The following is a 72,089-nucleotide window of genomic DNA, read 5'->3' as shown; positions in this document are numbered from 1 at the left end:
AAAAAACAACTGAGAGTGTTGATTGGGGGAGCTTTCTATTAACACAGAAACAGAAAAATCCGTCATTTACTTTATCAGAGATGTGAAAGTAACAGAGTTTAGAGTAACTATCTATTAACAATTCAGCAGGAAGCATGAAGCACCAGTGACTGCTGAATATCCAACAGCACAGCTTTGTATATACTGCATGTACATACTGAGAATCACAGTGTGCAAAAGTGGATGAGAATAGATAAGATAAGAGGGATAAAAATGACTCGGATGGACAAGTGTGTGTGAATATCCTTTCCCCTGAAACAAGGGCACGGTTGTGCATGAAGAATAACAAAACATGCATGTTTTCTTGTTTTCTGCAGTCTGTGTCTGTGCTTGCATGATGAGGCTTTTAATAGTGTAGGTTGTGGTTTGTGTGGGGACTTAACACAGGAAGAAGTAAACTATCCATCAGCCTGCTCAAGACACATTTTAAAGATGATGGTCTAACTGTGCTGACCTGCTGATCTGACTATCTGCAGCTAAATTACCAAAACTTAAATTTAAAATGCAGGAACTCCTCTGTGCAAAAGCTATGCTATTTGTTCTACCAGGAATATATATTGTTAGGTCTGTGTCACCAACAAATTACAAAAAGAAAATACAAACCAGTAAATAAGCTTCCTGGGGCTTTAGCTTTAATTATTAATCATTTTAATAATCCTATTGCGCTTTTTCTTAATTTGTTCTACTAACAATAACACAAACACACCAGAAGACAAATGGCGATCAGGAGGAACAAGAGATGACTGCCCACAGCATGCATCACTAACAGATAGAGGAAGTGGTTCATAACAACAGCATAAATATACCTGAGGCACAGAGGCTGTGTCCATGATACCAAAAGACACATAAGCAGCATATCATCAGAGGCAGGAATCTACCTGCCTGTTAGAGGGATGGGTGAAAAATGCAAGTTGAGGGTTATATTGAAGAGTAAATGTATAAAATGGGGTAAGGACCCGATGCAGGATTCAGAATAAAGTGACAAACTGTAATCGTTTCATTTTATGTTCTTCTTATTATTATTTTTTATTAAATTTTAATTTTATTTATTCCTTCTTTTTCAACTTTTCAAGAGGCTAAAGCGTGCCTGGACTATTGAAACTTCCACCAAGCAGGTCCCACATCGCCCCCTGGTGGTTTGACTGTCCCTTCTTGTGTCAGTATATTTCTGGGTTTTCCTGTTGAACACATTCATGGTAATCATATTTTTTGTCTCTTTCTGGGAAAATGCAACTACATTTACTATGACAGGTATTTCAGCTTCTTTTATTCATCTTTAAAATGACCACATTTTTTCTTCTGAACCAGTTCAAGTTAGTAATTGTTTCCTAACAGCCATCTTGGATTCAAGTGATGGTTTTAAAATGTTTCTGAACAAAACCCTGCACACATTTCTTTTTTCTTGGTATCAGTTTTGCTTAAGGTTTATGTATTGTTAATATTAATGCATAAACAAATACATGAGTACCTAAACTTTGGTTCTGCAAAGTTTGGCATCATGTTGTTTGTACAGCTGAATGCATTTCATTTATCTTCTTGTGGGTGTCTCCTGGTTCATTTTACATTCACAGATAACATGATTAAATAGCATCAGTGTCAATGAATTATCAAGTCTCAAAGAAAAGTGCAGAAATTCTGCACTTCAGATTCAGTACAGGTGGTAACTGGCTTCAGATAAGTTGAAATAACACTCCTCTGTGCTGTGCTTAATCAGTCAATTAATGTATTTATTAAAGAAAGTGCTACTGGACTAATAGCAAGAAGTCATTATTTTACACTATTTGTTGTTTCAAATACAGATGTGAAAAGTGTTTAAACATCACATGTCACAAAAATCCTTTTAAAAAAAAAAGAATTAAAAACAAAACAAAACAAAACAAATAACAGTTTCCTGGTGATGTTTGAATCCCTGTCTAACATGGCTAAATCTCTTCCTTCTCCTTCCTTTCCAGCTGAACGTGGCTCCTTTAGATCAGATCGCTGTGATTCATCATCTTCTCTGCCCTGCTGGTTTTGCTGTTTGCTTTCTGTGAGTAGGTTTGGCTTCAATTTCTGTGAAGTAGAAATAAAATTAAACTAAAAAAACAAACACAATAAAAGTTAAGAAAACAAGAAAGGTGTTGCCACAGCATATATGATGAAAAATAATAAAATAATTCTCCAGGAAAATCAACAGCCTAGCAGAATATGTGCCACATTGTTAAACACTTTAATGTTAAAATGTGGCTGCATTATAAATGACACCAGTTGACAATCTGATGAGACAGCATGGCATTTTTATTTTTTATAGGACTGATGTTCATGAAAATCTCCAGGCAAGACTGCAGCTGTGACACAAGTTTGTATTTGTATTTGTTAAAGGTAAATATCTACCAGGGTGTTATTGTATTTGCTCTTTCATACATGTTTGAAAAAAGTTTGAAGTAATTTGATTAGAAACATTGATGCAAAGCTGGATAATATTCAGAAGAGTGAGTGATCTAGAGTTGCATAGATTCAGCAAGGTTTTTTCCCATTTTGCAGAGATTTTGCTTTTTTATTAATATGACAGCATCACACAGTTGCTGTAGATTTTTCAGCTCAACCACATCCCAAAGTAGTCTAGTACTACGTGCTAAATCTAAGCAGTGTATACATGTAGCTGATGCGTTTAGTTATGTGGACACAAGACTGATGGTATGTATTTGCTGCAACGAGACCTCTTTCTCAAATATTTATTTATGTTTCTTGTAATTGAAGGGCAGTTTCATTGCTGCTACTCACAGCGTTCTACTGGTTTTCATATATATGTTTGAAAACGTAGTAATTTAATTGTAAGTAATTTGACAGAAGACAGAAATGAAATGCTCGGCAGTAGTCAGGAAAGTGAGTTGTGACTAACAAAGTACAAAACGTTTTGATGAGGTGTTACATTCCGATAAGAAATGCATTGATGCAATACAAAATATCTTCAGCAGTGAAGTAAGCATAGAAAGACCTGTGTGCACAAAAACAATGGGGAAGTCTAATGTGGGTAGGGAAAATACATTACCTAAGTGCAGTACTGTCATTGTCCTGAGTCTGACGAGTCAGTGTTTTGTGTTTCCTTATATTTTTGTATGTGCTTGTTTATTCTGTTTTATCCTTTAAGGTTTGCTATTTGTTAGGGTTTTGTTCTGTGTCTGCCTTCTCCCACTTCTCTGTGTTCCCTCTGTCTGTCTATGGCAGGGGTGGGCAACTCCAGGCCTCGAGGGCCGGTGTCCCTGCAGGTTTTAGATGTGTCCTTGAACCAACACAGCTGATTTAAATGGCTAAATTAGCTCCTGAAGTTCTCCAGAGGCCTGGTAACAAACTAATCATGTGATTCAGGTATGTTGACCCAAGATGAGATCTAAAACCTGCGGGACACGAGCCCTTGGGAACTGGAATTGCCCACCCCTGGTCTAGGTGTCACACGGTCTGCTTGTGAATCTGTCTGTTTAACTCAGTGTCTTGTCAAGTTCTTTGTGTCTGCGAATTTCCTGTTTTATTCTGAAAGTCTCTTTCTCATGTGAATGTGTTTAGTGTACGTTTCTCCTGTCCCGTCAGCTCTGATTTCTCCCAGGTGTGTTGCCCTCCTGTCTCTCATCCCCTTGATTACTGCTGTGTGTATTTAAGCCCTGTGTGTTCTCCTGCCTGTTGCTGGTTCGTCTGCGTTCATATCCTCCGGCTCCCTGAGTGATTTCCCTGCGTCTCTCTGTTCCTCTCCACGTTCGGTTATCACTTCAGGTTTGCTTTTTAGTTTTCCCAGTTTAGGTTCTCCGTTCTGTTTCTTGCCTCCCCTCCCTTAATAAAGTCTCCTCACTTCAGAAGTACCTGCGTTTTGGGTCCTTAAATAATTCCACGACACGTACTGCAGAACCTCATATCACCTCATATCACATCATTGTCATACTGTACCTGGTCCAGCATCTTCATGGCCTCTCATTGTCTCATAAACACAAAGATCACCTGCAAGTTGGCAACAGTTGAGTCAAAAATCATAATAAAGTGTAAATGGTCTAACATTTAATCATTCTTTAACAGTGTAATGTGACTGATTTAACAGTGTTAGACCTGACCGTGGGAAAGAGCCGAGTACACATGTTGCTGACTTTCCTCCTGGTTGATAGTTTCAGACTGTGTGAGCCTGGAATTATTCAAATACATTAATATTCATGCAATAAAAGTATGTTATTATCAGTAGAACAAAAGTATTTTTGTACATTACTGCTGTTGATTAGTTGCACTAACCTGTTGCAACACAGATCTGTAAAAAAATAGATAAATAATAATTTTGCATATTATTTGCATTTGTATATTAAAAACATATTTTACTAATGAACATGATAAGAGAAGAAGAACTTAACCCTGCAATAATAAACAGTAAGCATAGTTCAGAGTTTCTTACCTGCATGTCTTTTATTGCAGAGACAAACACCCACAGCTGCACTGAATATAATGACAAGTATCAAACAGCCACCAGCTACACCCAGGAAAAGGAACACGTGTTTTTCTGAAAATTAACACATTGTTCATTAACAGCAGCCCATAATTAAATAAAAATATCAGCATATCATCAGCATAATATAAATACATCAGCTCTCTTCCACAGTTTCTACCACATCATTGCTGATCTTTATTATAAGCATTTAAAGAAACATCAAAAGAAAGAAAGAATAAATATGCACACTGGACATACCTGTTTCTTGCTGTGTACTGTTGCTGCACTTCACTGTTTGAAATGCAGACTTCTCACTGACATGACTGGAAACTGTGCAGGTGACATTGGTCTCTCCATCCTGCTCCCTGATGATGTATTGTTGTCTGGGACCAGTTAGTGTTTGTTTTCTTACAGTCCACTTGTAGCTGACATCACCAGTTGTGCTGCACTCCAGCAGAACTTTACATGATTCATTTGAGGGAATCCAGGTAGAATTGATTTTTATGACAGGCTGTTTAGTTATGGGCTCTAATGAGGAAAAAAGAGGACAGAAGGAGACAGTGATAAGTAGTTTAGCAGGACAATAGTCTAGACAATTCCATATATATTGCTTCATATATTTCATGTCTTCAATATGTATCTTATGGTCACAATTTTTTAGCCATCCTTCTCCCACCAACGATGTCGAGATCCAACTTTATTAGATCCGATTAAAATCAAGGCACTAAAAAAGACTAGAATTCTTGGAACAGAGTTTAATACATTGAATCATATGAACAGCAGGAAAAATACATGCATACATCTAGCAAGAGAGTTACATAGCAGAAAGCAAGCAAAGCTAAACCCCGGGGTGTACAGCCTTAAGCACAGACAGCAGAGTAACAGAGTGGAAGTAGTAGTATAAAAAGTGCTGGGGTGTCATCTGTATCCCCGCCCCTTGCTGCTGGATAACTCTCCCACCTGTCCTCCAGCCAAACACAGCTGCAGGGTCAGGTAGCAGCCAAGGTCCTGGCCAGTGGCCAGTCAGGACTCTGGCTACCCTTTAGCTTTGGCTTATCACAATAGGTCACAGGTGTCAAACTCCAGGCCTCGAGGGCGGGTGTCCTGCAGGTTTTAGATGTGTCCTTGATTCAACACAGCTGATTTAAATGGCTAAATGACATCCTCAACATATCTTGAAGTTCTGCAGTGGCCTGGTAATGAACTAATCATGTGATTCAGGTGTGTTGACAGAGTCCCCTCGAGGCCTGGAGTTTGGCACCCCTGCAATAGGTCGTGACACGGTAAAACATCGCACATTAATCCTAATTATTAAATCTTACACAGTGAGTGGCACAATCTTTTAATATAGAATCTTATAACTACATTAAAAACTTAAGTGTAGATTCATAGTGTGTGTGTGTGTGATTATATCGTATGATACTGAAATCGTGATGTTTTCAGGATCTCTGTTTAGTGTTACTGTTTTGGTTGTGCTGCATGAAAGACTTGGGGGAGGTTAGTTACCGGAGCTGGAGAGTGAGTTATTCAGGAGAACTCTCCCCTTACATTAACTGCCCTGTTACTGTACCATCTTAATAAACCATGTGCTTAAGACTCTACGTGAAAGTTGAAATATATATGTTCAGTACAGATAAATATATAGTGTATATAGTTATATAGAGTCACACATAAATCCACCACAATCTACAATGTAATAATAATATTACATATAAATTTATATTTATATAGTATCTTACCATGAACTTGCAGAGTGATGATGACTGAATCCCTCTGTTTCTCTTTTGTTGCTGAGACAAAAATGAAATCACCAGAATCTTGAAGAGTCAGTTTTCTCACTGTTAAAGTAAAGTTTTCCAGGTTTAGCTCTGATCTGTCCTTAAATGGAGATCTTTTAGAAACACCCATATTGTTTTCAATGTGTTTGTCTGCAATTATTAGTTCTCCATATTTCCATGTTGCCGCAGTCACCCCTTCAGTTGGTAAGCCTGATGAAAGCTCCACAGTATCTCCAACTTTTTTATAAATAACATGTTTTCCACTGGAAGTCTCCACATCTGAAAAAAAATATACAAATACCAAGTATAATATTTATGAAAAGTAAGTGAAGAAAAACAAGACCAAATTGCCCCCAACCTTATTCTTTTGTCTAAAAATGCTAAAATACCAGATTTGGATAATTAAAAAAAAAGTGTATCACAGAATGAGGAAAATATGTCAGGTGCCAAAAATTTAAACAGGTAACTGAATAATATGCCACCAATATCATTAATTCTATGTTGCTGTTACTAGATGGAAAAACAATAATAATGGAAAAACACAGAATTATAAAAAAAATGTTGCTGTTAAAAAGTAAGTGTTCGTTCAAAGCGGTTACAATATTAAATACAATACCTTTGATTAGTAGTTTAGCAGCATTTTGTAATGTTTACGCTCAATGGAAGAAAAGCAACACTTGGATCCACTCATATATTTCTGTTAAATTTCTAGAATGTCCAACTCTCTCCATTACTATCAAAGGAAGTTATATATTTATACAGTTATAAATATGTGGTAAAGCATACCATAAAACCAGCACTTAAAAATATACAAGAAGCAAGAGAAAGATAAAGAATTATAAATCCTGAAGTTGGTTTGATTTGATTTCCAAACAGAAGCAGCAGGATCTCTGTTGATGTAGCAAAGATGCAAAACCACTTGTAAGTGCAAGTGGATGAAAGTTATAAATACTCAAGCAGAGAGAACAGACCTGTAACAAACTTTTTTAATTAAGAGAAAACTTTGACCTTCAGAATAATTAGGGGTTGATAACATGACATTCTTTAAATATTTCTTTAATATTAATGCACATGTTATTATTATAGCTTTAACCCCCGCTGAATTTAGTAATACTGCATTTGGAAACACACATGAGAAATACAGTGCAAGCCTCTTCTAAGGAAGACACACCACTTCTCAAAAGCAGAAGCACTTTTGACCTACACACTCTACCCTAACCATGTATCAGAGTTAAATACAAGTTTTACAAAATACATGCATCACAAAGATCTGAAAGCACAGGTGTACTTACAATGGAGGCAGACCCAGAGAAGCAGCATAATGCTGTGTATGAAGTAGCTACGATAACAAAGTCGACCCCCAACCATCGCTGTGGGGAGAGGAACGACGTCTGTTTCCTATTCTCATATATCAAGCTCTGCCTTCACAAGGAAGCACAGAAAAAAATAAATAACCGAGAGCGGGTGAGGTTTCAGTCTAAATAGAAGCAGAAGAAACGGTCATAAGCTGGCCTGATGTACACAGATCAGCTATAAAATATTAAAACAAAAAGTTAAACAAAAAATATTTTTAGCATATACCATTGCCTGTTTTTACTATGTCACAGAAAGCGGCCTAAATGTTCAGGACCACTACAAAATGCTACTTACATCTAATAGCAATCCTTGGCCCCAATTACTAGTCAGTCCAACTCTGCATTAACATTACAGTTCCTGTGTTTACTGGTACAAGCAGCTGTGTCGGAGGTCAGAGTTTCTATCTAATTGTATTTCAGCAGGAAGGACATTTATGTGAGTGCTGGGCCAAGCTTCATTCACTATTCACTCCTGCATGTCCGACATAGAGGGCAGTATGGATCCAGTAGATTAACCCATCAAGTTTGCCAAGTGAGTGTGTTTATTAGTTTGAATTGGACTTAAACATTTTAAAAAACACCAACTTTGCTCTGTAATGCAAGAGGAATCATCAAGCACTGGCTACAGCTGACATGTTTCATATCATTCCTATTTTTTATTTTTTTTACAGGAAGTGATTTTGGTCTAAAGTGATACTAGTGAAACTTTGTCCAGTATATCAGTAAACATTTAAAAAGCCGTGCTAAGCATTGCTTTCTCATTCTCAATATGTAAAGGAAAGCAATGCATATTTTCTTGTTATGTCTGCAGTGTTTCTGATCTTGCTTGCATGATAAGGCTTTTAATAGCACAAAGCTTAACCAGACTTTGTGGCTTGGGTGGGGACTTGGTATACAAGGAAGTAAACGACAAACAAACAACATTATTTCTATGCAGCGTGACATGATATTGCTGAAGTTATTGTTTTAAAAATAAGATTAGGACTATTTGTATATAATACACTCAACAAAAATATAAACGCAACACCTTTGTTACTGCTCCCATTCCCCATGGGATGGACGTAGAGACCTAAAATTCATTCCAGATACACAATATAACCATCCCTCCCAAACAGTGGTCACAAATCAGTCCAAATGTGTGGTAGTGGGCACATCTGCTATATTGAGATAATCCATCCCACCTCACAGGTGTGCCACATCAGGATGCTGATCTGACATCATGAGTAGTGCACAGGTGTACCTCAGACTGCCCACAACAAAAGGCCACCCTGGAATGTGCAGTTTTGTCTCACAGCAAAATGCCACAGATGCCACAAGCAATGAGGGAGCGTGCAATTGGCATGCTGACAGCAGGAATGTCAACCAGATCTATTGCCCGTGCATTGAATGTTCATTTCTCAACCATAAGCCGTCTCCACAGGCGTTTCAGAGAATATGGCAGCACATCCAACCGGCCTCACAACCGCAGACCTCGTGTAACCACACCAGCCCAGGACCTCCACATCCAGCAGGTTCACCTCCAAGATCGTCTGAGACCAGCCACCCAGACAGCTGCTGGAACAATTGGTTTGCACAACCAAACAATTTCTGCACAAACTGTCAGAAACCGTCTCAGGGACGCTCAACTGCATGCCCGTCGTCCTCATCGGGGTCTTGACCTGACTCCAGCTCGTCGCCGTAACAGACTTGTGTGGGCAAATGCTCACATTCGATGGCGTCTGGCACGTTGGAGAGGTGTGCGCTTCACGGATGAATCATGGTTCACATTGTTCAGGGCAGATGGCAGCTGAGAATGTCCCAGTTCTTGCATGGCCAGCATACTCACCGGACATGTCACCCATTGAGCATGTTCGGGATGTGCTTGACCGGCGTATACGACAGCGTGTACCAGTTCCCACGAATATCCAACAACCTCGCACAGCCATTGAAGTGGAGTGGACCAACATTCCACAGGCCACAATTGACAATCTGATAGACTCCATGCGACGATGTGTTGCACTGCATGAGGCAAATGGTGGTCACACCAGATACTGACCGGTTCTGGGTCCCCAGACCCCCAATAGCGCAAAAAACTGCACATTCCAGGGTGGCCTTTTGTTGTGGGCAGTCTGAGGTACACCTGTGCACTACTCATGATGTCAGATCAGCATCCTGATGCGGCACACCTGTGAGGTGGGATGGATTATCTCAATATAGCAGATGTGCCCACTACCACACATTTGGACTGATTTGTGACCACTGTTTGGGAGGGATGGTTATATTGTGTATCTGGACTGAATTTTAGGTCTCTACGTCCATCCCATGGGAAATGGGAGCAGTATTTTTGTTGAGTGTATGTAGGAACTCCTGTTTGTAAAAAAACAAAACAAAAATGTATTCTTATTTGTCTGCCAACATTACATATTGTTACAACTTTGCACCGTCATGCAAGAGGAATAATCAGACACTGGATGCTGCTGACATGTTTGTTGTGAATGAACTCAGTTCTACCACTGCACTTTGTCTGTTTAAACTGATGTGTTAACATTGTCTAACTGCTGCTTCCTCATAGCTCAGCAAACTAGCTGCAGAAGTGACAAACTAACAGTACATGACTAATAGCAAAAATGTATCTACAATATTATATGAATCATCTGATTAAAACAACACACTTCCGCAGCTGATCCGACACATTATTGTGTCCTCAGAAACAATTCCATTTTTTATGTCTATTATGTTTTATTCAACTTCTGTGTTTTATTGAATTTCCATTGTGTTTCATATGCTTCTGTTGCACTTTTCTGTTTTTTTTATTTTTCTATTTGTCTTCTTAAATTTCAGTCTGTTTGACCCTGGCTCCCTTGAAGTCTGGCTCCTCTGAACCAAAATATAAATATATGAAGTGTTACTGAAGACCTCTGCACTGTACTGTATTATATAAAAATAAATATAGGAAATATGTATTAACTATTACCTATTAATATCTATATAGTATTTTATCAAGGGTAAATAATAGATTCGAATAGAATAGATCTTTATTGTCAATGTTACAAGAATAATGAAACACAGTTTGTCATCTCTCTGTTAGCAGCATGTAGATTTTTACATTAAAATTCCTTTAGAATAAGAGAAAAAAAAGACTTAAAGTTTGAGAGGTATCTACACAGGGAATGTATGTAACAACGTAAGTATCTACACAGATATGTACAAGTTATATATGTAATAAAGGAGCACATGCAATATAAGGTGCAATGTGATCAGTGGTAGTGCACTTTGAGTTCTTCACACAAAACTTTTTGCAAACAACATTCCTTCCTCTAGTCTTACTAGTCTAGTCCTAATCGGTAGGACTAGAGGAAGGAATGTTGTTTGCAAAAAAATTATGAAATTATGTAAATGTCCATAAATATTAACAGCACAGTTAATCTTCAATCCGGGTAGAGAGGGGGTGGTGGAAATAATGCACACCACAGTAGAAAAAACCCCCAAATCAGTTTCTCACCATCAGCATTTGTGTAGAAGCGTGCACTGAGAACTAAAACAAAGACTGGAATCTCATCAGACAGGTTTATTAAACATTTCCAACTTAGACAAAAGCAGAGATCAGATAATACATTTCTTATTCATAAATGACTTGCCAAACATAATATAGGCATTTACAATCCTGAAAAAATAAATTTCAGAACATGTTCTTGGACATCTTAAATGTTGCAGCTCGTCTAGTCTGATTTGATGCACTGTATTTGTGATCCAGCTGAAATACAGCGAGAATAGTTTAAGAATGTCACTACTGAATTGCATGAAATCTCAGAGTTTTCATTTATTACTTTCATGACTCATCATTGTCATACTTTACCTGGTCCAGCATCTTCAGATCCTCTAACTGTCTCATAAATACAACGATCACCTGCAAGTTAATAACAGTTAACAACATTAAATGATCTAACGTTTAATCATTCTTTAAGAGTTTAATGTGACCAATCAGAGCACGTAAACAGTGTTAGACCTGACCGTGGGAAAGAGCCGAGTACACATGTTGTTGATTTTCTTCCTGGTTGATTGTTTCAGACTGTGTGAGCCTGAAATAAGTAAAATATTTTATTATTAGTAGAACAAAAGTATTTATTATATTACTGCTGTTGATGAGTTTCAACAACTGTCACATCTGCTGTGGCAGATGGCGTGGATTGGAGAGAGTGTGAACCCAAATGCAGACAACAGAGATGGAGAGGAATGTTGAGAGAAAGCAAAGAAAAGCTGATGGGAGAATGCGATAAACTAATGGAAACCTAAACTGTTTCAGTTCAGCGTTCAATACAATCCTCGCCTCACAACTCATCAGGACACTGACAGACCTGGGCATCAGTTCCCTCATCTGCAAATGGTTACTGGACTTCCTGACCAACCGCCCCCAACATGTCCGGCTGGATAACCACTGCTCATCTACAATCACAATGAACACCGGTGTACCACAAGGCTGTGTGATGAGCCCTTCCCTCTACTCCCTCTCCACCCATGACTGCAGACCTGCCGATGGTTCCAACACCATCATTAAGTTTGCAAATGACACCACGGGGACGGTGATTGGCCTCATCAATGACAACGATGAGGCCGCCTACAGGGAGGAGGTGGATCGTCTGGCTGAGTGGTGTGAAACAAACAACCTGCTGCTCAACACTGAGAAGACCAAGGAGCTTATAGTGGACTACAGGAGGAATGCTGACCCACATCCACCCATCCACATTAAGGGGACGGCTGTGGAGCGTGTGAGCAGCTTCAAGTTCCTGGGAGTCCACATCTCCGAGGATCTCATCTGGACGACCAACTGCTCCAAGCTGGTCAAGAAGGCTCACCAGCGCCTCTTCTTCTTGAGGACTCTGAGGAAGAACCACCTGTCCTCAGACATCCTGGTGAACTTCTATCGCTGCACCATCGAGAGCATCCTGACCAACTGTATAACAGTCTGGTACGGGAACTGCTCTGCCTCGGACCGGAAGGCGTTGCAGAGGGTCGTGAAAACTGCCCAGCGCATCGCCGGAGCACCACTTCCTGCCATAAATGACAACTATAGGAAGCGGTGTCTGAAAAGGGCTGGGAAAATCATCAAAGACCCCAGTCACCCAGCACATGGACTCTTCATCCTCCTGCCCTCTGGGAGGCACTACAGGAGCCTCCAGACTAAGACCACCAGGTACCGGAACAGCTTCTTCCCCACAGCTGTCAGACTCCTGAACTCTGCCTTCTGACATCTGACCCACGTTAAACTCATGGACTGAACATACACACACCCACAACCACCTACACACACACACACAATGGACAAAAACAAACAAATGGAAAACTACACCCTAATACGTCTGTGAAGGTTCTCACTCATCCAGGTCATCGTAGTCAAAGGAGCTTGCAAAGAAAAGCGTCTGGACTTCTTTAAGTTACTTGAAGACGTTTCACCTCTCATCCGAGAAGCTTCTTCAGTTCTAAGGTCAAATGGTGGATAAAATAAATAAAATTAATAAATGATCACAGACAGAAGCAGAGCAAATCAGGATGAAAGTCTCAGCCACGCTCTCCAGTGCCAAAGTCCCTCCATCCAACCTCACAATACAGGAAAAGAAGGCCGTCGCTTCCCTGAGCAAAGACCACAACATTACTGTTTTACCAGCTGATAAGGGAAGATGCACCGTGGTCCTAAACACTACAGATTACCACACAAAGATCACTACTCTCCTCAGTGACAACAATACCTACGAAGCCTTAAAGCGAGACCCCACAAGCAGCTACAAAAAGAAAGTTATAGCTTGCCTTCAAGACTTTGAAAAGGACAAAATTATTGACCGCCTTACATATCACCGCCTTTACCCAGGGGATGCCATACCCTGCATTTACGGACTTCCTAAAATCCACAAGGAAGCTGTCCCACTCAGACCCATAGTCAGTAGCATAAACTCAGCCACTTACAACATTGCTAAACACCTTGCTACCATCCTTGCTCCTCTCATGGGGAACACCCCACACCACATCAAGAACTCCACCGACTTCACCGACAAGGTCCAGAAACTTACCCTGGATCCAGATGAAACCATGGTGTCCTTTGATGTAGTCTCTCTCTTCACTTGCATACCCACCACGGAGGCCGTGGAGACTGTCAGAAAATGACTACAAGAAGACAGCTCCTTGAAAGACAGGACCAACTTCACACCCGATCAGATCTGCACACTGTTAGACCTCTGCCTCACCACTACATATTTCAAATACAATGAAGGCTTTTACAGACAAAAACATGGCTGTGCCATGGGCTCCCCCGTGTCACCTATTGTAGCCAACCTTTACATGGAGGAAGTGGAAAGGAAGGCTCTTGGCTCTTTCAAAGGAAGAGTACCCAGCCACTGGTACAGATATGTGGACGACACCTGGGTCAAAATCAAGACACAAGAAGTGGAATCCTTCACTGCGCACATTAACGCCGTGGATAAAAACATCAAGTTCACCAGGGAAGACACAAAGGACAACTGTTTGCCTTTCCTGGACTGCGCTGTGCACATTGAAGAGAACGGCAACCTCAACATCGAAGTTTACCGGAAGCCCACACACACGGACCAGTACCTCCTCTTTGACTCCCATCACCCTCTGGAACACAAACTTGGAGTAATTAGGACCCTACACCACCGGGCAGAACATGTTCCCTCTAAGCCTGAAGGAAAAAAAGAAGGAACACACACATGTAAAGGAAGCACTCAAAACGTGCAGTTATCCTAAATGGGCGTTTTTAAAGTCAGCAAAGAGGCACAGAAAAGAAGACCAGACACCAGCGAGGGAGGATAAGAAAGACAGACGCAACAACATTGTCATCCCCTATGTAGCCGGTGTATCAGAAAAACTCAGGAGAGTTTTCTCCAAGCATGACATCCTGGTGCATTTCAGACCCAGCAACACGCTCAGACAAAAACTGGTTCACCCGAAAGACAAAACGCCAAAACACAGACTTAACAATGTGGTGTATGCTGTACAGTGCAGCGAGGAATGCCCAGACCTCTACATTGGAGAGACCAAACAGCCACTTCACAAGTGCATGGCACAACACAGAAGAGCCACCTCCACAGGACAAGACTCAGCAGTCCATCTGCATCTTAAGGATAAAGGACACTCTTTCGAGGATGCCAATGTTCACATTTTGGACAGAGAGGACAGATGGTTTGAAAGAGGAGTGAAAGAAGCCATCTATGTCCACTGTGAGCGACCATCTTTGAACAGAGGCGGTGGTTTACGACACCAACTCTCTGCCATCTATAATCCAGTTTTGAGATCCCTTCCCAGACGCCTTAACGCCCACTCACATCCTGGGCCATCTGACCTCAGGAATTCGCATGATAAGGTGGGGCCAGGTTTCAGAATGAACACACCCGAAACTCTGGCTGATTGGGACCCACACCCAGTTTCACACCTTGGCTCAGGCGATTAGAGGCTCATCAGGGGGTCCTTTTGTCCCTCTGTTACTCCCACTAGGTTTATATGTGGGACTCTCCACCATTTGACCTTAGAACTGAAGAAGCTTCTCGGATGAGAGGTGAAACGTCTTCAAGCAACTTAAAGAAGTCCAGACGCTTTTCTTTGCAAGCTCCTTTGACTATACCCTAATACACACAAAAATAACATGGACTGAACCACCACTACTGTAAATGCTGTATAGACAATCATTCTGTACAATAAAATAATTATAATTCTACAACTGTTTACAACCGTTTATAACTTGCATAGCTCATATTTCTGTATAGCTTTATATTTCATATTTCAGTGTAGTTTTCATATTTATATCCTGTTCACAGCCTGTACACACTTATAGTTATAGCATATTCATAACATACCCTCATACTGTGTACATTGCAACATACCCATAATAGACCCATATTTTGTACACTCATACTTATAATAATATATATCTATATAATATACCGTATAGATATATAGATATATCTATATATCTATATTATTGCTAAAGCACTTTCTGGATGGATGCAAACTGCATTTCGTTGGCTTGTACTTGTGATGTGCAATGACAATGAAGTTGAATTCTGTTACATTCTTACTGTGGAAGGTTAAACATAAAAACACAAGAGGCATAGAAAAACTACACAGAAACCTGAAACACGAAACCTGGAACTGAGAATGAGGAACTTGAGACCTGGTAAAACCTGGGACTTGGGAAACATGAGAGAGGTAAGCAGAAAAAAAAAAAAGGGACTAAATACACAAGAATAATGGGGGGCTTGGAAACAGGAGGGAACAGAGCTCATACTAATCAGAAACAAAGAAATGGGTAGGAAGCAAAACTGAATAAACTACGGGAAAAACAACTGAATTTTTTATTTCGAGCATGCAAATATAACTGAAACAACAAGAGAAAAGAAGAAAAAAACTTTAAAACCAACAGGTTTAATCAATATCTCTATGTCTACACGATGTGTGTGCTCGAAAAGGAGTAGGATGAAGTTTACACTTTTTCTGTTCCTACTGAGGAACAATCAAAATAAAACAGGAAACATGAGACAAAGCCTGAGACGTGAACAGACATAAGAACATAACTGGGTCGATGTGACACATAGAAAACAAGAGAGGCACAGTAACAAAATCTAAAGACTAGAAATCACAAAATACTAAAAATAACTAAGGGAGGTAGAAATACAGAAAACGAAAACATGAAAAAACACAAATCAAAGAGTATGAAAAAAACAGAAAAAATTTCGTCCCCACACCGAGGACCATGACACTGACCTTTTGTGACATAGACCTGAAAAAAAAAGTAAGAAAAAAGTATTATGGGATTAGGAGATTAAGAGACCATTTTTAATAGTAGCAACAAAAAATCTTACGCTTTATGCAGTAAAGCAGAAAGAGCAACAGTAGAGTGATCAATATTCCAGTAAACAGCCCAGCAATGAACATCACAAGAGAAGAAGAGCTGCACTCTGAAATCACAAACAAAAATTAAAAAAAATATTTAATGATTTTAATAAATTATTAAAACAAAACAGTTATATTGTATTCACAACCTCACTCTCCACATACCTGTTTCTTTTCTGAGTGAATGATCTTTGCTGCACTTCACAGTTTGAAATGCAGACTTCTCACTGACATGATTGGAAACTGTGCAGGTGACATTGGTCTCTCCATCCTGCCTGATGATGTATTGTTGCCTGGGACCAATTAGTGTTTGTTTTCCTACAGTCCACTTGTAGCTGACATCACCAGTTGTGCTGCACTCCAGCAGAACTTTACATGATTCATTTGAGGAAATCCAGGTAGAATTTATTTTTATGACAGGCTGTTTAGTTATGGGCTCTAATGAGGAAAAAAGAGGACAGAAGGAGACAGTGATAAGTAGTTTAGCAGGACAATTTCTAGACAATTCCATATATATTGCTTCATATATTTCATGTCACTTATGGGCTCTAATGAGGAAACAGAAGGACAAAGAGAGTCTGTGCCAGGTCACATTTTACATCACAGTTTAAAGTATATGTTTGTGCAGAGTCCTGCAAATCTATTTTATAAAATTAGGCCAAACATCAACAACTTCAAACAACAACATTATCAGTCCCAAAGTTTATTAAATTGGGGCAACTACTGTTAACTCCTGTATCAGATGGTCTCATAGTATCTAAACCTAAAAATTAAAAACCACCTCAAAAACAAAACACATAAAAAATGAAGACAAGAGATTAAAACTCAGTCAAATAATGACCACTATATAAATTATGATAAAATACACATTTTATCTGTAAGCTAAAGGATTTGCTACTTGAGGAAAATATATAAATTAAGCTATGTCTCTCAGGAAATCAGGAAACAAAACCAGACAAAAAAGATGTGGAGTATAAAAGGGAGGTTGATAAACTATTTCAAAATATCACATTGTATTGTATCAAGATGCTTGTTTACTCAATAAAGTATCTTACCATGAACTTGCAGAGTGATGATGACTGAATCCCTTTGTTTCTCTTTTGTTGCTGACACAAAAATGAAGTAACTACGATACATACAAATACTGTTTACCACTGTGTCATGTTGTCATGCTCGCTGGGTTGGACCCAGGGTTAGAGTCTACTTGTGTGGTTCCTATTTTTCCTGTGTCATGTTATATCCTCCAGCAGTCTGCATATTAAATTCAATTTTGTTTATAAAGCGCCAAATCACAACAACAGTACCCCAATGTGCTTAAAATTGTAGCGTAAAGACCCTAAAATAAAAATAACAGCAGTTTTCCTTCTCTGGTTAAATTCTAGGTAAGTCCAGGTATCTTGGTTTTGTTATATTTATAATGCCTGTCTGATATCTCTGTGTCCTCTTTCCAAGTTTGTTTGCCTTTTTGTCTTTGTGTCAAGTTGGTCTTTCTTTTTCTTCCGGTTTTATTTTAGAGTCAGACAGTGTAAGTTCCTGTTTGTCAGCTCCTGCCTCATGCCAAGTTTATTCTATATATTCTCAGCAGTAAAGCTGCTTTTAAGTTTACTTCTCATTTTTCAAAGAAGAAAGAAAAACTCATGAGCTCACAAGGAGATTTTTTATTAACAGTAATCAAGGACTTTGTTTAAAAAAAAAAAAAAGGGAAAAAAAGTCTCTTACCATGAACTTGCAGAGTAATGGTGACTGAAGGCCTTTGCTCATCATTCACCTCTGAGACAAAAGTGAAATCACCAGAATCTTGAAGAGTCAGTTTTCTCACTGTTAAAGTAAAGTCTTCAGGGTTCAGCTCTGATCTGTCCTTAAATGGAGACTCTTTAGAAACACCCACATCTTTGTCTGCCACTGGTATTCCTCCATATCTCCACGTTGCTGCAGTCACACCTTCAGTTGATAAGCCTGATGAAAGCTCCACAGTATCTCCAACTTTTTTGTGAATGACGCGTTTTCCACTGGAAGCCTCGACATCTGAAAAACATACAAACAACTGAGTATGATATCTATGAAAGTTCAACATGTGAGTGAACTGGTGAGAGAAACAAGTCCAAATTGCCTGAAACCTTATCGTGAACGTGTGATAGTTAAAGTAAAAACAACAAAATCTGAAAAAAAAACAAAATAAATCTCTTTGCAGAATGTGAACATCATCACACATAAGTGACAACTCTGATATGACTGACTTGGCACAACAAAAATGTAAACATAGCAAAAATGTTTACACACTACGGCTCCATGAAATGTTTTTAGGTGTTTCTCTGTGGACAAGCATGAATTCATAATGTTGTCATTTTCATATAAATGTGACAGCAAATGAATTTAAAAAATGAAATAAAGTGTCAGAAGCTGTTTCCCGGGAATTCAAAAAATGTCTGTTAAAGGTAATTGTTGATTAGCAGCAGTTAGAACAATAATAAATACTTTAGCACAACAATACTCTGAAATGGCAAAGCTGCAGCTATCAGCTGTGTTCTGAACTCACTCATGTACCACAGTTCATGAGGCAACAAATACAACACATCACTAACATCTGGAAGCAAAAGGTTTACTTACAGTGGAGACAGACCCAGAGCAGCAGCACAATGCTGTGCACGAAGCTACGACAACGTCGTCCACCAGCCATCACTGATACACAGCCTCTGTTTCCTCTTCTCATCTGTCAAGCTGTTTCTTTACAAGTAAGCACAGAAAAAAATTACTGAGAGTGGGTGAGGTTACCATCAAAATAGAAGCAGAAGAAGTGGTTATAACCTAGCCTGATGTACACAGATCAAAGCAATCACACACTTAATAATTCAACTATTAGACATTAAAGTTACAGTTAAATAAAATATATTTAAGAGGATTTTTTAAAAACACTGTTAGGTACAGTTACAGAAAGTAGCCTAAATGTTCAAGAGAATCACTATAAAATCATATTTACATCAAACAATAGCCAGTTTTACTCTGCATTAACATTACAAACTCTGCATTTAATGCTACAAACAAGTGTATCTGAGCTAGATGTAGAGGTCAGAGATTAGAGTTTAATAATAACATTTCAGCAGAAAGAACATAACCACATCCTGTCATCAGATATTTTAAACTGCTGTCCTAAACTTTATTCACTCCTGCATGTCCACAATAGAGTACAGCATGTACTGAGATAATGAATCGGAGAGTGAGGGTGTTTATTGGTTTGAACTTGACTTAAACATTTAAAGAAGCAGCAGCTTTGCTCTGTCATACAAGAGAGATCATCAAGCACTGGCTACAGCTGACATGTTTGTGGTGAATAAAGTTGCTTCCACCACAGTCACCACTCTGTCTGTGTGTACTGCACGTAAATACTGATATGCATGAAGAAACGACAGATAAATATTAAAGAACAGTGAGGTGCACAGACAGGAGGCTGCTCTCTTCAGGGGAAACGTTTCTTCCCCTGAAGAGAGCAGCCCATGATCAATCCTGTTTTTAAAGGAAATGGTTTTGGTCTAGAGAGATACTGGTGAAACTTTGTCCAGTGCATTGGCAAATGTGTTAACAGTTTTTAAGTGCTGCTTCTTCATAGCTCTGCATACTATATAAATAGCTCTTAGTGTGGTGCTTCTGTCAAAGTCATCTGTGGTTAGCTACAACTTTATTTCTCATGGAAGTCAGAGCAAAGTGCTTATCTGTAAACACACAAGCATTAAACATAAGTCATAATGTATCAATCAGATCGCTCTGTGATGCTCACACAGCAGATTAACATCATTGTGACTAGTGATCGATGTGAAAAATGTAACAGTATTTTGGGTTAGTGATGCTAGCAGTGGTTTTATGGTTGGAAATGTTTGGTTAACAGATCAACGCACACATATCTCACCAATTCTAACTTTGTACTGACTGCATAACAATGTTCATCCACATGACCCTTAGGTTTAAGATATTGGCTTTTTATTTCTATGCCAAAAAAAAAGCTGATGGTTATATTGCTCTGAAAAATTGTACAGAAATCCATTTGTCTCACAGGACAAACTGACTAATTATTTTGAAATATGAAGAAGTGGAGAGAATGACACTGTTTCTTTCTGCTCATACCACAAACACTCCCTTTCTCTTCTTTCTTCACACAATTTCCGACATCAATTTCAAACTGCTCTACAGTAATTTAAAAATAGTCCTTGATCATTCAGCAGAATCATCTGAGCTGCTCGGAGGCTTATTTCAGGCCTTTCAGGAAAACACTTGTTGAAACCCTGAGACGTCGCACCATCTTTGCTAACATTTCAAAAGAGGTCATGCAATCCTGGTTTAAGTAAACTCCAGAGGACAGGAAGTGATCGTCTGCTGCTCTAGGTGCATTACTTAGAGATGCACATCCCTCTTATTCACCATTAATTATGGATTTCTTCTCAGTTGAGGTTACTTTTAAAGTTAGTAATGCCCTTCAGATCACAGTTCAGTGTCACACTGCCCCCTGCTGGTATGGTTGTGCTGATATGATGCAAAATAAGAAAATACAATAAAAGCTTTTGGAGTCTATCATCATAAAAAAAAGTTTATTTGGGTACATGCACATGTTGGCATTAAAGAAAATGAAATGGAAGACGGTGAGGCTGAGAAAGTTAAATGGGACAAGAGGGAAGTGAGGGTGGCACTTAGTAAAATTTGAGTTTTGGAGCAGAGCAGGGCAGCTGGTAAAAACAGAAAAGTAGTCATACTCTCTAGACTAAGAATAGCTCATGATTTAAATTCAACCATTAACCATTAAATTAAACTATTGAGAAACTTAAAAGAGAAATGACAAGAAAATGAAACTGTGCAGCATGTGATGTCTGAATGTAATGAACATAGGAGAACCAGAGAGATTTCCAAGATAAAATACAGAAACAAGGGTCAACAGGAGCTAAGTTTAGGTATTTTATTGTAGAGGGTATGCATGATGGGATTACAGTACTTCTGAAAGTACTGTAATCCTCTCTTTAGTTTTAAGCTAAAGAAAACATCTAAATTGAGTCTATGGATAAAATGTAATACACATTGCCGGAACCTCACCATGCGACACAGGCGGAAGTAAAGAAAGGAAAGGCGCCATTACTGTTACTGCCCCACGTGTGTTGTTGTGTGTGAGCTGTCGCAGTAACAATGCCTCCAGTTCAGTATCTGAGAGAGTTTATCGACAAGCGACTAACTGCTGCTGCTGAACATTTTCTTGGAGTTTGAAAAAAATGATCGTCCAGTACGAGGAAGAGATCAACCGTTGGCGCAGACTGCTGGATATCACCTGGAAACCCGAAATAAAGCTGCACAGGACAGACATCCCACAGCAGCCTGTCTGTAAGGAGAAGGAGGTTCTCCCCGAGCAGCAGCTCTGGAACCAGGAGAGGAGCTCCAGTCTTGACCAGGAGGAACCAGAACCTCCACAGATTAAAGAGGAACAGGAGGAACTGTGCAGTCAGGAGGTGGAGCAGCTGGGACTGAAGGAGGAAACTGATACCTTTATGGTGACTGCTGCTGAGGAAGGAGACCACAGTGAACCAGAAGCAGGCAGGGAGCAACTCCTCGCTCACAGCTCTGCTGTAGCTGACAGTCAAGAACACAGATTCAAGATCAAGTAGAAAAAGACACAGAAAATCCCACTATGTCAGAGAGCGTGTGTAACTTTGATAAAAGTAGTAAGTCTTTAAAATGTGATGTGTGTGGAAAAGCTTTTAAGTTTAATTATCTAATGAAGAGACATTATACATTTGGGGTGGCTGTGGCTCAGGTGGTAGAGCAGATCAGCTGATTATAAGGTCTGCATGTCAAATATCCTTGGGCAAGATACCACGGTAACCCCAAGTTGCCCTCCGATGCGTTCATCGTGGGTGTGAATGTGTGTGAATGTAGATTAATTTGCACTTGTGTTTAGAAGTGCTTGTCTGAGTGGGTGTGAATGGGTGAATGAGGCATGTTGTATACAGCGCTTTGAATACTCTGGGAGAGTAGAAAGGCACTATATAAGAATCAGTCCATTTACACTAGGCTGGTGATTGTAATTGGGGCAGATTTCTTGTGCAATGGGAAGTCCTCATGCTGATCACCTCCAGCCTAATAGGTGGTGGTGACTCCAACATCATCTGCAGTTGGGAAGAAGTAGTAGAAGAAGCAGCAGCATCAGAAGAAGAAAGAGAAGAAATACTGTGGTTGTTATCGTAGTAGCAGTGTGCTCTGCTGGATCATTGACATGATCTGTCAGGACAATCATATATAAGTGCATGAAACTGCGTAAAACTCAAAACACACCTTTTCTCTTTGGCGTTTAACCCAGTGTGAGTTGTCATCTGTGTTAAACTTCTTATCTTTTGTGTGACCCTTGTATTCTTGTTCTCTTATTTTTTTCTTTTTGTACAACACTTTGGTCAGCTGTTAGTTTGTTTTAAAGTGCTTTAGAAACAAAGTGAAAGTTTGTCTGCATGGATTTTAGTTTTGACAGCATTTCTTAGACCACATTTTTTACAACTGTATATACTTTATATTCTGTGTATTTATTATTTCACTCCTATTGCCTGTTCTTATTGACCTTATCTTCAACGTATGCTGTCTGGTTGCTTGTTAATTGTCCCTTGGGAAATAAAATAAAGTCTTCTTTTTCTGAATCTGATCCTCATTTTAGATTCGACAGCATTTCTAGTAGAAATTGGCAGATGAGTTAAGGATGAATTTAGGCTGTGTATCATCTCTGTGGGCGTGTCTTGATTTCCAGATTACATACGATCAATTAGTACTCAATGTTGAGGAAGTACCAAGTGTTAAGGAAAGGCACAGTAATACTACACAGCTGTGAACAACACATATTTCAAAATAAAACTCAATAAAACAGCATTATTAAAATTCATTGTGCTCATATGTAAATTAAACAGATTAATCAATTAATTAATGCATTTATTAAAGACAGTGTTACTGGGCTAATAACATAACACTGTTATGTTTGCACACTTTGCGGTTTCAAATACTGATCTGAAAAATGGTTACTCATCACATGTCATAAAAAAGAAGAACAAAAACCCTCCAAAACAGTTAGTCTACATGACGAATAGGTCACCCAGGTCATTATTAACTCAGGAAAAGACTCTGGTTTAACATTTTAACATTAGTAGGCCTATTAAGAGGAATATCAGGAATTAGCAGCTTAAAGGTTTACCAGGAAGCAACCAGTGTTGGAAAGGTTACTTTAAAATGTATTCCACTACAGATTACACAATACATGCCCCAAAATGTATTTTGTAATGTATTTTGTTACGTTACTCAATGAGAGTAACGTATTCTGATTCTGATTACTTAATATATTATCATGCTTTTTACAACTACATGAATGTGCTATTGTTGTGTGATTTATTACTATTCATGAAGGTTATTCCCCATACTAATACCAACTAGATTTTAAATAAAATGAGTGACATTAGGTAAGGCTGCACTTTTAGCAGTGATCTTGTATAGAAAACTATTCCGCGCTTATATAAAACAGGTCGGCGGCTCCTAAGGGACCTCTGGCTAATACGTCGGGTTCTGTGTCGGGCTCGTCACCGAAAACTAGCTTTACTTTGTTGTCTGTGTCAACTTTGCTAGCGAGAGACAGAGAGAGGCGTTGAAAGGCTGCTCCAACGGGACTTATTGTTTCGGAGGAAAACACAAACACAGTGTACAGTCGAGTCTTAACAGCTTACTTACACTCGTCAGGCACTCTTTTTGGCTGCAGTGGTTATTATTATATTTACATGGTCCCATCTGTTTCTTGTCAGTGACAACTTGTACTTTCCGAAAACGTTCCGACCTTTTTCTCCCTCCCTCGCACGCAGACATCGGGTGTGGCAGTTTATGCTCCCTGCAGCACGGACTACACTGCCCATGAGGCTACATTCTTTAGGGCTGTGCCTGTAACACTCTGCCTATTGCCTTCATATTAAATCATATTTTGAATAATATTTTTTAAAAATATTTCTGCACAGTAGAGGTGATCTGGTCCGCGAGATTGAGACACAGGCACTAGAGCCTCTTAATGCGAATTACCAAAAATAAAGAGGGCATAGCCTAACATATGAAACAGGAAAAGACTGCCATGTAATCTATTTATTTCAACTGAGTAACAAAGCGAAAATATAAATGTGCCTGTTTGATGACTTTGTTTAAAAGTCAAATTATGTAAATTAAATGTTATTTAACTAGTGTATTGTGCCAAGTTTGGTGGTGTTTTAGTACTTTGTCTTGTTTCTGCACATAAAATGAACTTGTCTTTTTGTGTATGTATGTGTGTTTTTCAGCATCAGTCACTACTGAAACAGCAGCAGAGATCCAACCACAGCAGATAAGTCTACAGCACGAGGATGAAGATCAGCTGTAGTGTAAAATGTGTTCTCCAAGGGTAAAAGAAACAGCGCACCTGCAGGAAGAAAACCAAAAACTGAAACAAGAACTGCCCAAAAAGAAATTAGACAAGGACTTCCTGAAAGACAACAACTCTAAAGTGAAGTTCTACACAGGGCTGCCATATTTTGCTTAACTAATGGGGGTGCTACAACAAATTAGCCCCAGTTTACCAGATACTGACAGAAGAATTTCTCATGTTTAGATGCTCTTGTTGACTCTCATACGTTTAAGACTAAACCTACCTAAAAAAAAAGAAAAAAAAAAAGACTAAACCTACCACTTGAACATGTTGCAAACCTCTTTGATATTAGCTGGACAACCACATCCACTGTGTTTAACATTACTGTGAATGTACTGTATGCCCACCTCAGCCCATTGGTGCACTGGCCTGGAAGACATTGCATACAGGCCAGTACGCCACACCAGTTTGTTGAGATGTTTGGTGACCATGTGACAGTTATTATTGACTGTTTTGAACTTTTCATAGAGAGAGCACAAAATGTACGCGCTAAGACAGAGACATACTCCACATACAAAAGTAGGCACACAATGACATATCTCACAGGCATCACACCACAAGGGACCATCTCTTTCATTTCTAAAGGATGGGGAGGGTGTACCAGTAATAAACGTATAGCTAAAACATCTGGCTTTCTACAGAAGCTTTCACCTGGGGACATAGTGCTTGCAGACTGGGGTTTTGATATTAAGGAAAGTGTTGCCTTAATGGGTTCCATTTAAAAAATCCCAGCGTTTACCCAGGGTCGTAGTCAGCTACAAGCAAAAGATGTGGAAGAGACACGAAAACTTGCACATGTCAGGATCCATGTTGAACGAGTTATAGGTTGTCTACGTTCAAAGTACTCCATACTGAATGACACCATAAGTCTAGGTTTAGTGGTGCCGTGTGAAGGTGAAAAAATGACTTTGCTGGATAAGATAGTCGCTGTTTCATGTGCGCTCACAAATATGTGCCCAAGGGTTGTATTGAAGAAATCAAGTGATGAATAACTGTTTTCCAATATGTTGTTTTGAAATGTTTTTATTTTATGTTTTTGCATTGTTGATTTGTTTTTCACCGAAGCAGCTAATAAAGCATGATGGAATACAATTTAGCCTCTTTGTTGTAAGATTCTATAATAAAATGAAACAATAATGCCAGTTATAAATAAAGACAATAAATGGAATGAATTATGAAACACTTATTTCATTTCTATTGAATCTGAAAATGTTGTGTAACACTACAACCTGAAAAGACGAATAGATTGCGTTGGCCTGTACAGGAGAAAACATTTTAACGACAGCTGTAAAATGAAATAGTCCAAATCAGAAAATAGATACAGCAAAGTAAACTGGTCCTGGGCTTGTTGCAGGGATCTGAAGTTACTAAACACTCACACTTAGGACCATATAATTATAAATACGAGCGTGATGAAAGTCGGGCAGCACGCTAACGTCTTTAACCCACTCTGTATGCTCGTATGCGTCTGACCCTTTCACTCCTTTGATTTTTTTTTCCTCGTATCTTTTTTTTGCCTTTTCGTCAAGTCTGTCTTTGTACGGACCTGCCGTGTTCTCCGTTGTTTTGTACATAACTGTTTTGGGGGAAAATAAGTAGGGATTAAAACCGTAGAATTAATGATTACCGGTGCTGGAAATGCTAGCGCTTGATGCAGTGTTTTGATTTTGCTGCCACTCGTACCTACAATGCAGCGCGCACAAGTCACGTGGTCTGTCGATCTCTATTATGAATACCACCTTTTTAAACAGTAACTGTAACAGAATAGAGATACTCATATTTTGTATTTTAAATACGTAACGCCGGGACATGTATTGTGTTACTTCCCAACACTGGAAGCAACAATAGGAATCAATCATGATCCCATTTTTTTCACCGTGCAGACTGCATTCTGGAGTCTTGTACGATCAACTCAGCCCAATAAGTGACAGTAGCTGTATCCCAATTCAGGGTCTGCAGCCTTAAAGGCTGCATTTTAAGGCCAATTACGTCACAGTGGCGCGCCGAAGGCTGTCCCAATTTAAAGGCTGCTTGAAATGCAGCCCTCAAATGCGTCCTTCATTTCCCTGAATTTTAAGGCTGTGGCGGTGTAGACTTCGTGGCCCCAACATATCCCAGCGCGGCAGTCGGTGTGGATAATTTTGCCACAGACAACAGAAGTGTAGCGGCCGAAGAGTAAAGTAAGTACTGAATATTATGCCACTTATTTATGTGCAAATGTTTAATAATGGGGAACATTAAAACATTACTGTTGGCCACATGTCGGCAAAGTTATTTGCCATTAGCGATGTTTGTACTTTCAGCGTTTACTTGGTTTTAAAGCCTTTAAAATAGAATAATACAATAGCTGACCTTAATCTCACAGGGAATGTGATGATTTATGGATAATTAAAGTCAGTCATATATCCACAAACACAACAAGCTGAAAGTCAGTGATGCTGCGCGGTTTGCAGTCCTGAATATCATGGCACAAGCAGGATTCACTGCACTGTTAATGTGACTCTGTTATATTGCTGCCTCTGTTCGGTGGTGTCGAGGCAAATGGGCTTTAATGTGTGTTTGAACGAGCTGACGGTTCACTCGTTAAGCTGAAAGACAGATGCTTTAATCACAGGAGTCACACATGTGTCCACTGTACCATCTGGGTACAGTGAAATATGCAAATGAAGAGAGAGGTTTAACATGGTAAATGGCCAGTCTTTTGTAGTCTAGTCCCTAAGGACCCCAAAGCGCTTCACACTACATTCAGTCATTCAACCATTCACACACTGGCGATGGCAAGCTACATTGTAGCCACAGCTGCCCTGGGGCGCACTGACAGAGGCGAGGCTGCCGGACACTGGCGCCTCTGACCACCACCAGTAGGCAAACATGGGGTTAGTATCTTGCCCAAGGATATTTGGCATGCAGCCAGGAGGCAGCCTGGGATCGAACCACCGACCTTCTGATTAGTGGCTGACCTGCTCTGCCACCTGAGCTACAGCCACCCCACAATAACACAAACACTAAATCCTCCTTTGCATCCTCCCATATTTAAACCTAGTGGGGGGTTACTCCCACTAGGTTTAAATCTGGGACTCTCCACCATTTGACCTTAGAACTGAAGAAGCTTCTCGGATGAGAGGTGAAACGTCTTCAAACAACTTAAAGAAGTCCAGACGCTTTTCTTTGCAAGCTCCTTTGACTACGATGACCTGGACGACTGAGAACCTTCACAGACATATTGCCATACATTTTGGGAGGAACACCCTTCAACTGGTACAGGAGTATGAAAGCGAATCAAGGAATCTAGCAGATTATAGGAACCATCTCTGTTTCAACCTAAGATGCAGACAAAGCAGAGTTGTTCCTAAGAGCCTGCGCCTTGGATCCACTGTCAAGGGATACAGAGCAGACTTGATTCTACAGAGAGCACAAAATCACCTTTTAAGTGAAAGGATAAGACAGGTCCATTTCACTACAGATGCCCTCCAGATCAAGATCAGCCAGACTCTGCAGGAACTGGAAATCCTTCTAGCCTCTCCAATCTTAGAAGAGGTTTACAAGTTTGTGGACAAGGCTCAGCGGGCCCAACACTCTAAAGGAAAAGAAAGACAACGCAGGAAATTTCACACTTTGCTTTCAAAAACACACACTCCTCATTCTGAACCTACACAACCCAGAGAAGAAAACACACCTGAAGACCATCAGGAGAAATGGGTGAAGAACTTTTCAGACCGGAATCTCACTGAACCTGAAAAGAGAGTATTAGCCAAAGAACTCAATTTTGCCATTTTGCCAAGGACAAAATCATTGACCGCCTTACATATCACCGCCTTTACCCAGGGGATGCCATACCCTGCATTTACAGACTTCCTAAAATCCACAAGGAAGCTGTCCCATTCAGACCCATAGTCAGTAGCATAAACTCAGCCACTTATAACATTGCTAAACACCTTGCTACCATCCTTGCTCCTCTCGTGGGGAGCACCCCACACCACATCAAGAACTCCACCGACTTCACTGTCAAGGTCCAGAAACTTACCCTGGATCCAGATGAAACCATGGTGTCCTTTGATGTAGTCTCTCTCTTCACTTGCATACCCACCACGGAGGCCGTGGAGACTGTCAGAAAACGACTACCTTGGAGGACAGGACCAACTTCACACCCGATCAGATTTGCACCCTGTTAGACCTCTGCCTCACCACTACATATTTCAAATACAACGAAGGCTTTTACAGACAAAAACATGGCTGTGCCATGGGCTCCCCCGTGTCACCTATTGTAGCCAACCTTTACATGGAGGAAGTAGAAAGGAAGGCTCTTGGCTCTTTCAAAGGAAGAGTACCCAGCCACTGGTACAGATATGTAGACGACATCTGGGTCAAAATCAAGACACAAGAAGTGGAATCCTTCACTGCGCACATTAACGCTGTGGATAAAAACATCAAGTTCACCAGGGAAGACACAAAGGACAACTGTTTGCCTTTCCTGGACTGCGCTGTACACATTGAAGAGAATGGCAACCTCAACATCGAAGTTTACCGGAAGCCCACACATACGGTGCTCCCCACCATTTGACCTTAGAACTGAAGAAGCTTCTCGGATGAGAGGTGAAACGTCTTCAAGCAACTTAAAGAAGTTCAGACACTTTTCTTTGCAAGCTCCTTTGACAATCTTTACTGAAGCTCAGTATTAGACACAGAGTTCAATCACATGTGCTGTACCAGTGTACCTGCACATGTGATGTGACAATAGAAGTGATTTGATTTGAGAGTTCAAACTCACTGCTGTAATAACTAATAATGATTAATATAATAACTATAATATTGGCCATATCATATTTTCACTGACTTTAGTCTCATGAACAACATTAACTAATTGTTATTTACTAGCTAATCTTATATGACTGTTCAGTACAGATATGAAGCCCAACAATCATGTTTTACATTCCTGTGGTCTCAGCCTCAGATACTTATTAAATCACACAAAGCTCATGTAGAAACAAACAAACAAACAAAATATGTTCTCCTTCATTTCTGTCAACCACCGTCCCATTTCACAAGCCTCGCACTTCCGGCCTTAGCGGTCTTTGAGTACGCGGCCCTTGAGGACCGTTGAGGCTGTGTACTTTAAGGCTGCAGACCCTGAATTCGGATACAGCTAGCGACAAACCAACTTCTTGGATTTAACTGCAGAAGAAGAAAAAGAAGAAGAACTGTTAATGCAGTAGTTCTTGTCTTCAGTGCCCTCTGCTGGATCAGCAATTATCATATAAACATGGATAAAAAGAAACCCAATCCGTTTGAAAGCAACAAATGTCACCACACACTTTTGTTATGCCTGAATGGCAACATTAATTATATTAAGACTGACAGCAAAGTAAGTTATTTGCTGTACTGTGCAAAAGTCTTGAGCCACCTCTCATTTGTGTATCATAAGAAAAGTAGAAATAGGTGAAGCGATTTATTTAAACATGTTCAAACATACAAAGAAATAGTGTATATGAGACAAAAACAAAGCATTAGCATTTTTTTTACCATTTAAATTTTTATTGGATTTTCAACTTGAAGAATTGATAGAAAAAATGAATAAATATAAATTAAACGTGATCTGTTGGCACAGGGTTCAGGGTGATTGCTTTAAAATAATCCTGTAAGCTGTAACTAGACCAACCATAATAACACAAAGTGTTCTTTAAGATACATTCAGTATTGGGGTCTCTCTCTTTCCTGAAAACATACATCAGGAGTCAGGGGGATTGTTTTGCCTAAGCAATTACTCAAGCAATACTATTTTAGCCCATAACAGATGAACACATTCGCAGTCTCATATAATGCAGAAATGTTCCTAATTCTAATTTACATTTCCACCACATGTTGTCCTTCATCAGTTATGTTCTATGTAATCACACAGTATCTGTGTATGATTTTGTGTTGTGTAAACTTCCCTCTTGCCTCTATAACAGGAGCTGGGAGCCAGGTCTTCGGTGCCGAAACATACATGTGTGTCCTTTCAATAGAAGTTTCCCAGCATAAACTATCACAGTGTGTTGGGTCAATTTCTACACTGCCAGCCAATTTTCTTATCCCATGTTTATTCCGAGGTCTTTTTGCCACAGTTTAATACTAGTGGATTCGTCACCAGCTAAAAGTTTTGTTAATTTATAAAAATGTTATTGTGGTAATTTCCAGTAGTCTAAAATGGGATTTTCAAGGCAAATCTGGGCACTGTTTCTGATTTGTAAATATTTCAGTGTTGTTTACCCTCTAATTAATATTTACTCATTAATTCTTCATAAGATTAAAATTGTCAATTTTTGTATAACTCTCTAATGGTAGATATACCACTAGACTGCCACTGCTTTCAATATAATGGTGTTTTCCCATTAAAAATGGTGGGATTCAACCACACAGGGGGCATACCTCTGTGAGTGGTGTGATAATTTTGTACATTTGATGTACTTTGGCCCGTAATGAGGATGGGGTTTTTCAATTAAATTTGATTTATACAACAACAGTCGCCTCAAGGCACTTTATATTGTACAATAGATCCTACAATAATAGATACAGAGAAAAACCCAATAATCATATGACCCCCACTTTGGCGACAGTGGGAAGGAAAAACTCCCTTTTAACAGGAAGAAACCTCCGGTAGAACCAGGCTCAGGGAGGGGCGGCCATCTGGGTGAGGGAGAAAGGGTTTTACTCAGAGTAAATGTGGAAGTGGAGTCGTACTTGGAGCTGTCTGGAGATGAGGTGGAGGAGGCTCAGATATTAGAACAGGAAGGTAAAAGTTCAGATGGAGGACATACCAGGTTGTGAGGACACTGACATAGGGCTCTGAAGCTGTGGGATTTGGTTTATTCTACAGGACACTGACCTGTGAAGGGAATCTTTCTGTGGCAGCCTTGTTACATGTTGGGAGCATTCTCACTTTCCAGAGGGCTTTATTCTTTCCCTTCTTATCAGAGACATCACAATAGTTTCTTACTTTAATGGACAGCCTGATCTCAAATAATCAGTCTTATCTTGTTGAATCAGCTAAAACCAGAAACCAGTAGATTCAGATCTTGAGTTTCTGAATCATGTGGTGGCCAAATATCTGCTGAACAATGTTTCACTTCCAGATTATTTTTAGTTTTACTGCCAGCTTCAGATGTCCGGTTCATTCTTTTTAGTTAACTGATTTATTTATTTCTAAAACATGGTTGCCTATTTTCTGTTTGATGGTTTTGAACAGCAGTATCCTGCTTTCATGTTTTATGCTAAAAAACAATTTCAATTTATTTTTAAAGTTAAAACTGAAGTGATAAGGATGGGAAATGTACAGTTTAATGCACTTTTAGCAGTATTAAATACAATTAAAAAGACAAAAGGAGAACCTTTAAACTTGTAGCTGCTGTGTGTATGTGTGTGTGTGTGTGTGTGTGTGTGTGTGTGTGTGTGTGTGTTTAGTCAAGTGAAAATGTTCTTATTTCCACTTCTAGATATCATAATGACTAAAAACATCAGAGCCCTACATTAATCAATCCTTATTATGGACAGTTGGTGTCATCAAGTTTTGTTTTTGAAGAGGAAAAATGTCTGCAATTTCAATAGACTTGTGCTCTCTACAGGAAAGGGCAGAGCAGGTACCTGCTGCGGAGACTCAGGTTTTGGAGTGAAGGGCTCACTGCTGAAGACCTTCTATGACTCTGTGGTGGCCTCAGCCATGTTTTATGGTGTGGTCTGCTGGGGTGGCAGCATCTCTGCCGACAGGAAGAGACTGAACAGGTTGATCAGAAGGGCCAGCTCTGTTCTAGTATGCCCTCTGGACCCAGTGGAGGTGGTGAGTGACAGGAGAATGGCGGCTAAGCTGTCATCCCTGTTGGACAATATCTCCCACCCCATGCAGGAGACTCTGACAGCACTGAGCAGCTCCTTCAGTGGCAGGCTGCGGCACCCACGGTGTGGGACGGAGAGATTTCGCAGGTCTTTCCTTCCTACTGCTGTCAGACTCCACAACAAAGACTTTTGCAGCTGATCAAACACACAAATGTGCAATAAGGCTGCTACATGTGCAATTCTTTTTCTGACAAAGTTGTACTTTTGTATTTTCTTACTCAGCTGTATATAGCATTTGTATTCTATTTTATTCTATTGTATATAGTATTCTATTTTATTCTATTGCATTCCAGTGTTTTATAATTTCTGCTACATAACTTTGCACTTTTGCTGTAATGAAACAAATTTCCCACCTGTGGGACTAATAAAGGTCATCTTATCTTATCTCTGTTAGCCAAATTTGGCATCAATAGAGAGCCCAGGATGTCCCCATGACAGCACAGCAGGAGTCATAGATAGCATGCCTGGTGCTTGATGTAGTGCTTGCAGACTGCTATCCCCAATAGGGGACAAAAATTAATTACTGGGACTTATGAGGATATTTGTGAAAAGTTGAAAATATAAAGACTTGACACCACCAGAAGGAGCCTTCTGTTTATATCATACTGGGGAGCTAAAAAAAAGTTTTTATGGGTTAATAAAAGTCTAATTTGTTTGAACTATGGAAACCTACTTTAGAAGAGCATAAAAAATATTCACAGATTCTCTTTAATCAAAACACATGATCTCTATAGTTTGCAACAAGCTCACCAATCAAAAAATTGAGCCTACCATAGCATAATAAAAAATTTGAATAGGTATAATGTGAAGAAAAGTACTTTTAGGCTCTTCAATTAAATAATGAACCTTTAAAACATTTACTATAGTTTTCACTAGTCATGTTGACAGTGTATTTGAACTAAATAAGCAGATGTGAGAGAAGTGTTTCCCTCGAAGATTCAAAAGAAAATCCAACCAGGTCAACCAACATGAAACAGACACAGGCTTTCATACCATTTCATACATTGAAAATGGTGTTAATCTTTAAAGCAGCAATGAGCTGTTTGTAATTATACACTTAAATCATCCTGTTTTAAAAAAAAATAGGATTTGACATAAAAATCACATTTAATTTAAGACATCAAAAAAATACCACAGATATGCAGAACTGCAGCTCGTCTAGTCTGATTTGATGAACTGTATTTGTGATCCAGCTGAAATACAGTAAGAACAGTTTGAGAATGTCACAAATGAAATTCTTGAAATCGAAGAGTTCCCATTTGTAACTTTCATGGCTCATCATTGTCATACTGTACCTGGTCCAGCATCTTCAGATCCTCTAACTGTCTCATTTCACTAACTGTCATGTCTGCTGTGGCAGATGGTGTGGAGTGGAGAGAGTGTGGACCCAAATGCAAAAAATGTAGACGGAGAGGAATGTTAAGAGAAAGCAAAGAAAAGCTGATGGGAGAATGTGATAAACTAACAAAAACCTAAACTGGGGAAAGTTAAACATAAAGACATGAGGTGCAGCAGGAGTCATAGATAAAAACTGTAAAAACCTGGGACTTGGGAAACATGAGGGAGGTAACATGGATAAGGAGGGGATGGGGAAAAGTAGGGAACATGGACATGAGACTATAACTGACTCGATGTGACACATGGTACACAGGAGAGGCACCACAATAAAACCTAAAGACTAGAAATCACAAAATCCTAAAGATAACTTAGGATTACAAAGCTAGAATTAGAAATACTAAACCATGAAAAACACAAAATCAAGGAATATGAAAACCACTGAGTCCCCAGACCCAGGACCATGACACTGACTTTTTGTGACACAGACCTGTAAAAAACAAAACAAAACAGAAAATATTATGAAATTCAGAGATTAGGAGAACATTTTAGTAGCATTAACAAGAAATCTTACCCTTTGACTTTATGCAGTAAAGCAGAAAGAGCAACAGTAGAGTGATCAATCCAGTAAACAGCCCAGCAATGAACATGAGAAGAGAAGAAGAACAGCTGTCCTCTGAAATCACAAACAGTAATAATTACTTATATAAACAGAGCAGTTACATTGTATTCACAACCTCAGTCACTCTCCACATACCTGTTTTATTTGTGTCTGTGTCTTTGCTGCACTTCACTGTTTGAAATGCAGACTTCTCACTGACATGATTGGAAACTGTACAGGTGACACTGGTCTCTCCATCCTGCTCCCTGATGATGTATTGTTGCCTGGGACCAGTTAGTGTTTGTTTTCCTACAGTCCACTTGTAGCTGACATCACCAGTCTCCAGCAGAACTTTACATGATTCATTTGAGGGAATCCAGGTAGAACTGATTTTTATGACAGGCTGTTTAGTTATGGGCTCTAATGAGAAAACAGAAGGAGAGAGAGAGTCTGTGTCAGGTCAGGTGTTGCATCACAGTAGATGTTTGTGCAGAATTCAGCAAATTTATTATATAAAATTAGGCCAATTAACAATAACAAAGACAAGTATTTGACTCCAGGTATCTTGGTTTTGTTATATTTATCATGCCTGTCTGATGTTTCTGTGCCCTTATTCCAACTTGCTTTTCTCTTCTTGTGTCCAGTTGGTATTTCTGTTCCTGTGTTCTGTTTCTACCTGTTGTATTTTAGTGTCTTGTGTCTAGTTCTACTTCCTTTGTTTTGATGTGCTCCTACCTATTTCCTTTCCATGTGTTATACTGTGTGTATATATTCAGATTTTCCTTGCCCTTTGTTGTGTTCTGCCTCAAGTTGTTTGTGCTTTTCTTGTACGTTTGTCAGATTTTTCACTCCTTGCTAATGTCAAGTTCATTCATTTTCATTTCATTTATTTATTTATAAAGCACATTTGGTGGCTTTTTGAGTTGCAACTGTGACATTTACTAGTCGCATCATTGTTCTGACACACAAAACAAAGGTATCGACTAGGCTACAAACTAACTACACAACACATTTACTTAAGACTCCAAATAAGCTATAAGTCACAAATCTCTGACATCTCAAAACTCTCAATCTGTCTCTCTTTTGCTCTCTCTATGTCATTGCGAAACATTGAAACGGTCGAAAACACTTACGTTCCAGTCCTGCGCATGTGCAAAAGCGAGTGAGAATTAATGAATTTGAAGAAAAACTATCTGGAGTGTGTACAAACTGCTATTAATCTTTTTTAGGGCTGTCAAAATTGAGAGCAATCAAAACAACTGCTGTATAATGCACTCCGCTATCTTTATTTAATTGGTCACATGACTGCATCACATGACTAAAATCCATCATTGTTTTAGAAAGTCTGCGTTTTCGAACGTCCACACTGTGACGGGACAGCTCCATTTTGAAATGTATGCATTTTCGAGAGCGTTTTCAAAACACAGCGTTTTTCCTTGAGGACGGGAGGCCAAAACGGAGGCTGGGGAGAGTTCCACAGCTCGGGAAAACCTCCTTTGTTATACCAGTGCCAAAGACTCCACGTCCCAAGGACCTCAACTGCTACAGGTCGGTGGCTCTGACATGCCACCTGATGAAGATCCTGGAGCGGTTGGTCCTGACTCAGCTTCGGCCCCTGATGAGCTCTTCACTGGACCCACTTCAGTTTGCCTACCAGCCTGGCATTGGAGTGGATGATGCCGTCATTCACCTCTCTCACCTGGAGACCGCTGGGGGCACTGTGAGAATCATGTTCTTTGAGCTCTCCTGTGCCTTTAACACCATTCTTCCCACAGTTCTGAAGGACAACCTGGATAATTCAGAACTGTTCCTCTTCAACATTTACACCACGGACTTCTGCCTCAACTGTGCCCAGTGCTTCCTGCAGAGGTTCTCTGATGACTTCCTGATGACTCTACAATAGTCGACCTCATCATTGATGGGGGCAACAGGGAATACAGAGAACTGACCCAAGACTTTGTGGACTGGTGCCAGCAGAACTACCTCCAGATCAACGCTAGTAAAATCAAGGACCTGGTGGTAGACTTCCGCAGCAACCACTTAACATCCAAGGTATGGACATTGAGGGTGTGGATTATTACAGGTACCTTGGTGTTTATCTGAACAATAAGCTGTACTGGACTCACAATTCAGATCCTCTCTACACAAAAGGGCAGAGCAGGCTGTACCTGATGAGGAAGCTTAGATCTTTTGGAGTGAAGGGCCAACTCCTGAAGACCTTCAACGACTCTGTGGCAGCCTCAGCCATCTTTTACGGTGTGCCTTGCTGGAATAGCAGGATCTGTGCTGAGGACAGGAAGAGACTGAACAGGTTGATCCGAGGGCCAGCTCTGTTCTAGGATGCTCTCTGGACCCAGTGCAGGTGGTGAGTGACAGGAGAACGGCGGCTAAGCTGTCATCCCTGTTGGACAACATCTCCCACCCCATGCAGGACACTCTGACAGCACTGAGCGGAGGAGAGGATTACATAGGATCAAAATTCATGATGCAGGGGAAAACCACAAAAGGTGACACTTTCATTTGTGGTAAAAACAAAGTACAGCTCGCTGAACTATAAATCCCAAACAAAAGGAGCAAGAATTGAAGGCGTGTCCATGAGCCCGCTAAGGTCTGCTGAGGTCTGTGTGAAGTAAACTTCATCATCAGATGGTGAGTCCATGCAAATGTCCTGCCTGCATAGATAAGTCTGTGGAGAATTCACATTGCAGTACAACAACTATGAATGCACCCCGAGAAGGGGACTTCAAAGAAGTATCACAGGAATGACTACTCCAGCTTTCTATTTACAATTTAGTGTAATCAGGCCTTATAAATAAGAAGATAAGTAAAGATTTTTTTTCAGTTGTAGCCCTGCTTCTACACTGTTTCCAAAATAAGTAATGAAGATGTGAAGCTTGGATAATAAAAAAGGCATTTTAGTTTCTTTATTTGTCCTCCTTCATTCGTAAAAGCACAGAAACTTCAAACACAAATGAGTAGAAGTCAAAACTAGAATGAAGGCTCCAAATTTTTATTTTTTTTTTTCTCAAAGATATTTTTATTGAGTTGAAGCAACAAAGAAAAGCAAATACACGCAGAATTGACAAACACCAAACAAGCAAGTTTCACAGCGACTGTTAAAACTGAAATATCAGAATACAGATTAATGACACACTCACATGTCTTATAATTGCTTCCAGCAGTTTATCCCCTACCCACAACACTTAGAACCCCTATCCCTCAGACCAGGAAGGAAAAAACCAAACAAACAAAGCAAGAAAAAAGAAGCAAACAAATAAAAACAACATCACAGATAAATCAAAAACAAAATAAGAAAAACACACAAACGACTAACAATAAATAAATAAATAAATAAGTAAATAAATAAAAAGAAGAAGAAGGGGGGAGGATTTACTGAGCAATGCTGGAAGTCGGGTTTGTAGCCTGGAGGCTGGAAAAGTATTTCAGGAATTGCCCCCACACCTTGTAAAACTTACCGCTGTTGTTGCTAATCGCATACCGGATCTTTTCAAGGCTCAGATAGTACATAAGGTCCCTCAGCCACTGAGCCTGGGTGGGCAAAGGGGCACCCCTCCATCTTAGGAGGATTGTACGTCTAGCTACAAGGGAGGCGAAGGAGAGCATGCAACGCTGTGACGAGGTCAACCGTGCATCAGCCTCTCCAGTGGTGCCAAAAAGCGCAACTAAAGGGTCAGGATCCATATGGTGTCCAACAAGTAGGGATAAGGTCTGAAATATATCTCTCCAGAATCCTTCGAGGCTAGGGCACTTCCAGAACATATGAATAAGGGAAGCCTCCGCACTCCCACACTTATCACAGGTAGGGTCAACGTTCGGATACATACGGGATAGTTTGACTTTGGAGAGATGGAACCTATGCACAACCTTAAATTGTAAAAGACAGTGGCGGGCACATAGGGACGTGGAATTAACTAATTTGAGTATTAAGTCCCATGTATCCATAGACAGGGACTGATTTAAATCTTGTTCCCAGGCCGTTTTAATCTGATCTATCGAAGAACCGTTCATGCTCACCAGCCTGTCATAAATAAGAGAGATAAACCCTTTACGTGTTGGGATTAGGGTGAGGAGCATATCCCCTGGGCTTGCAGCTGGTGCTACCGGAAAGTTTGGAATCTGAGATTGGAGGAAATGTCTGGTCTGCAAATATCTGAAAAAATGTGTACGTGGGAGATTAAATTTTTCAGAAAGCTGGGCAAAAGATGCAAAAGTATTGTCAAAAAATAGATCATTGAAACATGTAATGCCCTTATCATGAAGGCTCCAAATTTGATCTTATTTCACTTTGAATCTGGTGAAACTTTAGTCCCAAGGAAAGCTGCACTATATATAAAGACACAGGGGGACGCTGTTTACTAAGCATTTAAAGACACGCTAACACTTAACGCTTCTAAAGGGCTCAGTAAGTCTGCACATAACTTCACTCATGCTGTAACTACCACCACAAAACAACTGTAAGTGAAAACAACATTGCAGCATTGGCAGGGACAGCAATAACAGTTACATAAACATAAAAAATACAGTAATCACAGCTTAAAACTCAACATTAAACACACTGTTCCACAGGCACAGCAGGGAACTACACTCCAGCCACTCCCAACATGTCACAGTATATAAAGTGTATTTATATGGCACACAGAATCAGATAACACAATGAAAAATCTGCCTGCAGTTTTATAAAGTTTTATAAAATTAAAAAAAATTTTTTTTTCAAATGATACTTAATCCATTCAGGATATAGAAAACATCAGTACAGATACTGAACTGAACTCAAAGCCACATCATCAGATAAAGCTCATTCATAATGAAATGGCAGCTTTTTAAAAAAACAGGCATGTTTTCTTCTCATTTCTTCTTTCAATGCTTTGTAAAATTCATATGAATTGATTCTGAACAAGGATAAGCAGAAGCGAATGGATGGATGTATAAAGTAAATTCTGTCCTGCATTCAACTGCTTTTGTTTGTTATTAATCTGGAAGAACATAATCATGATTATTTAATGGTTAAAGGTGATTTGGTAATGAATTTACTCAATTTAAAACCTATTTGATAATCATTACAGTCACAGGTCACAACATGAAAATTCCTTGTGTTTCTTGTGGTTTGATTTCAGAATAGACCGCTTTGTCAGCTGCTTCAGTGGCTGATTTTCCTGCAAATAAAAAACATTTTTAGTAACATCTTACTTCAAACTGACAACTTTACCCATTTATATAGTTTTCCCTGATGGATAAATGAAATGTAAAAGAGAAGAAAATATGGTACCTATTTTATTGCTTTGCTTACTTTTGTTACTGTTGCATTCAGCCTTACTGTAGGTGGCATCTGCGTACAACAGGCTGTCATCTATGAGAGGATGGACAGATCATCAGGGTAAAATAGGATGACATTCTTACCTTTACAGTTACAAATCCACTTCCAACAGATCTGGGGCTCTGTACAAAGCTTAATGATAATAGCACCATCACTCAAAAAAGTTGGTATAGGGGCAACATAAAGCTGGAAAAGGAAGAGTTGCAAAAAAAAGCTAATCTTAGACAGGTACGATTTGCAAAAGTTCACCATTCTGCAAATAAATTGTATAGAAATTTTTATTTTATTCTCTGTCATACTGCAGGCTTACTGGTGATTCATCAGATATTTAAAAGTCGAATGGAAAGCAGAGCCTTCAGCTTTCAGATCATCTGATTGTTGTGGTTTTCTCTGTATTACTGTAGGGCCTTTATCTCACAATAAAAAGTATATGAGTCAATTGTAATTTAGCCCTATATAAATAAAACTGGATTGAACTGAATTAACTTGAATTCTTACCTTTCTTAGTGAAGTTTTTAAGCTCAATCAAAGAATATGTGAAATCCCTGCATTCTGCTAAAATGAAGAATTAATACATAAAAATGGAACATAATCACAATGAGTCTGCATACTTATATGAAACTATAAATGCATTACCCTTTTCTCTGTCATCGTAGTCTCTGATTGATTCATATATACAAGCATCACCTGCAAAAACAAGTCAGTGCTAGATTAATAATGAAATTTCTATATATGAATTTGATTATCTTTTAAATAAAAAAACTGCAAATGTCAGAGTCAAAGTATAAAATAAATAAATTAATAAATAAAGCAACAATAGCAAAACTTGTCATAGTTAAGGCTGACCTTGGAGAGATTTATTTTGGCTGTGTTGAGCTTCTTCCTGGTTGATCCTGTGTTGAATCCTGGTGAAGCATAAAATGTAGTAAAACATTTGATTTGATAAGAAACACAGGTTGTAATTCTACTATGTAAAAATGTGAAGTAGGAGATTTGAACCAACCTGATAAAAGATTTATCTGTAAAAAAGACAAGTACATGTTTTTCTTTTAATTGTTCTGGTGCTGTGACATTGCATGGAGTGTTCAGGATACATCTGTGATTCTGAATAATTACATAATAATGGGATCATAATAAATCTCGTATCAGAAGGAAAAAGTCTCACCTTTTAACAGTTTGATGTGACACAGCAGCAGAAGAAGAAGAAGAATCAGTAAAATTCCACAAAGAAGTCCAGCGATCAACAGAGTAGGAAATGTTTCAGTCCTGGACTGTGCTGTAAGAAAGAATAACATTAATTATGAGGTGAGGTGCAACCAGGTAGCGTCAGATGGACTAAAGCATAATGTCTCTTATAATATTATAAAATAGAGCCTCACAAACACGTGGAATAATCACAAAGTATGCATATAAGTGTTAAAAGCTTCTTTAGGCTGCTCCCTTGTCACAAAGACTCGCCTGATATTGCAGAAATTTTTGAAGAGTCAGTTTAATATGATGGATACTTTGTAGTGTTTATGCCACAATATCCATGTTTGTGAAGCCCTGAAATCTGACCTGGTGCTTTGTGATAACTTATCCATGCTTATTTTGAATGAAGAAGGTTCAGCTTTAAGTTAAAGTACCCTCTGACTTCAGCTCTTTGGTATTTCACAGTCGGTCTTAATCCCTCCTACAAACTTGACATATATTTTACTATTCTCCTAATGTTAAATTAGTTCTGTTTGCATCTTGTATGATCTAAATTACTTCATATTTTCTGTTCTGAAGGTAGTTCAGATCTACGGTGATCTATAATTTGTGTGGTTTCTAGTTATAATCTGGATTATTTTATGTTGTAATGTAATATATTATGCTCCATAAATTTGTCCTGTTTTGTTATTGTTGTTGTAAAGTGTTGGTAGATGTTGTAAAGGCGGTGTGTAGTGGGCCGCCATGTGGTGATGAAAGGTGAGGCAAGTAAGCAGGAAGGAACAGTTTTCTGACCGTCATTGTGATAGTTGTTTCAGATATAATATCATAGAAATGTAAACGGAGCTCCTACTAGAGACATATGTTTTCTACTTTTCGGGTTTGCTACCAAAAGGCATACAAGTGATCTAAGAAAAGGACGAGTCAGAAACTTTACATCCTGCAGAAGTGGCAAAGAAGGACCGAAGATTGCCGCTACACCATCTATGGCTAGTGTAAACCAAGGGTTTTACAACAGTGTGGTCACCATAGGATTGCACTGGCCTGATGTTGTGAGCATTCAACATCAGTATACCATCTATTTAGGTTTACAACAACACATAAGAAGCAATAAGATCAAACTGCCATGCTATGAGTACATCCTTCTTTTTGCTAAGCACAGGACGTTAAAAGGGTCCAAGCTGTATTAATACTGATGTAATTCACTTTCCTCTACTCTGTCCTCTCACACAGGCTCATAGTGCATTTTATCCTTTCAGTGCATACATTTGTTTTGCTTTAATTCATTATGATGCTTTATGTTATTTGTAAATTACTCCTTTCCATTAATTTATGTGACGTCTCCTTGCTCCGACCACAACAACAGATTCACAAGAAGACAGAAGGCTTCTCATAATAGATACAAATAGAAACATGAAATCAGCAGAGAAAACTTAACACAGTATATTGATAATCATGAGTGAATGTATATTTCAAACTAAATTACTGAACTCACTGGTTTTCTCAATGGTGACTTCATCACTTCTATAAGTGTAGTAAACTGGGTTTCCTCTTGTTCCTATGCAGCTGTAGATTCCTCCTTGAGATACTCTGATATCTCTGTTTTGTTGATCTCTGATTTGAACTTCAGAGGTTGTTTGGGTTCGTCTGACCCACTCATATTTCCATCCATCAGAGCTCTGCACAGAGCAGGTCAGTGTCACACTGCCCCCTACTGGTATGATTGTTGTTCCTGCTGTCAGTGTGGCCCTGGGTTTATCTGCTGTTATGAAAAAGGATGAAACACAATGATGCATTAAATGTCTCTTCCTCATGTTTTGGTTTAGATAACAGAAACATCGTCACTTTAAACTTCATGAAGCTTTTGATGTTTCTTATGTTTCTTCTTTTCCTTTAGAAATGTAATTAAATTGAATTTCATCCATAATTGCTGTTGTTAAAACTCACACACCTGCTAATGATAGATTACAGAGTCTGTGAGTATTGTAGCACTGACTTTACTGTGAACGAAGTAACAGGTACAGTGATCTTGGTTAAAATTCAAGTTCAATGACAAATTTAATTAAATGTTCTCTATTTTATAATTCAGTTGAGCATTTGAACAGGGATCATATATTTATGCTGTCAGTCACTGAGGACTTACCGAATACAGTTATAGAGACAGTATTACTGTTCTTTCTATGACCTGAGCTCACCAAGCTACCAGAGCACTGATATTCACCACTGTAACCTGTAGATGTAATTTCAAATCTAAAGTCTTTGTCTGTGCCGTAGCGCACAAATTCTCGACCGTCCTTCTTGATTTCGTAATACCAGTCAGTGTCTTCTCCTTCATTCATGTCACATTTGAAGGTAACAAACTCTCCAATGAAATAACTGGACGAGCTGGGTTCAATAGTTAGCACAGCATCTAGAATCCAACACAACCACACAGTTAACAATCTGAAACACTTTTATGCACGAAACAATCTGTGACAGTGCGTTCATACACTGTTCATATATTGTTCATATATATATTTTACTATTCAAAACACAAACTGTGTTTATATTCATAAAATTATAAATATAGTGATGAAGAATGAAATAAAAACAAAAATGTGAGGTGCTTAAGACTGATAAAGTAGTTAAGATTAATATTTATTGAATAAATAAAAAAGTTAAACTTTTCAGTCACCTTGAGTGTTTCCAGTGCAGAGGAGGATACAGAGCACTATAATAAAGACAGAAACTTCAGACATCAAACTAAAGGCACTCACATATGTCTGTGTAGGTTGTCGGTCATGCAGATCATGTATTTATGCTATATCTGAGTGTCTAAGGAGCTCGGTGAGAAACTGATTGGAATTCTTTAAGTTTCCTGAAGGTGTTTCATATCTCTGCTGAGAAGCTTCTTCAGTTCTAAAATCAAATGGTGGAAAATCCCAGGCATTTCAACCCTAGTGATGGAATCCCTTAAGAAATCTGAATTCTTATCTGTTTATTTCTTCATATCTATTTGTGTTATTTCAGCTGTTACATTATATACGGTACACAGCACCTGGAACACAAAAATATGAAAATGCACAGAAACATTAATAAACAATCTTAATGTGGTGTATGTGTGTGTGTGTGTGTGAGAGAGAGAGGATGTCAAGTCTGAGTGTGTATGTGTCTTAGTCATGAAATGTACTTGATAATGAGGGTGGCAAGTTGCAATAACAGACAGACAGAGATGGATCGGGGAGAAGTGGGCCATTTGCAGCCCTCAATAGTACCAAAGACTTAAAAGGTTTCAAAATTATTTTAAGACCTTGCCTCACCCTATACATGTGGCCTACTGACATCACCTGATGCAAAATGTTAGTAGGGATTGAGGATCCCAAGGAGGGATCTTTGAACTGCATTGTAGGTGGCAGACAGTAAAGAAAACCACCACTAGGGTTTAAATACCTTCATTCTCAATCTATTGGTTTTAGAACTGTAGAAACTTCTCAGATGAGAGGAGGAGTGTCTTCACAAAACTTCAAGAAGTAAAGTTATCTTCTGTCCAAGCTCTGTAGACACTCAAATAGCTCATAAAAAACACTTGTGGTTGTACCAGTGTCTACTATTGATTGATTGATTGAATCTTTATTTTGAACATGTTGAAAAAGTATAAAAAATAGAATTAAAAGAGACAAATGAACAAAGCAAACAAAAGGAAAACGAGCAACCACAACTCCAAATAACGTCCATGTTCAAAAAGGAGCAGGAAGAAGCATAAGCTTATTTAATCCCACCCCTTTTCCACTATCTAGTATCAATAGACTACAGAAATACCTCCTTGCAATTACATTATATGTTATGTGTAATTTTTTTTTTTTAATATATACACATATATGTTTCTATCTATCCATACATACGTATATACACACATACGCACATATACACATTTTCAGTAACCCCATTAACACCTCAAGGATACACAACCTACAATTATATATATATATATATATATATATATATATATATATATATATATATTAGGGGTGCAACGATATTCGTATCGATATTGAACCGTTCGATACAGTGCTTTCGGTTCGGTACGCATATGTATCGAACAATACAATTTTTAAAAAAAAAAAATTATTATTATTTTTTTTTTGTCCCGTTTGGATCTATAGCCATCAGAATTGTTGTCTTGAGGCCAAGAAAGATGCCAAGAGGATTTATTTTACCAAGTGGATCATCATATTGGTCCATTTGATTGACCTTTATTATAATTATGAATTTATTTTATTTTCAGTTGCAAACGGGACAGACATGACTGTGGGATAGGACAGGGGGAAAGAATGAAAGAAAGAGGGGAGAGAAAGAAAGAAAACCAAAGGGGAGAAAAAAAAAGAACAATACAAAATTTGTAATTTATTTTATCAACTTTCCTTCTGACGATGCTGTCTGTGTTGAGCGCTCAGTGAATCTGCGTTCGACTACTCCGCCTAGGCTGCACTGACCAGCGCAGATCCACTGAGCGCTCAACACAGACAGCATCATCAGAAGGAAAAGCGCAGGGCAAGCTAGCGAGACAGAAAGTTAAGCTCTCCTCGCAACATGGACCTCCCCCACCCTCATTCAGATCTGGCGTTTGGAATTATTTTGGTTTTCATGTGACGTATGACCCTGAAGGTAAGCGAGTCATGGACTAAAGTAAAACAGTATGTTGGATGTGCCATGCAATGCTCAATTACATGGGTGGGAACTAGTGTGTTAGCGCAGTTAGCTCGTTAACGTGTTGGCCGTCTAGCCCCATGCACGGGGCGATCGGCGGTAGCTCGTTAACGGAGATTTGCCGTGTTGTGGCGTTAAGGTCATTTCAACGAGATTAACCTGAAAGCACTAGTGGGAACACAACGAATATGACTGCACATTTACGCCGACATCATCCTAGTGCAAAGACAAAGATGAGTGATTCCTCAATCAGATACAGGGCTTGCAATATTGCTAGCCCGACGTCCCGGGGCTAGCGATTTTTTCAGTCGGGGTACCAAAATCTATCTCTGCCCTGCCCGTCGGGCTATTGTAGGAAGGAAAAATATATGTCAATGCTTTTGCATTCTTTCAGAAATGTAGCTGGGTAATTATGTCATTGGCATCGGTGAGCCACTGTCAATATGTGACATATTGAAATCGCGTTTGAATTTGCGCTTGTTTTTTTGCTTTCACTTTGCAATCGTGCGAACTGTGTATAGAGAGCGACAGCACTGATCTGTGAGTGATGATAATTTGTGCACCAATTCCTCTGACATCGTCTTATCGATCGTTAGCTTACAATGCAAACATGACAAGTGAAATCTCCCGCAGGAAGCTTAAACATGTGAGAGGTTGATCGCACAGATAATCGCTGACCGTTATGTGTGTGTGTGTAAAAGCAGCAGGATATATGATATATATTTTATATTATTTTAGTTCTGCTGAGCCAAATAAGACAGGTCAGGGTGAAGAAGTGACAGCCAAAGAAAAGCTTACCACAAAACAGAGAAGTTATGACAAATCAGACTATAAGGCAAAAAGAAAGTACAGCTTTATGGTTTCATGGACAAAAGAATTTCTGTGGCTGCAATATGACGAGCTAAATAACCAGGGGTGCACATAAGTGGTCCGCAGGTGCGCATTCGCTGTCAAAATAAAAAACACGTACAAGGGTTAGGGTTAAATTTAAAAACTGTACTTTTGAGTTAAAATATATATTTATAATTTTAATAAATGACAAATTAAAAAGGCATGAACATTTTTTTTGTATCGAAAAAATATCGAACCGTGACACCAAAGGATCGAACCGAACCGAACCGTGAATTTTGTGTATCGTTGCACCCCTAATATATATATATATATACCCATACCAACATACCCGTGCATGCGCACACACATGAAAATATTAGACAAGAACACCCTATCAAATCTCTACCTTTTCCCTGTACCCTGTAAAAACCATATCCTTAAACCGCTTTTTATATACATCAAATTATCACTGATGGAGAAACAAACCTTTGTTAGATAAACTAAACCAGCTCCACTCTGATCTGAGTCAGTGCACTAAAATCTAATCCAGTCTACAAACAACCACGTTGGTAACAAACATGAGAGTCCTCTGATCACATGACCTGAAATGGTACAAATGACTGATGCTCTGTTCTTCTTACTAAAACATGTTTATGGATCAGTATGAATCAAACAATAGGAGTCAGTGATGTACTCACAGAATAGGCCCAGCTCACAGAGCAAAGTGGCTCCCATCCTCACATCCAGCAGTGACACGTCTGAAAACTTCTACAACTTTCTGTAAAGAGAGAGAGTGAAGCAGCAGCACAGCAGATACCAAAGAGCTGAGAAGGAAACAAAGATTTTTTTCAACTTCTTCTCTCAGCTTCCTTCCTTTTCTCACTGACATGACATACTTAACAGGATCTGACCACAGCATGACGTGTTTATGCTCTTTTATATTCATTTCAATTTTCATCTGTCCAGGGTGTACCCCACCTCTCATCCTAAAACAGCTATGTCAGGCTCCAATCCACCTGAGAACCAGAACTTCATAAACAATTAAGAAAATAGATTCATAGGAGAATAAAGTTTTAACTGATGCTGATAAACAGAGATGTCAATATAAAACTAAAACTACATCTGAACTGACAAAGCTGAGCTTGACTCATTTAGAATTTCATTACACTAATGCAGATTTTGTGAAATTGTGGTTTGGTGATAAATTCACCCACATGTCGTGAGCAAGCTCAAGCTAAACAGAAATAGTGTTGTTAACCAGAAGTGGGCGTGAGGCTAGAGGAAGTCCTGCCCCCTCTCTCAGATTAGAACGCTATGACCTTAACAGTGCTGCTGTGTTTATGGTGATGTCAGCTGGGCTAAGTTCCTGAGGCTCATGGGTAACTTGAAAATTGTTGGCCACATCAGTGTGACAAAGTTTCACACTTTGTACTTTATTTTTTGCAGAAGAATAGGAAGAAAATAAAAAGTAGAAACACAAAGTTGCTTCACCCACAGTTACACCTGTTTATTTTTATTTATATTTATTCTTAAATGGGCACCTGCTACACACAGAGCTTAATACAAACAGGACAACTCACTGGCAGTGAGTGTTTTCCCTTTTCTGGCTTCTGCAAACCCTCAAAGTGACAGAAGCTTTAATTTCATTTGAAAAAAAAAAAAACTCACAAGAGATACCACAGAGTGGGTTTTTTTGCAGAACTTTTCTAGTTTTAATGACTATTAAAAGTTAAAAACGTAAGCCACATTTAAAAAGCTGTTTATTCTGTACAGTTTAAGTACTTTAAATTTCACTGCAATTCTATGATCACCATATAATGATGCATGTCGGTGGACAAATATGTGATGCAGATGAGCTAAATGGCTTCTGTTGAGGAGCTAAATAAAGGCCTATTATAACTTTTATCTGGATCAGTCATATCAGATAGAAACTGCTACATCAACAGTTTTGTAGCAGATAAATTCTTTGCTGTTTTTTTGCTTTTGGCAGAACAGGAAGTCTTTAATGTGCAGGAGTATACTGAGTGTTAACAGGGCAAATTTGTCTAAACTAGCTGCTGGGGCAGTGCAGTGCAGTGCAGTATGCATCCCGGGTGTTTGGATAGAAGGTCCAGAGTTGTACTGTCCCTGTATTGGTCCCTGTGCTGCCTGGCTGGCCTTGTGTGGCTACATGCGTTTTGGTTTTCTCTCTCTCCTCTCTCCTGCTAGGTGCTGCCTGGGCGGAGCTCATTGTGGGCTCCAGCCCTAGGCCCTCACACCTGCAAGCAATCACCTGTGGTTCATCAACTTGTCTGCTCTCACTACTTAAGGCAGAGGCTGGGAGCACCTGCCACTAGGCTATTGTGTAATGTTTGTTTGTGTAGCTCTGGCCTTAACAAAAGTTTTGAGCTCTCTCTGTGTTTTCTCTTGGTGTTAATTATTCTATTCTTGTATATAGATCTTTCGTGCTTTGTCTGGAACCCTGGTGACTGGAATCTGTACGGTTGTGCCGCGATCAAGTGTGGCATATGTGAGGAAGGAGATTCCTGTGTGAAGTGAGCCGACAGTGAGGAGCTGTGTGAGAGAATTACTCTGTTTCCCTGATTCTCCCATGGAACCCTGGCAATTCTGGACACCCCCCCCCCCCCCCCCCCCTCACCTGCATTTAGTGTGCTGGAAATGTGAAAATAAATAATTGTTCATTGCAATTGTGATTGTCTGCCTCTGAGTCCATCCCACTTTGTTGTGACAATCCCATGTTTTAAAGTCTGCATACCGCTATAAAGTTGGGTGAGTGGATTCCAGATTATCATTGTCAACACTTCTGTTCTCCTCAAATTTTACACCTTTTCAACACTAAAACCATATTTTTAATCTCTCTACTACTGCAGTATAAAACCATTTAATTCAATTCAGGTATGTATATTTTTATTACATTAAATTTAAAGAGTGAAATGGTAGTATTTCTAAAGTTATTTATTGATATTTATATTATGAAAAGCAGGTTTTTGACATTTTAGGTCTTTTAAGTTTTTAGGTAAAATAAGCACACACAAAACAAAAGCAAACAACAAGAACACAAAGCTGGCAAACCCACCCGATTGACCAAAATCAACTCAAAATACTCCCACACACAACAGAACCTCTCTTCCTCCGTATCTCTGAATAGAATGATCAGTGGTTTGCTGTCTCTCACCATCAAAACACTCCACAAATCCCACAAATGATACACTCCCTTATAAACCATTGAATCAGGTACTAAAGCTTCGGACATCACTGATCACGTGACTCTGGCCAAATGAGTCAAGCCTTGACACTGTGCTTCGGAAGCAGTGGGTTGGTTTCTTTTGGTCACATGCGCTGGAGCGTCAGCTTCAAGCGGGCCATCACTAACAGGAAGGAACCTCTGGCAGAACCAGGCTCAGGGAGGGGCGCCCATCTGCTGCGACCGGTTGGGGTGAGAAGGAGGAGAGGATAGAAGACATGCTGTGGAAGAGAGACAGAGATTAATAACAGATATGATTCAATGCAGAGAGGTCTATTGACACATGATGAGTGAGAAAGGTGACTGAAAAGGAAAAACTCAATGCATCATGAGAATCCCGCAGCAGCCTACGTCTATTGCAGCATAACTAACCCTAACTATATGCTTTAGCAAAATGTTTTAAGCCTAATCTTAAAAGTAGAGATAGTGTCTGTCTCCCGAATCCAAACTGGAAGCTGGTTCCACAGAAGAGGGGCCTGAAAACTGAAGGCTCTCCCTCCCATTCTACTTTTAAATACTCTAGGAACAACAAGTAGGCCTGCAGAGTGAGAGCGAAGTGCTCTAATAGGGTGATATGGTACTACAAGGTCATTAAGATAAGATGGGGCCTGATTATTTAAGACCTTGTATGTGAGGAGCAGGATTTTGCATTCAATTCTGGATTTAACAGGAAGCCAATGAAGGGAAGCCAAAACAGGAGAAATATGCTCTCTCTTTCTAGTCCCTGTCAGCACTCTTGTTGCAGCATTTTGGATTAGTTGAAGGCTTTTCAGTGAGTTTTTTTGGACATCCTGATAATAATGAATTACAGTAGTCCAGCCTGGAAGTAATAAATGCATGAACTAGTTTTTCAGCATCACTCTGAGACAGGATATTTCTAATTTTAGAGATGTTGTGTAAGTGGAAGAAAGTAGTTCTACATATTTGTTTAATATGTGCGTTGAAGGACATATCCTGGTCAAAAATGACTCCAGGGTTCCTGACAGTGTTACTGGAGGCCAAGGTAATGCCACCCAGAGTAAAAATCTGGTTAGATACCATATTTCTAAGCTTTTCAGGGCCGAGTGCAATAACCTCAGTTTTATCTGAATTAGAAGCAGAAAGTTAGCGGCCATCCAGGTCTTTATGTCTTTAAGACATTCCTGCAGTTTAACTAATAGTGTGTGTTATCTGGCTTTATGGATAGATAGAGCTGGGTGTCATCTGCAAAGCAGTGAAAATGTATGCTATGTCTTCTAATGATGCTGCCTAAGGGAAGCATGTATAATGTAAACAGAATTGGTCCTAGCACTGAACCCTGTGGAACTCCATAATTAACCTCAGTTTGTGAAAAGGACTCTCCATTTACATGTACACATTGGAGTCTATTAGATATGATACAAACCACTGCAGCCTGTAATACCTACAGCATGTTCTAATCGCTCTAATAGGATATTATGGTCGACAGTATCGAACGCTGCACTAAAGTCTAACAGGACAAGCACAGAGATGAGTCCACTGTCAGAGGCCATAAGAAGATCATTTGTAACCTTCACTAAAGCTGTTTCTGTGCTGTGATGAGCTCTGAAACCTGACTGTAACTCTTCAAATAAACCATTCCTCTGCAGATGATCTGTTAGCTGTTTGACAACTACTCTTTTTGATATGAAAGGAAGGTTGGAGATTGGCCTATAACAGGGGTCGGCAACCCTGGGCACGTGTGCCACAGCTGGCACGCAAAGGGTTAACTGTTGGCACGACCGAGACGGCCGCCGCTCCGAGTGTCAGGTGAACTAAACTTCAGGTAAGAAGTTATGACCTGCAATCTATCTGGGTCAGATATAAACCAAGTTTAGGTGGAGTTTATTTTCGTTGTGCTGACTTTTTACAGTCAGTTACAATAACTCGTACTGCGTACTAGCTAGCATGACAGAGTTTCTATACAGCTGGGTGGATGCTATGATGTTACTGATAGTGAACTTTATTTAATTCATAAGGTTAGTTAGTAGAGTTGCCAACCGTCCCGTAAAAAACAGAATCGTTCCGCATTCAGAGAAATTATTACGCGTTTCGTACTGATCTGAAAAGGAACACAGTTTGTCCTGTACTTCAGCTAGAATGAAAAAGACACAAAGCTGGAGTTATTCTGTCTTTTCACTGTCAGCTGCTTCTTTTTCTCTCTCTCTCTCTCCCTCTCTCTCCTGTTGCTACTTCAATCACGATCTGATCAATGATCAGCTGATCGGTATTTCTGTCGCAAGCCCCTCTCTCCCTTGTCTATCGCCCACTTTGCGCCAGAAAGAGGAAACCAGCGGATGTCGCGCTAAACAGATACACAGATAAACAGATACATTGGTAGATTCGAGACAGAATTCACAATGTGTTTTCAGGACGTTCAGGTGTATGGACCAATATTTTCTTTTCTGATCAAACCAGAAATCTTTAATGAGCAGCTGGATTTGTCTTGCATTAACTGGCTGAGTTAATGCCAGTTAATGCGACATCGAAATGCAGCTGATTGAAATAAATACCTCGGCTCTGTGGGGGTCAAAGTTTGCAGAACTACGAACGCAGCTGGAATCCACAGCTGTGCGTGTTCGTGGAGCTTGAATTTTCACCTGCTGGACATCACTACCTGACAAGTTTAACTGTCTTCAGAACATTGCAGAGGCCTTATTGACAGTATTTGGCTCTACATATCTGTGTGAGCAGATTTTCTCTCACACAAAGAGTGTCCTCAGGTAGCCGTCTGAATGCTGGACACCAGCTCTGGGAGACCAGAGATCACATTAACATGTGTATCTCTGTATTAACAAACATGCCTTATTGGCCCAGTTTATTTTCTTATCATTTTTGTGAGGAGACCATAAATAGCATTTGTATTTTCTGTTGTACAGTTCATTTGCTGTGTTGGAGTTCTTGTGATGGATAAAAAGTGGGGTTTTTTTTGCTTCAAAATAGCTGATAACTATTCGGTGATAGCTGCCAACATCTGCGAACAAATATAATTCTATAAAGTGATTCTATATAGTGTGTAACTGTTCATGTAGAGCGTCATTACATTTATTGCTAATGCAATCATATGGAACACTGACTTCTGAGGAAATTTTAGATGGCACTCATCATCAGAAAGGTTCCCTACCCCTGCTGTAAGCTGTATAAGGACTCTGAAGCTGTGGGATTTTGTTTCTCTACAGGACACTGACCTGTGAAGAGAATATTTCTGTGGTAACCTTGTATTGTGTTTAAGAATGCTCTCACTTTCCAGATGGCTTTATTCTTTTCTTGCTTATCAGAGAAATCAAGGTCATTTGTTAATTTAATGGGTTGCCTAATCTCCAAGAATCTGTCTGACTTGTTGAATTGGCTAAAACCAGGAACCAGTAAATTCAGATCTTAGTTTGACAAGTTATGTGGTGACCAAATATATGCTGAAGAATGTTTCACTTCCAGACTGTTTTCAGTTTTAATGCCAGCTTCAGAAATGTCCATCTCACACTTTAGTATGCTCTTAGCTTAACTCTTAGCTGCTGTGTGTGTGTGGTCAACTGAAAATGTTCTTATTTCCCCCTCTAGATATCAAACAATCTGTGCAATTTCAGTCATCTTGTGCTCTGTGAGGCCACAACAAATGTGGCATCAATAGAAAGCCCAGGATGTTCCCTTGACTGCACAGCAGGAATTATACATTGCATGAATGATGCTTGATGGTAAAGTCTAATTCGTGTGAACTATGGAAACCTACTTCAGAAGAGCATAAAAATATTCACAGATTCTCTTTAACCAAAGCAAATGATCTGTATAGTTTGCAACAAACTCACCAATCAAAAAAAATAGCCTAGCATAGCACATAGTAAATAAAGATTTGAATAAGTATAATGAGAAAAATAAATCATTTTGATCCACTTCAAATAAATCATTAATAAAATAACAACAGATTTTCAAATACTAAATAGCAAACAAAATTTGTCATATGTGTATAAATGGTGTGCCAATCTGGTCGAGTTCAGAGCTACAAAATTAGAGCCAACTTATATAAATTCTACTCATGATAGTTTATGGGGGTTACCTACATGCTTATACATAGAAGAAATAAGATTATAGATCATTTTTGAAGGTTAACAGTATTTTACATTTTAAACATCTATTATAGTCAGCTCTAGTTTTGTTGACAGTGGATCTTGAACTAAATGAGCAGGCAAACAAAGATTCACAAGATAATTCAAACCAGGTCATGTGAAACAGACACAGTCTTTCAAGCTATTTTATACATGAAAAATGTTGTTAAATCTTCCATGTATGAGCTGTTTCTAGTTATAATCTTGAATCATCAATAAAGGATTATTTGATACAATCATTTTTAACTTAAAACACCAAAAAAAAAAAAAAAACACAGACATGCAGTACTACAGCTCCTCTAGTCTGGTTTGATGCACTGTATTTGTGATCCACCTGAAATACAGTAAGAATAGTTTAAGAAGGTCACAACTCAATTACATGAAATCCCAGAGTTACTATTTGTTACTTTTATGGCTCATCATTGTCATACTGTACCTGGTCCAGGATCTTCAAAGCCTCTACCTGTCTCATAAATACAACGATCACCTGCAAGTTAGCAACAGTTGAGTCATAATAAAGTGCAAATGGTCTAACATTTAATCATTCTTTCTAAACAGTGTTAGACCTGACCATTGGAAAGAGCAAAGTACACATGATGTTGATTTTCCTCCTGGTTGATTGTTTCAGACAGTGTAACACTGAAATTATCAAAATACATGAATATTCCTGCAATGGAAGTATGTTATTATCAGTAGACCAAAAGTATTTTTGTACATTAAAGCTGTTGATTAGCTGCACCAACCTGTTGCATATTTAAAAACATATTTTACCAATGAACATGATACGAGAAGAAGGGCTTTACTTTGCAATAATAAACAGTGATCATAGTTCAGAGTTTCTTACCTCCATGTCTTTTATTGCTATGTCTTTTATAGAGCTGCACTGAATATAATGACAAGTATCAAACATCCACCAGCTGCACCCAGGAAAAGGATCGAGCATTTTTCTGAAAATGATCACATTGTTCAAAGGAGGTTGCAAAGAAAAGCGTCTGGACTTCTTTAAGTTACTTGAAGGCATTTCACCTCTCATCCAAGAAGCTTCTTCAGTTCTAAGGTCAAATGGTGGGGAGTCCCAGATATAAACCTAGTGGGAGTAACCCCCACAGAGGGACAAAAGGACCCCCTGATGATCCTCTAATCGCCTGAGCCAAGGTGTGAAACTGGGCGTGGGTCCCAATCAGCCAGAGTTTCGGGTGAGTTCATTGTGAAACCTGGCCCCACCTTATCATGCGAATTCCTGAGATCAGATGGCCCAGGATGTGAGTGGGCGTTAAGGCATCTGGGAAGGGATCTCAAAACTGGATTATAGATGGCAGACAGTTGGTGTCGTAAATCCCCACCTCTGTTCAAAGATGGTCGCTCACAGTGGACATAGATGGCTTCTTTCACTCCTCTTTCAAACCATCTGTCCTCTCTGTCCAAAATGTGAACATTGGCATCCTCGAAAGAGTGTCCTTTATCCTTAAGATGCAGATGGACTGCTGAGTCTTGTCCTGTGGAGGTGGCTCTTCTATGTTGTGCCATGCGCTTGTGAAGTGGCTGTTTGGTCTCTCCGATGTAGAGGTCTGGGCATTCCTCGCTGCACTGTACAGCATACACCACATTGTTAAGTCTGTGTTTTGGCGTTTTGTCTTTCGGGTGAACCAGTTTTTGTCTGAGCATGTTGCTGGGTCTGAAATGCACCGGGATGTCATGCTTGGAGAAAACTCTCCTGAGTTTTTCTGATACACCGGCTACATAGGGGATGACTGAGAACCTTCACAGACGATCACATTGTTCGTTAACAACAGCTCATAATTAAAAGAAAAAATAACAACAATGGGAATATCATCAGCATAATATAAATAAATCAGATCCCTTCCACAGTTACTATCACATCATTCATGATCACTAATATCATAATTTAAAGAAACATTAAAAGAAAGAAAGAGGGAGTAAATATGCACACTGGGGGATGGGCTGGTTGCCAGACAGACAGGTCGCCAATCTGTCGCAGGGCTAACACATAGACACAGACAACCAATCACACTCATATTCACACCTATGGGCAAATTAAAGTTTCCAATTAACCAATCCCCACTTTTATATAATGTATTATATAAAATTAGGCCAATCTACCACGATAAGCTTCATTAAATCCAGAGTACTATTAGTACTATTCTGTTGGTCATATTTAGGATAAAATGTGTTCAATAAATAAAAAAAAAATCTGAAAATCAAAATGCATAAATAACATACATTAAAAAGATCTAAGAATTAATTTTATTGTAAAAATAGATAATCAAATAACAGGAACAAAGAAAAACATCTCTGATTATTATATAACTGGCGATGAAAAATGAATATTGGTATTGTTGTAATCTACAGGGTTCACATTTGAGCAAATATAACAACTGGATTTTGCCTCAAGGTGTGTGTAGTATTTGTATTACTTCCCTTATTTAAAAAAGTGATGGAAAGACAAAAAATGATGTGTAGTGTCAAAAGGATGTCACACTGAATTTCACAAGGACTTATATGCGAGTTGGTATATGTAGGTATATGTGAACACATATACATAATGTCATGGCTGTGTGCAGGCAGGCAGAGAGGAAGGAGCCAAAATGCAGGACTCACGGAGGCGAAAGTAAACTCAGAATAAACTGCTTTATTGCAGGCTGCTGATCAAACAGAAGACTAACTAAACTGGAAAATATAAACTAACAGGCAGGCAAAAACAGGTAACAACGGATGAGAGAAAGGAGGGGAACACACCTGGGAGAAATCACAGCTGACGAGACAGGGGAAACATAAACTGTACACACTCACATAAGACAAGGACCTTCAGAATAAAACAGGAAACTAACAGACACAGAGGACCAGACGAGACATCATGGACAGACAGAGGGACATACGGGCAGAGAAGACTAAGCACAGGCAAAACCTAAACTAAACATGAGGGCAAGAGAACAAAACCTAACCCAGAAATAATAATCATCATCATCATCATCATCATCAGATAGCTAAAGAATCAGAACATAATTATAATGAGCATAATCTGGAAACACACCAAAATAAAAGAAACTGAAAAAGCAGGGTCAAAATGACCCAGAACCGTGACACATAATTAGATGTGGTTTATCTGTCCTGTCTCACGTTGGTGTGGTTCTGGGTTTTCTTATGGTTGAACACATTCATGGTAATTATGTTTTTTTTTTGTCTCTTTCCGGAAAAATGCAACTACATTTTTATGACAGGTATTTCTCTTTCTTTTATTCATCTCTAAAAATGACCACATTTTTCTTCTGAACCAGTTCAAGTCAGTAACTGTTTCAGCCATCTTGACTTTGGGTAATGGTTTTAAAATGTTTCTGAACAAAACCCTGCACGCATGCTTCTGCATGTTTGCCATCATGTAATCTATATGGCTGAATGGATTTCAGCCATTTATCTTCTTGTGGGTGTCTCCTGGTTCATTTTACATTCCCAGATAGCGTGATTAAATAGCATCAGTGTCAATGAATTATCAAGTCTTAAGGAAAAGTGCAGAAATTCTGCACTTCAGATCCAGTTCTGTTGTAACTGGCTTCAGAAAAGTTGAAATAAAACTCAATAAAACAGCATCGTCTGTGCTGTGATAAATCAGTTAATGTATTTATTAAAGAAAGTGCTACTGGACTAATAGCAAAAAGTCATTATTTTACACAATTTTTTTTTCTTTCAAATACAGATTGGAAAAGTAGTTACACATCACATGTTTAAATTAAAAACAAAACAAAATAACAGTTTCCCGATGATGAATGAATCGCTGTCTGGCTAAATTACCCCCCTCTCCTTCTTTTCCTGCTGTCCATGGCTCCTTTAGAAAAACAGATCGCTGTCATTCATCATCTTCCTGCTTTCATGATCCTGCTTTTTTGCTTTCTGTGAGTAGTTTTGGCTTCAATATCTGTGAATTAGAAAGAAAATTAAACTAATAAACAAAAAAAACAAAAAACAAAAAAAAAAAACACGATAAAAGTTAAGAAAAGGAAGGAAAGTTTTGTCACAGTCTATATTATGGAAAATAATAAAAATAACTCTCCAGGAAAATGAATAGCCTAGCAGAATATGTGCCACACTGTTAAACACTTTATTGTTAAAATGTGGCAGCATTATAAACAGTGTTGGGTGTAATGCATTACTAAGTAACGCGTTACTGTAATTAAATTACTTTTCCACTGAAAAAGTAGAGTAACTGATTACTGTTCATTTTTAGGTATTTTAATTACAGTTACTTACAATGCACTTGTGTTACATTGTAAAATAATTAAACTAGCTGAAAATCATTATTTAATTTCAATAATTTATCTTCTAAACGTAGAAGTAAACTCTGCCGCTTCAACATCGCTGTAGTGCAGCTGCACGTCATTTCGCGCCAGTTTGCTGCATAGTCGTATTCTAAAGCGGAAGATGTCGGACTCGGCTGAAGCGAGTGGCTGTTTTATGAAATGGACATATTCCCGTCTCTTCACTTTTCTGAAACAAGCAGACAAGAATATTACAGTAATATGTAAAAACTATTGGTCGCTGTTAATAGCACGAGTAATCTACTGAAGCGCCTGACACGAGAGCATAGACGAACACTTCTGAGTGATCCTTGTTCATCATCCATGGATAACACCGCGGCAACTCCTGCCAAGCAGGCAAAACGTGATTTTACTTCAGCAGCACAGAAAGCGTCTGAAGGTGAGCTTAAAAAAATGATTGCAGGCTACATTGTGGAAGAGATGCTACCGCTGCATACTGTAGAGTCTCCGTCTTTAAAAAAAAAATTATTTATTATTTAAAGAGTTTAATTTCTATTGTTTGTTCATTCAAGGTTTATAGGGATTTTAAGAAGTATTTAGTTAAATTACTTATTTAGTAATTAAGTTACTTTTCTGACACAGTAATTAGATAAGTATTTTAAATACAATATTGACTAAGTAATTAGTAATTACTAATTAATTACTTTTTTAAAGTAACTTACGCAACACTGATTATAAATGACACCAAATGACAATCTGATGAGACAGCATGGCGTTTTAATTTTTTTATAGGACTGATGTTGATGAAAATCTCCAGGCAAGACTGCAGTTGTGACACAAGTTTGTATTTATGTATGTTAAATGTAAAACACTGCCAGGGTGTTTTTGTATTTGCTCTTTCATACATATTTGAAAAAAAGGCAATTTGATTGAAAACATTAATGCAGTGCTGGATAGTATTCACAACAGTGAGTGATCTAGAGTTGCGTAGATTCAGCAAGATCCTTTCCCCATTTTGCAGACATTTTGCTTTATTTTGATATGACAGCATCACACAGTTGCTGTAGATTTGTTGGCTGCTCATCCAAATTTCCCCTTCAACCACACCACAAAGTAGTCTACTTCACTGAGATCTGGTGACTGTGGATGCTGCTGGAGTACAGCATTTTTTCCCCAGTCTTCTATCGTCCAACTTTCCAAGTGAGATGTAGTCTGAGTTTCCTGTTATCTCACATGAGTCTCATCAGGTGTGGTCTCCTGCTGTTGTAGCACATCTGCTTCAAGGACTGCTGTCTACTAGGTATTTTCTCTTTTCCAGACCACTCCTTTTCAATCCTAGAGATGGCTGTGTGGGAAATGTCTGAAATACCGAGCCCAGCCTGCCTGGCACCAATAACCAAACAACTTCCATTGATCCTTCTTCCTGATGCCCAGTTTGAATTTCAGCAGGAAGATTTGACCATGTCTACATGCCTGAATGCTTTAAACTGCTGACTCATGTTTGGATGATTAGATATTTGCATTAATGAACCATTGAACAAGCCTACTAATTCAACTGCTACTAAATGTATGTAGCATGAATTTAGTGGACTATAGTTTACTGATGCATTTAGTTTTGTGGATACAAGACTGATATGTATTGTATGTATTTATTATAACTAGACCTCTTTTGAGAACATGTTCATGTTTGTTTCAACCGAAAAGCAATTTGATTGCTACCACTGACAGCATGTTACTGACAGAACGCACAAATGCAATGCTGGACAGTAAGTGAGTTGTGACTCGCAAAAGTACAAAAGGTTTTGATGAGGTGTCGGATTTAGATGAAGAATGCATCAACAGATATCTTTAGCAGTGAAGTAAGTGTAGAAACAAAAGCTGTGTGCACAAAAACAATGGGAAAGTCTAATGAATGTGGGGAAATTGCATTACGGATTTGAGAACTCCCTTATTATTGGTGAGAGTGAATTTTCTGATGTCAGACTTGCACCAAAGCAGTTGAGGATGCTAAATTAACAGCAGTGAAATACTGCAGCACCTCATATCTGACTTAATGTTACTGCATTTTTGATCTACCTGAAATTAAAAACATTTCAAATGAATTGAATTACGTGAAATCCCAGAGTCATTCCGCTACTTTCATGGCTCATCATTGTCATACTTTACTTGGCCCAGCATCTTCAGAGGCCTCATTGTCTCATAAACACAACGGTCACCTGAAAGATAATAACAGTGGCGATTCAGTCACAATAATTAGCAGTGATAAATGATCTAACATTTAATAATTTTTAACAGTATAATATTACTGATGAAAGCACATAAACAGTGTTAGACCTGACCGTGGGAAAGAGCTGTGTACACATGTTGTTGATTTTCTTCCTGGTTGATTGTTTCAGTATGTGTGAGTCTGAAACAATTAAAATATGTTATTACTACTAGAAAAAAAATATTTGTATATATTACTGCAGCTGATGAGTTTCACTCACCTTTTGGGACGTAGACCTGTAGAAAAAGAAAGTATTATGAGATTAGGAGATTAAGAGAACATTTTTAATAGTAACAACAAAAGCTCTTACCCTTTGACTTTATGCAGTAAAGCAGAAAGAGCAACAGAACAGTGATCAATGCTCCAGTAAACAGCCCAGCAATGAACATGACAAGAGAAGAAGAAGAGCTGTCCTCTGAAATCACAAATAATAATAAATTATATAAACAGAGCAGTTACATGTATTCACAACCTCAGTCACTCTCCACATACCTGTTTCTTTTCTGTGTGAATGATCTTTGCTGCACTTCACTGTTTGAAATGCAGACTTCTCACTGACATAATTGGAAACTGTGCAGGTGACATTGGTCTCTCCATCCTGCTCCCTGATGATGTATTGTTGCCTGGGACCAGTTAGTGTTTGGTTTCCCACAATCCACTTGTAGCTGACATCACCAGTTGTGTTGCACTCCAGCAGGACTTTACATGATTCATTTGAGGAAATCCAGGTAGAACTGATTTTTATGTCAGGCTGTTTAGTTATGGGCTCTAATGAGAAAACAGGAGACAGGAAGCGTGTCAGGTCACCTTTGGAATCACAGATGAAAGTAGATGTTTGTGCAGAGTTCAGCAAATGCATTATGTAAATTTAGGCCACTAAACAACAACTAACATCATTAAGTGCAGATGACTATTGTTCACTACTGTGTCATGTCGTCATGCTCGCTGGGTCATGGACTGAGGGCTGTGAGTTTACTTGTGTGATTCCTATTCTTCCTGTGTCACTATTATCTCCTCCGGTCTGTTTATACTTAATTTAATTCCATTTTACTTACATAGCTACAAACAACAACAGTCGTCTCAATGTGCTTAATATTTTAGGGTTTTGTAAGTTTTTCTTCTCTGGTTAAATTCTAGGTAAGTCCAGGTATCTTGGTTTTATTATACACTCAACAAAAATATAAACGCAACACCTTTGTTACTGCTCCCATTCCCCATGGGATGGACGTAGAGACCTAAAATTCATTCCAGATACACAATATAACCATCCCTCCCAAACAGTGGTCACAAATCAGTCCAAATGTGTGGTAGTGGGCACATCTGCTATATTGAGATAATCCATCCCACCTCACAGGTGTGCCACATCAGGATGCTGATCTGACATCATGAGTAGTGCACAGGTGTACCTCAGACTGCCCACAACAAAAGGCCACCCTGGAATGTGCAAACTAGAAACCATAGAATAACTCACACAAGTACAATAATACAAACATCACAAAGAACTAAAAACGCTGGGTCAGGAGAACCAGGACCGTGACACTTCTCTTTTTCTAAAGGAGAAAGACAAGCTCTTAGGCTCACAGGGTTTCTTTTCATTAACAGTAATCAGGAACCTTTTTTTAAAAGAAAAACAAAGTCTCTTACCATGAACTTGCAGAGTGATGCTGACCGAAGGCCTTTGCTTGAAAAACACCGCTGAGACAAAAATGAAATCACCAGAATCTTGAAGAGTCAGTTTTCTCACTGTTAAAGTAAAGTCTTCAAGGTTAAGCTGTGACCTGTCCTTAAATGGAGATCCTTTAAGAACACCCACATATTTGTCTGCAATATTTATTCCCCCATATTTCCACATTGCTTCAGTCACACCTAGAGTTGGTAAGCCTGACGAAAACTCCACAGTCTCGCCAACTATTTTGTGAATGACATGATTTCCACTGGAAGTCTCAACATCTGAAAAACATACAAAAAAATGAAAGTTTCAACATGTTAGTGGGTGTAAATTGCCTGAAACCGTATCGTCAAAGTGTGATAATTAACCTAACAACAATCAAATCAGACAAAAAACAAAATGTTTTTACATAATGAGAAGATCATCATACATAAGTGACATTTCTGATATGACTGCCTTGGCACAACAAAAATTTAAGCATAGCAAAAATATTTTTCTGTGGACAAACATGAAATCATAATTTTGTAATTTTCATATAAATAGAAAAGCAAATGAATAAAAATAAATAAATAAAATGTCAGAAGCTGTTTCTCAAGAATTCAATGAACATGTCTGCTATAGATAATTGTTTTTTTTTTGTAGCAGTTAGAATAATAATAAATACTTTAGCACAACAATACTCTAAAATGGCAACGCTGCAGCTATCTTCTGAACTCACTTCTGTACCAGAGTTCATGAGGCAACAAATACAACACATGCCACAAACATCTGGAAGCAGAGGTGTACTTACTATGGAGACAGACCCAGAGCAGCAGCACAATGCTGTGCATGAAGCTACGGTAACATCGTCCAGCAGCCATCTCTGTGGGGAGAGGAACAACCTCTGTTTCCTCTTTTCATCTGTCAAACTGTGTCTTCACAAGTAACCACAAAAAAAACCTAAAAATAACTGAGATTGGGGGAGGTTTCAGTCAAAATAGAAGCAGAAGAAGCGGTCATAAGCTAAACATTTAAAGAAGCCCCAGTTTTGCTCTGTCATACAAGAGGAATCATCAAGCATTGGCTACAGCTGACATGTTTGTGGTGAATAAAGTCACTTTCACCACAGTCACCACTCTGCATGTACTGTACATGAATACTGAGATGCACAGATGCTGAAAAGAGCAGACCATGATCAGTCCTGTTTTTAAAGGAAATGGTTTTGGTCTAGAGCGATAGACTAGAGTGAAACTTTGTTCAGTGGATTGTCAAATCTGTTTACAGTATCTTCGTGCTGCTTCTTCATAGCTCTATATAGTATATAAATAAAATGTGCACATTTTCTTTTTTCATCTACACTACATTCGAGGAAAAGGATGACTTTGCTGACCTAATGAGCTGACTCCACTAGTCCATGCACTAGTCCAAATCCATTTATTTCACATAACAAACTGACTTTGGAAAAAAAGTCAATTTTACTTGAACAAACAAGCAACTCAAATACACTGACAACATAAACTAAGATTGTGAATATAGTTAAATGTTCTGGGGTTCTTTAGCTTGGGATTTTTCAGATATTATGAAACTTTTTTTCCCTAAATATGAGGAACTGGAGAGAATGACAGCATTTCTTTCTGCTCATACCATGAACACTCATCATTCAGTAGAATCAACTGAGCTGTTTGGACGCTCATTCAGGACTTTCAGGGAAACACATGTCATGAAACCCTGAGACATCACAGCAACGTATTTGGTGACATTTCAAAAGAAGTCATGCAATCCTAGTGACGCCATGCTGACCGACCAAGCTTTAAAGACACAGAGCGAAAGACAGACATTTTTAAGTACACTCCAGATGACAGGAAGTGATACAGCACTGATAACGTATGACTGAACAGTGCGTCAAGAAACAGAACAAGTACAGGGCACATTCACAGTCACCCGCCTGCTTGTCCAGGACGTCAACAGTCGCCTGCGTCATTCCGGGCCAGAGAGGGTCTTTGCGGAGATTCGCGGTCACCCCACCGCTTTGTATGAGAGAGACAATGGGCAGGGACTTTTCTGCTCCAGATTACCTGCAGGGAGTTGGTCATTCCTTGAGAAGTGTGTGTTAATAAGCAAAGTAAGTTTGTGATGTGTGAGTATAAGTGATAATAAGATGTTTTTGGGACTGTGCCTGAGTTTAGTGGGGAAATGACTATGTTTCCGTGCAGCTAATGGGTGCTAAACTAAGCTAAGCTAACTCTCCTGTCATGTGGTTGGGTATAACCGTGTACCGTGTTAGTTTTCTCAGTGAGTCTATACGTGAGGCGTGGGTAATATGGCCTATAGTATTAAAGGGGATGTTAGTTTATTTCTCACCTGTGTTTATGTTGGTGTATTCTTGAGTTATTGATATGAACACCTTAATAATATAGTATTTTCTTTCTGTTCTTTTCAGCGACCCCCCCAAACACACACACACCTTAACCTGTATACATACCTGTTTCTATGACAATACCACTGTCACTCCCACCTGTGTGTGTTCTGGCCGACACTCCGGGGAGTGGTAGTGGCAAATCTGAACTAGCACCTTACAGTCCTCCCAGTCCAAGCTATCTACCCAACAGATACAGTTACAGTCATCAACCTTCACCGACAAGTCAAATATGATCGAACCACTGACCTTCTGATTAGTGGCTGACCTGCTCTGCCACCTGAGCTACAGCCACCCATAATGACAAAACTAAAACTATATATTACATCTATGAAAACGGCATGCCTCTTTTCACCAGCGGAAAATATTTCATACAAGATAAAAAGAAAACTATAAAAAACAAAATTATTGAGCAGTTTTGACACTATAATATTGTAGTAAATAAAAATGGGACAACATCCTTCTCCCAAAAGTCCAGAAACTGGTCTCCATAGTTCCCAGACATTTATGGACTGTTAATAAAACAAAGCAATATTAGTGGGCACGACTCATGTGGATACAATAGTTCTAACTCATAGTTCCTCTTGCAAATACATGTTCCTACAGTAGCATTACTTATACACGTTTACACATTAGATTTGGGGCCATATAGACCACCATAATTTAACATGTTAGCATTGTTATAATATTTATTTTTCACTATTATATGAAAAAATATGAGGCTGATTGATAATACAACCATTTTCACAAACTGCACTGGAGAATAATTTTTTTTTAATTTCTTTTCTTTTTCTTAGATATTTTCCTCTTGTTGTCTTTCTTCAATAACAAGATTGAAGCTCTATTCTCCCCATCAATGGTCCACCTGAAATGAAATATTTTTAAATTTAATATGTAATGTTTATGTAATAAGGATAAGCAGCAGAAAATGGATGGATGTTTATTTAATTTTTAATATAATGTAATCTATACCTAGTCCAGCATACTCAGGGCCTGATATGGGTTCTTAATCATCACTACAGTCATTACCTACAAGTCAGAATAAAATATATAAACTATAAATATATATATCACAATAAATACTTTATCTTTCAAAACAACGTTATGATTTCAATTTCATGAGTTGTTTGTAATTATACTCTTAAATCTTAACATTTAATTTGAAATATTTAGTAATGGATTGTTCAATGTATTAAAAAAACAGCAAAGCAAAGAAAGCACTACAGCACCAAGAAACTGTCAGTCAGTATCACTGATCACAATTTATCCTGCTGTTCCTCTTCCTCTTACAAACAAAGTTTAGTCTGCAGTTAGGGTTTGATAAACATCGTCATGAATTCCCTCTCACTTTGGTAGTTTTGCTGCCACCACGATAAAAATCACACTTCCTGCACTGCTCTCTCTCAGTGTACTTCAAGAGTCAAAAATCTCTATTTTTCTGTATTATTTGCTTGCTTATTACACACCAGTTTACCTTTGTGCATAGTGAAATTTCAGTTTTTACAAATGATGCCAAATTGCAAAACACTTAGCTGTGTCTCTAATAAAACCTCTGTAACTTTGCTCTGCTTCACTTCAGCAGAATTGGGGAATTTTCATATGTTGTTTCATGGTTTTCTTCCATTGTTGATCTACGGCAGAATATTTTTAAGGTGGTACTATAAAAAGCCAGGTGAGGAAAATCTCCCTTATATTTTTCTGTGTTTTATCCTCAATGACTTTGACATGAAGGCATCTGCTGTGATACTTACACCTCTGATGAAGTCTCACAAGTGTCAGCTTTGTTTTTATAGCCTACATAGATATAAAAATAAGGATATGTACTGATAAATGATCATAATTACAGTATTTCTGAGTCAAAACGGAATTGAATCAAATCGAGACCTTGTGAATCAGAATTGAATCAGCAATAGAAATCAGTGACGATACCCAGCCCTACATCCCTTAAAGGAATTTATAGAATTTCCTGTAAATTGTGGGTGGACAGTGGCCACCTGATTTCCTTTCCATAGCAAAGAGAAGCATTAAATTCCACATATCATGTGTACGCATCCAAAGTCACAGCACATTCTTTCACACATAACGGTAAAACTATGGTGGGAAATTAAAGGCCATGTGACCAGGGTAACTAAAACAAGTAGACAATATATAAGAACATGCCAACCATCAAAGTATGAATAATTTTTAGCACAAGGTTAATATTTAACAGATTTATTCAACTGAAGGCTATTTCCAGGTTTATGTGCTACAATTTCAAAATCCTGTTTGTCACTTGATTTGATCAGATGATTTGAGAGGCTCACTGTTGAGGAAGGTTGTTCTGATATGAAAGCATTAGAAAGACATTTTGTGCTTTGTAACTACTTCGTACATTTTGAAAAATAATTCTAAGTTTCACTGTTAGGCGATGAAGGAAGGCAAGAATAGCAGTACTGCACAATTGCTGTTGGCTATTAATGCTATTACACACTATGTGTCACATATTACTGCCGAAGGACATCCTACGTACTACCTGAAGCATCAGAACATTCTCAAATAGCTATGCAACCTTTATTTTTACATGTCAGAATCTTTTTTCGACTCTGTTTCTTGACAAGATCTTTAATCTAATTGATATTATTGCATTTAGTTGATAGTTCAACTAAAATAAAAATGTTATCCACATATATGCAAAAGCTTTTACAGATCAACAGTTACTATACCTGGTTTAGCATCTCCAGAGCAGAACTCCAGTAAACAGCCCAACAATGACAGTGACAGGGGAAGAAGAGCTGGACTCTGTAATCATAAATAGTAATAATATATTAAATAAAGATAAAACCCTAAATCCATGTTTATCACTGTGTAGCATCCCCTCTTCTTTTAACAACAGTCCAATAACATCTGGGAACTGAGGAGACCAGCGGCTGCACCTTTTGCCTGTGTGGGAGCATATGTTGCTCTAAAACTTGTACTTTACGTTAAACATAACAATGTTATTGAACTGTTCACAAATTAGCTAAATTAGGTGAGCTGAAACGGGGTGAGATGGAGGAAGGTGATTGGCTGTCGTCACCCCTAAAGGGCGCAGCCAAAAGAAAAGGAAGAAGTTGCAATGCTCCTCCAGTTTTTCTTTAGTGTCACTCACTCTTCCAGCCTTTTGTTAAACTAATATTTCTAATAAAATATTAACATCTCTCAATTGAATCTTTTGACATGCTTCTATGTTCTGTTATTAAGAATATGACAATAAACCCATATAGAATATGGGTTTATTAATTTTTCAAACTGCCTAATTTGTTTTAACTTAAGTTTTAAACAGGATCCCGAGTTTCTTGGAATTGCAGTTGCTTATTACGTCTCATCTTACGTCTCACACTTCAAATCCTGTCTCCCCCCCACCCTGGACCCCCACCAATTCGCATACCGCCAGAACAGGAGCACAGAGGATGCAGTCTCCATCGCACTGCACTCTGTCCTCTCACACCTGGACAACAACAACACCTACGCCAGAATGCTGTTTATAGACTTCAGTTCAGCGTTCAATACAATCCACCCCTCACAGCTCATCAGGGAACTGACAGACCTGGGCATCAGTTCCCTCATCTGCAATTGGTTACTGGACTTCCTGACCAACCGGCCCCAACATGTCCGGCTGGATAACCACTGCTCATCTACTATCACAATGAACACCGGTGTACCACAAGGCTGTGTGATGAGCCCTTTCCTCTACTCCCTCTTCACCCACGACTGCAGACCGGCTGATGGTTCCAACACCATCATTAAGTTTGCAGATGACACCATGGTGATTGGCCTCATCAGTGACAACGATGAGGCCGCCTACAGGGAGGAGGTGGATCGTCTGGCTGAGTGGTGCGACACAAACAACCTGCTGCTTAACACTGAGAAGACCAAGGAGCTCATCGTGGACTACAGGAGGAATGCTGACCCACATCCACCCATCCACATTAAGGGGACGGCTGTGGAGCGTGTGAGCAGCTTCAAGTTCCTGGGAGTCCACATCTCCGAGGATCTCACCTGGACGACCAACTGCTCCAAGCTGGTCAAGAAGGCTCACCAGCGCCTCTTCTTCTTGAGGACTCTGAGGAAGAACCACCTGTCCTCAGACATCCTGGTGAACTTCTATCATTGCACCATCGAGAGCATCCTGACCAACTGTATAACAGTCTGGTACGGGAACTGCTCTGCCTCGGACCGGAAGGCGTTGCAGAGGGTCGTGAAAACTGCCCAGCGCATCGCCGGAGCACCACTTCCTGCCATAAAAGACATCTACAGGAAGCGGTGTCTGAAAAGGGCTGGGAAAATCATCAAAGACCCCAGTCACCCATCACATGGACTCTTCACCCTCCTGCCCTCTGGGAGGCGCCACAGGAGCCTCCGGACTAAGACCACCAGGTACCGGAACAGCTTCTTCCCCACAGCTGTCAGACTCCTGAACTCTGCCTCCTGACATCTGACCCACGTTAAACTCATGGACTGAACATACACACACCCACAATGGACAACTGTACCCTCAAACACACAATAATAACATGGACTGAACCACCACTCACAACCACCAGCACTTTATATAGCCTCTGTAGGAATTATATCTCACTTATCATAACTGCACTACTGTATAGCTCTGTATAAATAATCATTCTGTACATACGATAATTTTTAACCCTACAACTGTTTACAACTTGCATAGTTCCTATTTCTGTATAACTGTATATCTCAGATTCTGTAAAGTTATTTATTTCATATTCTGTATAGTTTTTCATATTTATATCCTGTTCATATCCTGTACATAGCTTGTACTCACTACAGCCTGTACATACCTATAGTTATAGAATACTTCACACCGTGTACATTATAACATTCCATAATAGACCCATTTCTGTAATATACTCACATATCTATATTATTGCTAATATTTATTGTAATATATCTATATCACTAAAGCACTTCTGGATGGATGCAAACTGCATTTCGTTGACCTGTACCTGTGCATGTGCAATGACAATAAAGTTGAATTCTATTCTATTCTAATTCTATCTATCATTGTCAGTTCTGATCACTAAAAATATGATTAAAAGTGAAAAAAAAAGATGCAAGGATTCAAAACTATAATCATGCTGCACATACCATTATCTTTGCTGCACGTCATGGTTTCAAATGCAGACTTCTCACTGACATGATTGGAAACTGTGCATGTGAAAGGGGTTTCTCCATCCTCCTTCTTTATAATGTGATGCAGCCTGGACCCCGTTTGTGTTTGACTCCCTGCAGTCCAGTTGAAGGTGACACTGCCGGTTGAGCTACACTCTAGCAGAACAATGCAAAATTTGTTTGAAGCCTTCTGGGTGAAATTTAGGATTTCCATAAGAGGCTGCTTAGTTATGGGCTCTAAGATAGGAAGAGCAAGAGGACAAGAGTTTAACAGTCAGGTCAAGTTTAGTAAATAAAAAGAACACACAATATTTTGAAAAATAACATTTATTTGCAATAAGCAGTCAAGAGGTCAAAGATCAAAATATAAAATATCACATTAATACCTTTTTAATCTGTGTATTATATCAGGGTATATTTATAAAATTAATGAGGATTTACAGAAAACACAAGCCAACCTCCTAAGCTTGTAGGTTATCATTTATTGATCACTCACTTAATGTTATCAGGATGTTTGTTTAATGACCTTACCCTGTGTCTTACCCTGAACTTGCAGTGTGACCCTCACTCTGCAAGCATAGACACCAGTAGTTTTCCCTCACTGTCGTGTCCTCGTGTGACGGATTGTTTTCATCTTCATCTAAACTAAGCACTGGTTGACTATTTTCATTCTCTCTCTCGGATTGCTCTGGTTCAAACTGGAAAGGTTGAACAGAAGCCATTTCCAGTGCTCTGCTAACTGTGAACTCGATGCGGTGCAACCGTGTGACGTCACTACCCAGAGTGCATTGAGAAGTAAATAACAATGGCGACCTACTGGTAAATCAAATTCAAATTCAAATTCAAATTTTTATTTGTCACGTACACAGTCATACACAGTACGATATGTAGTGAAATGCTTGGACAACTGCTCGTGACCTAAAGAAAACAAAAAAGGAAAAGGCTATGAATAAGATAGGAAATAAATATGAAAAATTAAAAAGGGTAAATTTAACTAGGAAGGAATAAAATATAAATTAAGGTTAAAAATGAAATAACTGTACAACACAAATTAGAATGAAGGGTAAATTTAACTGGGAAGAATAAGATAAAATATATAAATTAAAGTTGAAAATAAAATAACTGTACAACAAAATACACAATATAGAACTATATAAGAATGTATGAAGAAATCTAAATATAAATAAATATATACACAATAACAGCAGCTGTACAAGTATTAACCGGAAATGAAGAATATAGTGACCAGTGTTGTGCAAAACCAAAGTCCAGAAAGTCCAGTGTGTGTGTAAGAACTGTATGTGTGGGTCAGTACTGTGTGGTGGTGTGATTGAGAGACCGTATCGCCTGCGGGAAGAAGCTCCTCCTCAGTCTCTCTGTGTTGGTCTTCAGGGAGCGGAATCGCTTTCCTGACCTCAGCAGAGAGAACAGTCTGTTGTTGGGATGGCTGAGGTCCTTCACGATCTTCCTGGCCTTGGTCCAGCACCGCCTGCTGTAGATTGAGTGCAGGTCAGGGAGCTCGGAGCGGATGGTGCGCTCAGCTGACCGCACAACCCTCTGTAGAGCTCGTCTGTCCTGCATGGTGCTGTTCCCGAACCAGGTTAAGATGTTTCCCGCCAGGATGCTCTCTATGGTGCACGAGTAAAAGTTCCTGAGCACCTTGGAGGGCAGTTGGAAGTCTCTCAAGCGTCTGAGGTGGTAGAGACGCTGACGGGCCTTTTTCACCACGGTGTTGATGTGACAGGACCATGACAGGTCCTGCGTGATGTGAACTCCGAGGTATTTGAAGCTGTCCACTCTCTCCACTGGGCACTCGTTGATGACGGGCGTCTGGTAGTTCCTCTCCTGCTTAGTGCTGAAGTCCACTATCAGCTCCTTTGTCTTACTGACGTTTAGAAGGAGGTTGTTCCTCTGGCACCAGTTCTCCAGATTCCTAATCTCCTTCAGGTAGGCCGTCTCGTTGTTATCAGAGATCAGGCCCACCACGACGGTGTCGTCAGCAAACTTGATGATGGTGGTGGAGCTGGTAGTGGCCACACAGTCATATGTGTACAAAGAGTACAGCAGGGGGCTCAGAACACACCCCTGGGGGGCTCCAGTGCTGAGAGTGGTGGAGGCTGAGACATGTCCGCCCATCCTTACTGCCTGTGGTCTGCCAGTTAGGAAGTTGGAGATCCACTGACACATAGATGAGCTGAGTCCCAGATGCTCCAGCTTG

The 72,089-nt window shown here is 39.1% G+C and overlaps 3 protein-coding genes across 4 annotated transcripts; all 3 read right to left on the bottom strand.

Moving 5' to 3' along the window:
* Positions 1 to 1,759: 1,759 nt before the first annotated feature.
* On the bottom strand, positions 1,760 to 24,347 carry LOC309702782 (uncharacterized protein). 2 transcript variants are annotated; one of them, XM_082527408.1, is made up of 10 exons: positions 24,219 to 24,347; positions 19,098 to 19,214; positions 18,210 to 18,515; positions 6,220 to 6,537; positions 4,739 to 5,008; positions 4,448 to 4,552; positions 4,291 to 4,306; positions 4,119 to 4,186; positions 3,958 to 4,008; positions 1,760 to 2,091 (listed from the first exon to the last, which is right to left on the bottom strand). In XM_082527408.1, exons 2-10 carry the CDS (start codon positions 19,198 to 19,200, stop codon positions 2,030 to 2,032), a joined length of 1,299 nt encoding a protein of 432 aa, XP_082383534.1. In that variant the 5' UTR covers positions 19,201 to 19,214; positions 24,219 to 24,347; the 3' UTR covers positions 1,760 to 2,029. The 2 variants fall into 2 exon arrangements, with proteins under 2 accessions (XP_082383534.1, XP_082383535.1); XM_082527409.1 differs by lacking the exons at positions 1,760 to 2,091; positions 3,958 to 4,008; positions 4,119 to 4,186; ... (2 more) ...; positions 4,739 to 5,008; positions 6,220 to 6,537 and adding exons at positions 10,667 to 11,346; positions 11,449 to 11,499; positions 11,604 to 11,671; ... (1 more) ...; positions 16,460 to 16,555; positions 16,656 to 16,928.
* A 14,676-nt stretch (positions 24,348 to 39,023) lies between these two features.
* LOC309702786 (uncharacterized protein) lies at positions 39,024 to 47,585 on the bottom strand. The gene is made up of 11 exons (XM_082527414.1): positions 47,477 to 47,585; positions 43,936 to 43,971; positions 43,405 to 43,671; positions 42,757 to 43,023; positions 41,236 to 41,346; positions 41,074 to 41,089; positions 40,917 to 40,975; positions 40,707 to 40,757; positions 40,569 to 40,625; positions 40,044 to 40,103; positions 39,024 to 39,909 (listed from the first exon to the last, which is right to left on the bottom strand). The coding sequence occupies exons 1-11, from the start codon at positions 47,511 to 47,513 to the stop codon at positions 39,827 to 39,829; spliced, it is 1,044 nt and encodes a 347-aa protein (XP_082383540.1). The 5' UTR covers positions 47,514 to 47,585; the 3' UTR covers positions 39,024 to 39,826.
* An 11,562-nt stretch (positions 47,586 to 59,147) lies between these two features.
* LOC309698344 (uncharacterized protein) lies at positions 59,148 to 63,185 on the bottom strand (the record flags this gene model as incomplete). The annotated part of the gene is made up of 7 exons (XM_082520710.1): positions 59,148 to 60,606; positions 60,730 to 60,797; positions 60,877 to 60,892; positions 60,967 to 61,071; positions 61,149 to 61,424; positions 62,301 to 62,606; positions 63,116 to 63,185. The coding sequence occupies 7 exons, from the start codon at positions 63,183 to 63,185 to the stop codon at positions 60,530 to 60,532; spliced, it is 918 nt and encodes a 305-aa protein (XP_082376836.1). The 3' UTR covers positions 59,148 to 60,529.
* Positions 63,186 to 72,089: the final 8,904 nt, after the last annotated feature.

The sequence above is a fragment of the Aulonocara stuartgranti genome, assembly GCF_965226115.1.
Source record: "Aulonocara stuartgranti genome assembly, chromosome: 3".
Lineage (NCBI taxonomy): Eukaryota > Metazoa > Chordata > Actinopteri > Cichliformes > Cichlidae > Aulonocara > Aulonocara stuartgranti.
Note: the sequence above shows the minus strand (reverse complement) of the source record. Positions and strands in the feature narration are given on the sequence as shown.

Excerpts from the sequence above, each read along its gene's own strand:
- LOC309702782 (XM_082527408.1), bottom strand. The coding sequence starts at position 19,200 with ATGAGAAGAGGAAACAGAGGCTGTGTATCAGTGATGGCTGGTGGACGA. Across the intron at positions 18,516-19,097 it reads GCTCTGGGTCTGTCTCCACT|ATGTCGAGGCTTCCAGTGGA; the intron begins GTAAGTAAACCT and ends TATGTTTTTCAG. Across the intron at positions 4,009-4,118 it reads GTACTCGGCTCTTTCCCACG|GTGATCTTTGTGTTTATGAG; the intron begins GTCAGGTCTAAC and ends GCCAACTTGCAG.
- LOC309702786 (XM_082527414.1), bottom strand. The coding sequence starts at position 47,513 with ATGGGAGCCACTTTGCTCTGTGAGCTGGGCCTATTCT. Across the intron at positions 43,972-47,476 it reads CTGTGAGCTGGGCCTATTCT|TGCTCTGTATCCTCCTCTGC; the intron begins GTGAGTACATCA and ends TCTTTATTATAG. Across the intron at positions 41,347-42,756 it reads AGTCACCATTGAGAAAACCA|CACAGTCCAGGACTGAAACA; the intron begins GTGAGTTCAGTA and ends TCTTTCTTACAG.